The sequence below is a fragment of the Oreochromis aureus genome, linkage group 3 (assembly GCF_013358895.1).
Source record: "Oreochromis aureus strain Israel breed Guangdong linkage group 3, ZZ_aureus, whole genome shotgun sequence".
NCBI classification, from domain to species: domain Eukaryota; kingdom Metazoa; phylum Chordata; class Actinopteri; order Cichliformes; family Cichlidae; genus Oreochromis; species Oreochromis aureus.
The window spans coordinates 42089059-42161147 of NC_052944.1; the positions used below are offsets into that span (position 1 = coordinate 42089059).

Consider the following 72089-nt stretch of genomic DNA (forward strand, 5'->3'; position numbering starts at 1 on the left):
TCATGTGTCTCCTTCGCGGCATGTCCTTTCTGTCACACACCGGTGGATAGCTGCCCTCTGTTGTAGCTCCACCACCAAACAACTCAGTTATTTTTTCCACATCGACATCAGCTGATACTAGAAATTAAAAGCAAATGAATTCTAACAACAGCTGATCAAGCTTAAACGTGCTGCTGTTGTTTAGCGCGATAAATAAGAGCGAACAGCCGATCATTGATCAGTTTCATGATTGACGTTTCAACACGCGAGAGAATGACAGGGGAGGCTTCGTAACGACAGAATAAATCATAATGTTTTCTCTGAATGTGGGACGATTCCGTTTGTACGGCACGGCAACTCTATGAACTAACCCTAATGAATAAAATAAAGTCCAACGTCAGTAACTTAGTGCGCACACAGCTGTATATAAGCTCCCGTGGCAGTACGATTGTAAAAGGTCAACGAAAATAAATTACACCTAAACTCGGTTTATATCTGACCCAAATAGAGTGCAGTTCATAACTTCTTACCTGAAATTCAGTTCACCTCACGCTCCTGCCTTCGGTTTCCAGCATCATCGGCCCATATAAACGAAAAATAAGTCCAGCTAAAACACATACTGTCGGCGAGCGACCGGGTGCTGACACGAGTTTCACCCGCCTCAATATAAGCCAAGCCTGGGTGCTTTTTCACGAAGGGTTGCTAGCGGCGCGAGCTAACTATGCTAGCGGCGCTAGCTAGCTAGCCGGCTATCAGCAACACATAAGAGAACTGCTGCTAAATAAACTACACCTAAACTCGGTTTATATCTGACCCAAATAGAGTGCAGGTCATAACTTCTTACCTGAAATTCAGTTCACCTCACGCTCCTGCCTTCGCTTTCCCTGATCCACGATTGACCTCCGCGTTAGCAAACACCGGTCGATCGGCTGTCGCGGCATGTCCTTTCTATCATACACCGGTGGATAGCTGCCCACTGTTGTAGCTCCGCATTATAACACCACCAAACAACTCAGTTATTTTTTCCACATCCAGCTGTAACTCCGATTCTGTGCGAGCATTTGCGAGAGACCGGGAGGTGAAAGGAGAGAGAGAGTCCCTCGCTGTCCATTTGCAGCCAAGTCGCGGCAGCTAGCTAGGTAGCCGGCTAGCTGTCAGGCAGGACCGAGGTCGTCAGAGCATTGTCGCTAATATGGGATGTCTTGATAAAACAAGCAGATATTTGAAGTTTACACACCTACATTCTCGCCTGAAAATATCTTAAAAGTTTATTTTGTGACCTAGAAACACTAATAAAAGACATATAAAACGAAGTGGTGGCCGCCATTGTTTAACTCGGCAGAGGTGTGCTATGAATTGTGGGATATGGAGTTTTCCACCAAGCATAGAAGCCATTGTGTTTACCGTAACTATTCAATGGTTCGCGCAACCTTAAAACCTCCAATGGTTCCTGAAAGCAGCGAGGCTGTGCGCGCCATTGATATTGTCATCATTACGGTATCCAAATAAGGGTAGACAGGCTGTACCACTCCCGGCATACCACTAGAGAGAGCCAACACACCACAAATGAAGTTTGAAATTTGTTTCAATGGGACCAAAAGATGGCGCCAACACACCACAAATGAAGTCTGTTTATTTGGCGCCAAAAGATGAATTGGCCTAAATTTGCACTAAAATATTAATATTTAAAAACTATAAAAGTCATAAACACCAAAAGTCATGACATAATAGTCCAGCTCCAGCCGCACAAAATGATCTAACATATGTAACCCTAATGTCAAAACTGTTCGGCAGAGGAGCGCGGGAAAATTTTCACTAAAATATTAATATTTAAAAACTATAAAATTCATAAACACCAAAAGTCATAGCACACCATTCCAGATCCGCCGCACAAAATGAGGTAACATATATGAAGCTTGTCTCAAAACTGCGGGCGAGATTCGCTGCAAAATTTCAGGCGGAAACTGAGAATAATAATAATAATAACTAGAAAGCGAAAATTTCAGAAGAAATTTTATGTGTGCCTATGCCGCTGCTAATCACTGTAGTTTGCCATTCATACGGCTACAGAGAGCAAAACTCAGAAGAGCAGCCATTCTCCACCATGAACTATGGTAAAAACAAACACCGCTCACGCTTCACAGATGACAGCTTACAGTTTTGTGTAAAGATGAAGTTACATTACAGCGCCGATTTGTAGACGCTGTGCACACAGGTTCATGAGCAGAAGTCCCATTGTACCACGGCAGACCCGACAATGTTTGCATGAACACGCTTTGAAGCATTACATTATGGACCACTTTTCACACATGGTTGGTGTACCCAAACAGCCGGCTGTAGCTTTTCAACTCACAGCCCGACACACACCCAAAAACAGCCGAGAGAGCACAGACTACGCCCGAGAGGTGTGATTGCAGATGCCCCTCAGGTGGGTCCACCTCCCCTGCAGCGGCACTGCAGACCACGCCCCGCCACACACATGAAACACGTAAAATAAATATTTATGCACTTTTGCATTCACTTTTTGTTTTTGTTATTTTTACACAGTGTTCTGAATGATGAACAATGGTCTACAGCCAATCTTGTGTATTATTATACAAACTTTGGTTGTAAGATTCAGATAACTATTTAATAAAAGCTAAATATTTTATATGAGAGTAAGAAAGAAAAGTATATCTTTGTGTCCACCTTTCTCTGTTAATGCCCTACCTGGCCCCCTGGCAAAAGCTTTGCTAGATCCGCCCCTGCACAGTTACCAGCTGTCAGCTACACAAAAAAAGGAGCTTGGTGTATATTTGTCTCTCAGAAACAGTTCATAACTTCCTTCAACTCATTCATGTCACCTAAGGGTAAACCTGTTTCTCCATCACCTGTTCAGCTCTGATGATTCAGTAAGGACATCTGGTTTGGAACAGCCGTTTTTACAGCTGTGGCTGCAGCAAACATCAGCTGATACTAGAAATTAAAAGCAAATGAATTCTAACAACAGCTGATCAAGCTTAAACATGCTGCTGTTGTTTAGCGCGATAAACAAACAAGAGAGAAAAGCCGATCATTGATCAGTTTCATGACTGAAGTTTCAACAGGCGAGAGAATGACAGGGAGGCTGTCATAAAGTTCAACATCGGTAACATCGGTAACTTAGCGCGCGCACACAGCTGTATACAAACTCCCTCGTGCTAGCTAGCACGCAGTACAAGTTATTTTAAGTGATTGAAAAAGTCAGCACAACGAAAATAAACTACACCTAAACTCGGTTTATATCTGACCCAAATAGAGTGCAGGTCATAACTTCTTACCTGAAATTCAGTTCACCTCACGCTCCTGCCTTCGCTTTCCCTGATCCACGATTGACCTCCGCGTTAGCAAACACGGTCGATCGGCGGTAGCCTCACCGCCTTTTATGTCTCGTTCGCGGCATGTCCTTTCTGTCACACACGGTGGATAGCTGCCCTCTGTTGTAGCTCCACCACCAAACAACTCAGTTATTTTTTCCACATCGACATCAGCTGATACTAGAAATTAGAAGCAAATGAATTCTAACAACAGCTGATCAAGCTTAAACGTGCAGCTGTTGTTTAGGCGATAAACAAACAAGAGCGAAAAGCCGATCATTGATCAGTTTCATGATTGAAGTTGCAACAGGCAGAGAATGACAGGGAGGCTTCGTAACGACAGAATAAATCGTAATATTTTCTCTGAATGTGGCACGATTCCGTTTGTACGGCAACTCTACGAACGAACCCTTATGAATAAAATAAAGTCCAACGTCAGTAACTTAGCGCAAGACACAGCTGTATACAAACTCCCGTCGTGCTAGCTAGCACGCAGTACGATTGTAAAAAGTCAGCACAATGAAAACAAACTACACCTAAACTCGGTTTATATCTGACCCAATAGAGTGCAGTTCATATCTTCTTACCTGAAATTCAGTTCACCTCACGCTCCTGCCTTCGGTTTCCAGCATCATCGGCCCATATAAACGAAAAATAAGTCCAGCTAAAACACATACTGTCGGCGGCGACGGGTGCTGACACGAGTTTCACCCGCCTCAATATAAGCCAAGCCTGGGTGCTTTTTCACGAAGGGTCGCTAGCGGCGCGAGCTAACTATGCTAGGCTATAGTTAGCTAGCCGGCTATCAGCAACACATAAGAGAACTGCTGCTAAATAAACTACACCTAAACTCGGTTTATATCTGACCCAAATAGAGTGCAGGTCATAACTTCTTACCTGAAATTCAGTTCACCTCACGCTCCTGCCTTCGCTTTCCCTGATCCACGAGTGACCTCGCGTTAGCAAACACCGGTCGATCGGCGGTCGCGGCATGTCCTTTCTGTCATACACCGTGGATAGCTGCCCACTGTTGTAGCTCCGCATTATAGCACCACCAAACAACTCAGTTATTTTTTCCACATCCAGCTGTAACTCCGATTCTGTGCGAGCATTTGCGAGAGACCGGGAGGTGAAAGGAGAGAGAGTCCCTCGCTGTGCATTTGCAGCCAAGTGCGGCAGCTAGCTAGGTAGCCGGCTAGCTGTCAGGCAGGACCGAGGTCGTCAGAGCACTGTCGCTAATATGATAAAACAAGCAGATATTTGAAGTTTACACACCTACATTCTCGCCTGAAAATATCTTAAAAGTTGATTTTGTGACCTAGAAACACTAATAAAAGACATATAAAACGAAGTGGTGGCCGCCATTGTTTAACTCGGCAGAGGTGTGCTATGAATTGTGGGATATGGAGTTTTCCACCAAGCATAGAAGCCATTGTGTTTACCGTAACTATTCAATGGTTCGCGCAACCTTAAAACCTCAATGGTTCCTGAAAGCAGCGAGGCTGTGCGGCGCCATTGATATTGTCATCATTACGGTATCCAAATAAGGGTCGACAGGCTGTACCACTCCCGGCATACCACTAGAGAGAGCCAACACACCACAAATGAAGTTTGAAATTTGTTTCAATGGGACCAAAAGATGGCGCCAACACACCACAAATGAAGTCTGTTTATTTGGCGCCAAAAGATGAATTGGCCTAAATTTGCACTAAAATATTAATATTTAAAAACTATAAAAGTCATGAACACCAAAAGTCATGACATAATAGTCCAGCTCCAGCCGCACAAAATGATCTAACATATGTAACCCTAATGTCAAAACTGTTCGGCAGAGGAGCGCGGGAAAATTTTCACTAAAATATTAATATTTAAAAACTATAAAATTCATAAAGACCAAAAGTCATAGCACACCATTCCAGATCCGCCGCACAAAATGAGGTAACATATATGAAGCTTGTCTCAAAACTGCGGGCGAGATTCGCTGCAAAATTTCAGGCGGAAACTGGAGAATAATAATAATAACTAGAAAGCGAAAATTTCAGAAGAAATTTTATGTGTGCCTATGCCGCTGCTAATCACTGTAGTTTGCCATTCATACAGCTACAGAGAGCAAAACTCAGAAGAGCAGCCATTCTCCACCATGAACTATGGTAAAACAAACACCGCTCACGCTTCACAGATGACAGCTTACAGTTTTGTGTAAAGATGAAGTTACTTCAGTACAGCACCGATTTGCAGGCGCTGTGCACACAGGTTCATGAGCAGAAGTCCCATTGTACCACGGCAGACCCGACAATTTTTGCATGAACACGCTTTGAAGCATTACATTATGGACCACTTTTCACACATGGTTGGTTTACCCACACAGCCGGCTGTGCATTCACTTTTTTTTTTTTTGTTATTTTACACAGTGTTCTGAATGATTAACAATGGTCTACAGCCAATCTTGTGTATTATTATACAAACTGTGGTTGTAAGATGCAGATAACTATTTAATAAAAAGCTAAATATTTTATATGAGAGTAAGAAAGAAAAGTATATCTTTGTGTCCCCTTTCCTGTTAATGCCCTACCTGGCCCCTGGCAAAAGCTTTGCTAGATCCGCCCCTGCACAGTTACCAGCTGTCAGCTACACAAAAACAGGAGCTTGGTGTATATTTGTCTGTCAGAAACAGTTCATAACTTCCTTCAACTCATTCATGTCACCTAAAGGGGGTAAAACCTGTTTCTCCATCACCAGTTCAGCTCTGATGATTCAGTAAGGACATCTCCTGGTTTGGACCAGCCGCTTCTACAGCTGTGCCCCAGCAAACATCAGCTGATACTAAGATAAGATAAGATAACCTTTATTAGTCCCACATGTGGGAAATTTGTTTTGTCACAGCAGGAAGTGGACAGTGCAAAAGTTATGAAGCAAAAATTAGAATAAAATAAAATAAGAATAAATACAGTACACAACTGTACAGAATAGAATAAAATAAAATACTATATACAGTAGAATAAAATAGAATAAAATATACAATAAGATAAAAATAGAATACAAATGCTATATACAACTGAGTAAAAAATACAACGATGCCAGGAAGATTATTGCACTTAGTGTTATTGCACATGTGTGTGTTTGATCAGTTAAAGTCTTTGTTGTGGAGTCTGACAGCAGTGGGGAGGAAAGACCTGCGAAATCTCTCCATCCCACACCGTGGGTGCCGCAGTCTCCCACTGAAGGAGCTGCTAGAAATTAAAATCAAATGAATTCTAACAACAGCTGATCAAGCTTAAGCGTGCAGCTGTTCTTTAGCGCGATATACAAGAGCGAAAAGCCGATCGTTGATCAGTTTCATGAGTGAAGTTGCAACTGGCGAGAGAATGACAGGGGAGGCTTCGTAACGACAGAATAAATCGTAATGTTTTCTCTGAATGTGGGACGATTCCGTTTGTACGGCAACTCTGACGAACCAACCCTTATGAATATAATAAAGTTCAACATCAGTAACTTATCACAAGACACAGCTGTCGTGCTAGCTAGCATGCAGTACGATTGTAAAAGGTCAGCACAACGAAAATAAACTACACCTAAACTCTGTTTATATCTGACCCAAATAGAGTGCAGTTCATAACTTCTTACCTGAAATTCAGTTCACCCTCAGCTCCTGCCTTCGCTTTCCCTGATCCACGATTGACCTCCAGGTTAGCAACCACCTTCGCTTTCCCTGATCCACGATTGACCTCCAGGTTAGCAACCACCGGTCGATCGGCGGTGGCCTGCCCCACCTCCTATGTGTGGTTCGCGGCATGTCCTTTCTGTCACACACGGTGGATAGCTGCCCTCTGTTGTAGCTCCGGCTAGCTCCACCACCAAACAACTCAGTTATTTTTTCCACATCGACCACCATCATCGGCCCATATAAGCGAAAAATGAGTCCAGCTAAAACACAGACTTGGCGGCGATCGGGTGTTGCAACAAATTTTAGCCGCGTCACTATAAGCCCAGCCTGGGTGCTTTGAGGGTCGCTAGCAGCGCTAGCTAGCTATGCTAGCGGCGCTATGCTAGCGGCGCTATGCTAGCCGGCTGGCTATCAGCAACACATAAGACAACTCTTGCTAATATGGGATGTCTTGATAAAACGAGCAGATATTTGAAGTTTACACACCTATATTCTCGCCTGAAAATGTCTTAAAAGTTTAGTTTGTGACCTAGAAACACGAATAAAGACATAGAAAAGCGAAGTGGTGGCCGCCATTGTTTGACTCGGTAGAGGCCTCTGTAGAGGCGTGCTATGAATTGTGGGATATGGAGTTTTGGGCCAAGGATAGATCTTTTCGCCTGTACTACTCCGGGTATACCACTAGAGAGAGCCAAGACACCACAAATGAAGTCTGTTTATTTGGCGCCAAAAGATGAATTGGCCTAAATTTGCACTAAAATATTAATATTTAAAAACTATAAAAGTCATGAACACCAAAAGTCATGACATAATAGTCCAGCTCCAGCCGCACAAAATGATCTAACATATGTAACCCTAATGTCAAAACTGTTCGGCAGAGGAGCGCGGGAAAATTTTCACTAAAATATTAATATTTAAAAAACTATAAAATTCATAAAGACCAAAAGTCATAGCACACCATTCCAGATCCGCCGCACAAAATGAGGTAACATATATGAAGCTTGTCTCAAAACTGCGGGCGAGATTCGCTGCAAAATTTCAGGCGAAACTGGAGAATAATAATAATAACTAGAAAGCGAAAATTTCAGAAGAAATTTTATGTGTGCCTATATGCCGCTGCTAATCACTGTAGTTTGCCATTCATACAGCTACAGAGAGCAAAACTCAGAAGAGCAGCCATTCTCCACCATGAACTATGGTAAAACAAACACCGCTCACGCTTCACAGATGACAGCTTACAGTTTTGTGTAAAGATGAAGTTGCCATTACAGCACCGATTTGCAGGCGCTGTGCACACAGGTTCATGAGCAGAAGTCCCATTGTACCACGGCAGACCCGACAATTTTTGCATGAACACGCTTTGAAGCATTACATTATGGACCACTTTTCACACATGGTTGGTTTACCCACACAGCCGGCTGTGCATTCACTTTTGTTTTTTGTTATTTTTACACAGTGTTCTGAATGATTAACAATGGTCTACAGCCAATCTTGTGTATTATTATACAAACTGTGGTTGTAAGATGCAGATAACTATTTAATAAAAAGCTAAATATTTTATATGAGAGTAAGAAAGAAAAGTATATCTTTGTGTCCCCTTTCCCTGTTAATGCCCTACCTGGCCCCCTGGCAAAAGCTTTGCTAGATCCGCCCCTGCACAGTTACCAGCTGTCAGCTACACAAAAACAGGAGCTTGGTGTATATTTGTCTGTCAGAAACAGTTCATAACTTCCTTCAACTCATTCATGTCACCTAAAGGGTAAACCTGTTTCTCCATCACCAGTTCAGCTCTGATGATTCAGTAAGGACATCTCCTGGTTTGGACCAGCCGCTTCTACAGCTGTGCCCCAGCAAACATCAGCTGATACTAAGATAAGATAAGATAACCTTTATTAGTCCCACATGTGGGAAATTTGTTTTGTCACAGCAGGAAGTGGACAGTGCAAAAGTTATGAAGCAAAAATTAGAATAAAATAAAATAAGAATAAATACAGTACACAACTGTACAGAATAGAATAAAATAAAATACTATATACAGTAGAATAAAATAGAATAAAATATACAATAAGATAAAAATAGAATACAAATGCTATATACAACTGAGTAAAAAATACAACGATGCCAGGAAGATTATTGCACTTAGTGTTATTGCACATGTGTGTGTTTGATCAGTTAAAGTCTTTGTTGTGGAGTCTGACAGCAGTGGGGAGGAAAGACCTGCGAAATCTCTCCATCCCACACCGTGGGTGCCGCAGTCTCCACTGAAGGAGCTGCTAGAAATTAAAATCAAATGAATTCTAACAACAGCTGATCAAGCTTAAACGTGCAGCTGTTCTTTAGCGCGATATACAAGAGCGAAAAAGCCGATCGTTGATCAGTTTCATGAGTGAAGTTGCAACTGGCGAGAGAATGACAGGGAGGCTTCGTAACGACAGAATAAATCGTAATGTTTTCTCTGAATGTGGGGACGATTCCGTTTGTACGGCAACTCTGACGAACCAACCCTTATGAATATAATAAAGTTCAACATCAGTAACTCACAAGCACACAGCTGTCGTGCTAGCTAGCATGCAGTACGATTGTAAAAGGTCAGCACAACGAAAATAAACTACACCTAAACTCTGTTTATATCTGACCCAAATAGAGTGCAGTTCATAACTTCTTACCTGAAATTCAGTTCACCCTCAGCTCCTGCCTTCGCTTTCCCTGATCCACGATTGACCTCCAGGTTAGCAACCACCTTCGCTTTCCCTGATCCACGATTGACCTCCAGGTTAGCAACCACCGGTCGATCGGCGGTGGCCTGCCCCACCTCCTATGTGTGGTTCGCGGCATGTCCTTTCTGTCACACACCGGTGGATAGCTGCCCTCTGTTGTAGCTCCGCCTAGCTCCACCACCAAACAACTCAGTTATTTTTTCCACATCGACCACCATCATCGGCCCATATAAGCGAAAAATGAGTCCAGCTAAAACACAGACTTGGCGGCGATCGGGTGTTGCAACAAATTTTAGCAGCGTCACTATAAGCCCAGCCTGGGTGCTTTGAGGGTCGCTAGCAGCGCTAGCTAGCTATGCTAGCGGCGCTATGCTAGCGGGCGCTATGCTAGCCGACTGGCTATCAGCAACACATAAGACAACTCTTGCTAATATGGGATGTCTTGATAAAACGAGCAGATATTTGAAGTTTACACACCTATATTCTCGCCTGAAAATGTCTTAAAAGTTTAGTTTGTGACCTAGAAACACGAATAAAAGACATAGAAAACGAAGTGGTGGCCGCCATTGTTTGACTCGGTAGAGGCCTCTGTAGAGGCGTGCTATGAATTGTGGGATATGGAGTTTTGGGCCAAGGATAGATCTTTTCGCCTGTACTACTCCGGGTATACCACTAGAGAGAGCCAAGACACCACAAATGAAGTCTGTTTCTATGGCGCCAAAAGTAGAATCTTTCTAAATTTGCACTAAAATATTAATATTTAAAAACTATAAAAGTCATGAACACCAAAAGTCGTACCATAGTAGTCCAGCTCCAGCCGCACAAAATGATCTAACATATGTAACCCTATTGTCAAAACTGTTTGGCAGAGGAGCTGGGAAAATTTTCACTAAAATATTAATATTTCAAAAACTATAATAGTCATAAACACCAAAAGTCATAGCACACCATTCCAGATCCAGCCGCACAAAATGAGGTAACATATATGAAGCTTGTCTGAAAACTGCGGGCGAGATTCGCTGCAAAATTTCAGGCGGAAACTGAAGAATAATAATAATAAACCGAGGAATAGTAATATGTGTGCCTCTTGGCATAGGCACACATAATAACTAGAAAGGAAAATTTCAGAAGAAATTTTATGTGTGCCTATGCCGCTGGTAATCAGTGTAGTTTGCCATTCATACAGCTACAGAGAGCAAAACTCAGCAGAGCAGCCATTCTCCACCATGAACTATGGTAAAACAAACACCGCTCGCGCCTCACAGATGACAGCTTACAGTTTTGGGTAAAGATGAAGTGACTTCGTACAGCGCCGATTTGCAGGCGCTGTGCACACAGGTTCATGAGCAGAAGTCCCATTGTACCACGGCAGATCCGACAATGTTTGCATGAACACGCTTTGAAGCATTACGTTATGGACCACTTTTCACACATGGTTGGTGTACCCAAACAGCCGGCTGTAGCTTTTCAACTCACAGCCCGACACACCAAAAACAGCCGAGCACAGACTACGCCCGAGGCGTGATTGCAGGTGCCGCTCAGGTGGGTCCACCTCCCCTGCAGCGGCACTGCAGACCACGCCCGCCACACACATGAAACACGTAAAATAAATATTTATGCACTTTTGCATTCACTTTTGTTTTTTGTTATTTTACACAGTGTTCTGAATGATGAACAATGGTCTACAGCCAATCTTGTGTATTATTATACAAACTTTGGTTGTAATATTCAGATAACTATTTAATAAAAGCTAAATATTTTATATGAGAGTAAGAAAGAAAAGTATATCTTTGTGTCCACCTTTCTCTGTTAATGCCCTACCTGGCCCCCCTGGCAAAAGCTTTGCTAGATCCGCCCCTGCACAGTTACCAGCTGTCAGCTACACAAAAAAGGAGCTTGGTGTATATTTGTCTCTCAGAAACAGTTCATAACTTCCCTTCAACTCATTCATGTCACCTAAGGGTAAACCTGTTTCTCCATCACCTGTTCAGCTCTGATGATTCAGTAAGGACATCTGGTTTGGAACAGCCGTTTTACAGCTGTGGCTGCAGCAAACATCAGCTGATACTAGAAATTAAAAGCAAATGAATTCTAACAACAGCTGATCAAGCTTAAACATGCTGCTGTTGTTTAGCGCGATAAACAAACAAGAGAGAAAAGCCGATCATTGATCAGTTTCATGACTGAAGTTTCAACAGGCGAGAGAATGACAGGGGAGGCTGTCATAAAGTTCAACATCGGTAACATCGGTAACTTAGCGCACACAGCTGTATACAAACTCCCTCGTGCTAGCTAGCACGCAGTACAAGTTATTGTAAGTGATTGAAAAAGTCAGCACAACGAAAATAAACTACACCTAAACTCGGTTTATATCTGACCCAAATAGAGTGCAGGTCATAACTTCTTACCTGAAATTCAGTTCACCTCACGTTCCTGCCTTCGCTTTCCCTGATCCACGATTGACCTCCGCGTTAGCAAACACCGGTCGATCGGCGGTAGCCTCACCGCCTTTTATGTCTCGTTCGCGGCATGTCCTTTCTGTCACACACGGTGGATAGCTGCCCTCTGTTGTAGCTCCACCACCAAACAACTCAGTTATTTTTCCACATCGACATCAGCTGATACTAGAAATTAGAAGCAAATGAATTCTAACAACAGCTGATCAAGCTTTAAGCGTGCAGCTGCTGTTTAGGCGATAAACAAACAAGAGCGAAAAGCCGATCATTGATCAGTTTCATGATTGAAGTTGCAACAGGCAGAGAATGACAGGGGAGGCTTCGTAACGACAGAATAAATCGTAATATTTTCTCTGAATGTGGCACGATTCCGTTTGTACGGCAACTCTGACGAACCCTTATGAATAAAATAAAGTCCAACGTCAGTAACTTAGCGCACACAGCTGTATACAAACTCCCGTCGTGCTAGCTAGCACGCAGTACGATTGTAAAAAGTCAGCACAATGAAAACAAACTACACCTAAACTCGGTTTATATCTGACCCAATAGAGTGCAGTTCATAACTTCTTACCTGAAATTCAGTTCACCTCACGCTCCTGCCTTCGGTTTCCAGCATCATCGGCCCATAAAGCGAAAAAAATAAGTCCAGCTAAAACACATACTGTCGGCGAGCGACCGGTGCTGACACGAGTTTCACCCGCCTCAATATAAGCCAAGCCTGGGTGCTTTTTTTCACGAAGGGTCGCTAGCGGCGCGTGAGCTAATTATGCTAGGCTATAGTTAGCTAGCCGGCTATCAGCAACACATAAGAGAACTGCTGCTAAATAAACTACACCTAAACTCGGTTTATATCTGACCCAAATAGAGTGCAGGTCATAACTTCTTACCTGAAATTCAGTTCACCTCACGCTCCTGCCTTCGCTTTCCTGATCCACGATTGACCTCGCGTTAGCAAACACGGTCGATCGGCGGTAGCCTCACCGCCTCATATGTCTCGTTCGCGGCATGTCCTTTCTGTCACACACGGTGGATAGCTGCCCTCTGTTGTAGCTCCACCACCAAACAACTCAGTTATTTTTTCCACATCGACCAGCATCATCGGCCCATATAAGCGAAAAATAAGTCCACCTAAGACACAGACCCTTGCCGAGCGATCGGGCGATTAAACAAATTTTAGCCACCTCACTATCAGCCAAGCCTGGGTGGTTTTTCACAAAGGGCGCTAGCTAGCTAGCGCTAGCTAGCTAAGCCGGCTATCAGCAACACTTAAGAGAATTGTCACTAAATATGGGATGTCTTGATAAACGAGCAGATATTTGAAGTTTACACACCTACATTCTCGCCTGAAAATATCTTAAAAGTGTATTTTGTGACCTAGAAACACGAATAAAAGACATATAAAGCGAAGTGGTGTCCGCCATTGTTTGACTCGGTAGAGGCATGCTATGAATTGTGGGATATGTAGTTTTCACCAAGCATGGCACCCTTTAGGCCGTACTACTCCCGGTATACCACTAGAGAGAGCCAACACACCACAAATGAAGTCTGTTTCTATGGTGCCAAAAGCAGAATCTTTCTCAGGAGCCTAGAAATTGGCCTAAATTTGCACTAAAATCTAAATATTTCAAAAACTATAAAAGTTATAAACACCAAAAGTCACACCATACTAGCCCAGTTCCAGCCGCACAAAATGATGTAACATATGTACCCCTATTGTCAAAACTGTTTGGCAGAGGGAGCGGGAAAATTTTCACTAAAATATTAATATTTAAAAACTATAATATTCATAAACACCAAAAGTCATAGCACACCATTCCAGATCCAGCCGCACAAAATGAGGTAACATATATGAAGCTTGTCTCAAAACTGCGGGTCGAGATACACTGCAAAATTTCAGGCGGAAAAAGGAAAATAATAATAATAATAATAATAATAAGAATAATAAATCCGAGGAATAGTAATATGTGTGCCTCTTGGCATAGGCACACATAATAATAAATCCGACGAATAGTAATATGTGTGCCTCTTGGCATAGGCACACATAACTAGAAAGCGAAAATGTCAGAAGAAATTTTATGTGTGCCTATGCCGCTGCTATTCAGTGTAGTTTGCCATTCATATAGCTACAGAGAGCAAAACTCAGAAGAGCACCCATTCTCCACCATGAACTATGGTAAAAACAAACACCGCTCAAGCTTCACAGATAACAGCTTACAGTTTTGTGTAAAGATGAAGTTACTTCGTACAGCGCCGATTTGCAGACGCTGTGCACACAGGTTCATGAGCAGAAGTCCCATTGTACCACGGCAGATCCGACAATGTTTGCATGAACACGCTTTGAAGCATTACGTTATGGACCACTTTTCACACATGGTTGGTGTACCCAAACAGCCGGCTGTAGCTTTTCAACTCACAGCCCGACACACACCCAAAAACAGCCGAGAAAGCACAGACTACGCCTGAGAGGCGTGATTGCAGGTGCCGCTCAGGTGGGTCCACCTCCCCTGCAGCGGCACTGCAGACCACGCCCGCCACACACATCAAACACGTAAAATAAATATTTATGCACTTTCGCATTCACTTTTTGTTTTTGTTATTTTTACACAGTGTTCTGAATGATGAACAATGGTCTACAGCCAATCTTGTGTATTATTATACAAACTTTGGTTGTAAGATTCAGATAACTATTTAATAAAAGCTAAATATTTTATATGAGAGTAAGAAAGAAAAGTATATCTTTATGTCCACCTTTCTCTGTTAATGCCCTACCTGGCCCCTGGCAAAAGCTTTGCTAGATCCGCCCCTGCACAGTTACCAGCTGTCAGCTACACAAAAAAAGGAGCTTGGTGTATATTTGTCTGTCAGAAACAACTCATAACTTCCTTCAACTCATTCATGTCACCTAAGGGTAAACCTGTTTCTCCATCACCAGTTCAGCTCTGATGATTCAGTAAGGACATCTCCTGATTTCATCTTCATGCTCCAGCAAACATCAGCTGATACTAGAAATTAAAATCAAAAGAATTCTAACAACAGCTGATCAAGCTTAAAGCGTGCTGGTGTTGTTTAGCGCGATAAACAAACAAGAGAGAAAAGCCGATCATTGATCAGTTTCATGACTGAAGTTTCAACAGGCGAGAGAATGACAGGGAGGCTGTCATAAAGTTCAACATCGGTAACATCGGTAACTTAGCACGCACACAGCTGTATACAGACTCCGTAGTGCTAGCTAGCACGCAGTACGAGTTATTGTAAGTGATTGAAAAAGTCAGCACAACGAAAATAAACTACACCTAAACTCGGTTTATATCTGACCCAAATAGAGTGCAGGTCATAACTTCTTACCTGAAATTCAGTTCACCTCACGCTCCTGCCTTCGCTTTCCCTGATCCACGATTGACCTCGCGTTAGCAAACACCGGTCGATCGGCGGTACCTCACCGCCTTGTATGTCTCGTTCGCGGCATGTCCTTTCTGTCACACACGGTGGATAGCTGCCCTCTGTTGTAGCTCCACCACCAAACAACTCAGTTATTTTTTCCACATCGACCAGCATCATCGGCCCATATAAACGAAAAATAAGTCCAGCTAAGACACAGACCCTTGCCGAGCGATCGGGCGATTAAACAAATTTTAGCCACCTCACTATCAGCCAAGCCTGGGTGGTTTTTCAGGAAGGGTCGCTAGTCGGCGCTAGCTAGCTAAGCTAGCGGCGCTAGCTAGCTAGCCAGCTGGCTATCAGCAACACGTAAGAGAACTGTTGCTAAATAAACTACACCTAAACTCGGTTTATATCTGACCCAAATAGAGTGCAGGTCATAACTTCTTACCTGAAATTCAGTTCACCTCACGCTCCTGCCTTCGCTTTCCCTGATCCACGATTGACCTCCGCGTTAGCAAACACCGGACGATCGGCGGTAGCCTCACCGCCTTGTATGTCTCGTTCGCGGCATGTCCTTTCTGTCACACACCGGTGGATAGCTGCCCTCTGTTGTAGCTCCACCACCAAACAACTCAGTTATTTTTTCCACATCGACCAGCATCATCGGCCCATATAAGCGAAAAATAAGTCCAGCTAAGACACAGACCCTTGCCGAGCGATCGGGCGATTAAACAAATTTTAGCCACCTCACTATCAGCCAAGCCTGGGTGGTTTTTCACACGAAGGGTCGCTAGCCGCGCTAGCTAGCTAAGCTAGCGGCGCTAGCTAGCTAGCCAACCGGCTATCAGCAACACGTAAGAGAACTGTTGCTAAATAAACTACACCTAAACTCGGTTTATATCTGACCCAAATAGAGTGCAGGTCATAACTTCTTACCTGAAATTCAGTTCACCTCACGCTCCTGCCTTCGCTTTCCCTGATCCACGATTGACCTCCGCGTTAGCAAACTGCGGACGATCGGCGGTAGCCTCACCGCCTTGTATGTCTCGTTTGCGGCATGTCCTTTCTGTCACACACGGTGGATAGCTGCCCTCTGTTGTAGCTCCACCACCAAACAACTCAGTTATTTTTTCCACATCGACCAGCATCATCGGCCCATATAAAGCGAAAAATAAGTCCAGCTAAGACACAGACCCTTGCCGAGCGATCAGGCGATTAAACAAATTTTAGCCACCTCACTATCAGCCAAGCCTGGGTGGTTTTTCACGAAGGCGCTAGCTAGCTAAGCTAGCGGCGCTAGCTAACTAAGCCGACTATCAGCAACACTTAAGAGAATTGTCGCTAATATGGGATGTCTTGATAAACGAGCAGATATTTGAAGTTTACACACCTACATTCTCGCCTGAAAATATCTTAAAAGTGTATTTTGTGACCTAGAAACACGAATAAAAGACATATAAAAGCGAAGTGGTGTCCGCCATTGTTTAACTCGGCAGAGGGGTGCTATGACTTATGGGATATGGAGTTTTGTAACAAGCATACAGATTTTCAGCCGTACTACTCCCGGTATACCACTAGAGAGAGCCAACCCACCACAAATAAAGTCTGTTTCTATGGAAATTGGCCTAAATTTGCACTAAAATCTAAATATTTCAAAAACTATAAAAGTCATAAACACCAAAAGTGTATACCATACTAGTCCAGCTCCAGCCGCACAAAATGATCTAACATATGTAACCCTATTTTCAAAACTGTTTGGCAGAGAAGCGCGGGAAAATTTTCACTAAAATATTAATATTTAAAAGCTATAATAGTTATAAACACCAAAAGTCATAGCACACCATTCCTGATCCAGCCGCACAAAATGAGGTAACATATATGAAGCTTGTCTCAAAACTGCGGGCGAGTTTAAGCTGCAAAATTTCAGGCGGAAACTGAAGAATAATAATAATAATAATAAATCCGACGAATAGTAATATGTGTGCCTCTTGTCATAGGCACACATAATAATAAATCCGAGGAATAGTAATATGTGTGCCTCTTGGCATAGGCACACATAATAAGAATAATAAATCCGACGAATAGTAATATGTGTGCCTCTTGGGATAGGCACACATAATAAAGAGAAACAGGAACTCAATAGTGTGGAAGCCCTTTGAGGGCATCCACACAACTAGAAAAATTTGCATTTCCTGCGAAAATGCTGTGTGGATGCCTTAACGCTGAAGCTGTCTGCTGAAAAGCTGAAAAAGATGAAAAGTTGCAAAAAGTTGCATGGTGGTGAAAAAAAAAACATGTCGCCCTGAGCAGGATTCAAACCTGGCCCTGCTGGTCTCAAGGCAGCTGCTCATCTCACTGAGCTAAACTCACTCTCTCAAAAAAGAGGAGGAGAGACCAACAATTCTGCTAAAATGAGCAGAAGCTGCTGAGAATTGTGCTGAGAAGAGGTGAAAAGGCTGAAAATTTTGCAGAAAAGAGGTAAATCAGCAGAATTTCTGCAGAAAAGAGGCAGAACAAAAGAGAAAACTGAAAACAGGTTTTGCCATGACCGGGATTTGAACCTGGCCCTTCGGGTTTCAAGGCAGCTGCTCATCTCACTGAACCAAACTCATTCTCACAAAAACAAGAGATGGAGCAACTGACAATTTTGCTAAATGAGCAGAAGCTGCTGAGAACTGTGCTGAGAAGAAGTGAAAAGGCTGAAAATTTTGCAGAAAAGAGGTGAATCAGCAGAATTTCTGCAGAAAAGAGGTAAAGAAGCAATAAGTTGCGCTGAAAAGAGATGAATCAGCAGAATTTCTGCAGAAAAGAGGGAAAGAAGCAGAACATTGCGCTGAAAAGAGGTGAATGAGCAGAATTTCTGCTGAAAAGAGGCAGAACAACCTGGTTCTGCTCAAATTCACCAATCAGACGTACTGCTTCTGTCTGCTTCATCAGGCTGTGTACTTGTATGCATTTCTGCCATGGAGCGCTAACAAGAATCTGAGGTCCATATTAGAAAAGCTGCTAAAATCATAAAACTTTGCAGAATTGTAATAAATTAGCAATATAAGTTACAGGTCTGTGATAGTGTATAAATTTGTAATGAAAAAAAAACATGTGGACCAAGGTGGAATTGAACCCACGACCTTTGAGCTGCAGACCCATGTCATTACCAATTGTGCCACCTGGAAAGGGGGCGGGCGTCTGAAAAACAGAGATTTGAGCAGTCACAATTAGATCGCGGTGAGAGGCGAAAAACGCCGTTTTTTTGGAGTTACAAAACGTCGTGTTACTCAAAAACTAGGTGGGATAGAAGCATAATTCTTGTACTGGGTGAATCAGCGGACTTTGGTGTACTTTCACTGCGATTTTCATTGCTCTTTGTACCTCTGTCGCGGAGATATGATGAGAGAAGAAACGGCTTCATTTTCGGAGTTTGAAAACTGAGAGGAGGACAGATTTCCACCCCTCAAACAAACGTAATTCATTGCTCAACGGTAAGATAATTGTAAAAACTGCTTCCACTGTGAGTGTCAGCAGTGTCTGAAGATATATTGGCACAAGCCTCATGTCCTAACTTTGCTTTGTTAAGGAGATATGGCGATTTGAAAATGCCTCCCATTACAGAATTTCAGCTCTGAATTTCAAAACCTCCCCATAGACTTTGAATGGGGAGCTTTGAGACCTTGTGTCACTTCGAGGCAAATTGCGAAAAAATGGTAAATCTCACAATAAAGATAGTGACATTGTCTGAAAGCAAGCAAAAATACCTACGTTTTGATGTATAATTTGTGGGGGTTGAGTGGAAATTGAGCGAGTAGCAAGAAGTTGTTCGGACATGAAGAGAAAATTCAGAAAGGACAAGTGCACACTCTGAGTTAATTGCATAGCAACCATAGCAACGCATGTATTTTCTGAAAAATCACAATTTTGGAACTGAAAACTTAAAGAGGTATAAAATTAAAACGGTAGAAGATCTGAAAAAGTTGAATCACACAGGAATAGCCCAATAATCTGAGAACATTTTAAAGTTTGAATGGAGTTTCTAGGTGAAAGTATGAGGAAGTAGTTAAGTTTCAAAACCAAGCAAGTTTTAGCAGAATTGTGGAAGTTTTCCATTCATTTCAATGGGACAAATTAAAGGAAAAAAGTGTAATATTTTAAAAAGTATAATAGTAATAAACACCAAAAGTCATAGCAGTCGAAAGCAGCAATAGCAGAACAGATTAGAGTTTGAACGTTGAAAATCGGCTGAAAACTGAGGGAGTAGTTAATCGGCAAAAAACGGAGCAACTAGAAGAATAATAAAGATAAAGAATAAAGAGAAACAGGAACTCAATAGTGTGGAAGCCCTTTGAGGGCATCCACACAATGATAATAATAATAATAATAATAATAATAATAATAATAATAATAACTAGAAAAAGTTTGCATTTCCTGCGAAAATGCTGTGTGGATGCCGGAACGCTGAAGGTGTCTGCTGAAAATTACTGAAAATTTTGAAAAGCTGCAAAAATTTTATGGCAGTAAAGAAACTTAAAAATTTTGCTGAAAACAGGTGAAGAACGGGTAAAGAAGTTCAAATTTGTACTGAAATAAGGAGAGGTGAAAAGGTTTCTTCTGAAATGAGCAGAAGATACTGAGATTTGTACTGATAAGAGGTGAAAGGCTGAAAATTCTGCTTAAAATAAGTGAATCAGCAGAATTTCTACTGAAAAGAGGTAAAGAAGTAGTTGCACTGAAAACAGGTGAGTCAGCAGAATGTCTGCTAAAAAAGATTTCTGTTGAAAACACCTGAAAAATCTGGGATTTGTGCTGAAAAGGGGTGAAGAAGAGGTGTTGGGCTGTTGAGAAGAGTTAAATAAGTTGAAATGACAAATGCGATGATATGGCACAAATACTATGATTTGGCACAAGTACTATGATTTAGTACAAATACTATGATTTGGCAGAAATACTATGATTTGGCAATAATACTGCGTTTTAGCACAACTACTGAGATTTGATTGAAATACTATGAATTAGAAAAGATATTATGACTTTGTACAAATAGAATGTTTTGGCACAAATGCTATGATTTGGTTCAGATGCTATGATTTGAAACAAATACTATGATTTGGCAGAAATACTATTATTTAGTTGAAATACTATGATTTACCAGAAATACTATACCTTAGTAGTAATACTGTAACATAACAGATATATGATGATTTTGCAGACATTCTGGTTTTACACAAATACTATAATGTGGCACAAATACTATGTTTTAGCACAAATACTATGATTTGCTATAAATACTATGATTTGGCACATATACTGTATTCAGCAGATATACTATAACAAAATAGAGAGTTTACGACTTAGTAGTAATACTATAACATAATAGATATACTATGATTTTGAAGACAGTGTATGTTTTTGCACAACTAGCACAATGTGGCAGAAATACTATGATTTAGCACAAGTACTATGATTTAGTAGAAATACTCTTATTGGCAGAAATACTATGTTTCAGTACAAATACTATGATTTGGCAATAATACTGCGTTTCAGCACAGCTACTGAGATTTGATTGAAATACTATGATTTAGAAAAAATACTATGACTTCGTACAAATACTATGTTTTGGTTCGAATACTACGATTTGCAAAACATACTATGATTTGGCACAAGTACCATGATTTAGTACAAATACTACGATTTCGCTCAAATACTATGAAATTGAAGTATTACTATGATTTTGAAGGAATACTATGATTTGGTAAAAATACTATATCCTTAGTAGTAATACTATAACATAGCAGATATAATGTGATTTTGCAGACATAGTATAATTTTGCACAAACACTACGATTTCACTCAAATACTATGAAATTGCAGTAATACTATGATTTTGAAGGAATACTATGATTTGGTAGAAATACTATGCCTTAGTAGTAATACTATAACATAACAGATATGCTGTGATTTTGCTCAAATACTATGAAACTGCAGTAATACTATGATTTTGAAGGAATACTATGATTTGGTAGAAATACTATGCTTTAGTAGTAATACTATAACATAGCAGTTATAATGTGATTTTGCAGACATTGTATGTTTTTGCACGAATACTACGATTTTACTCAAATACTATGAAACTGCAGTAATACTATGATTTTGAAGGAATACTATGATTTGGTAGAAATACTATGCCTTAGTAGTAATACTATAACATAACAGATATACTATGATTTTGCAGACATTCTATGTTTTTGCACAAATGCTACAATTTGGCAGAAATACTATGTTTGGGCCCAAATACTATGATTTGTTATAAATACTATGATTTGGCACATATACTATAATCAGCAGATATACTATAACGTAACAGAAATTCTATGACTTAGTAGTAATACTATAATATAACAGAAATTTTAATTGGGCACAAATAACATGGTTTGGCACAAATACCATGATTTGGCAAAAAAATACCATGATTTGTCACAAATACAATGATATGGCAGAAATACTATGATTGGGTACAAATACTATGATTTTGCACAAGTACTATGACTTAGTACAAATACTATGATTTGGCAGAAATACTATGATTTAGCAGAAATACTATGTTTTAACATAAATACCATCTTTTGGCATAAATTTCTGCTGAAAGGTACTATTTCTGCTTTTTAGCAGAAATACTGTAATGTGGCATAAATACTATGATTTGGGATAAATACTATGATTTGGCAGATATACTATATTCAGCACATATACTATAACATAACAGAAATATCTCCACCTACTAGTAATATTATAACATATCAGAAATGTCATGATTTGACACAAAAACCATGATTTGGCACAAATACCATGATTTGGCAGAAATACTATGATTTAGCAGAATTACTATGAATGAGCAGAAGTACTAAGATGTAGTAGAAGTACTTTAATTTAGCAGAAATACTATTATGGAGGAGTAATACTTTAACATGGGAGAAATATTGATACACACACATACACAGAGCGCAAAGTGAACAGGGGCTGTTAAGAGTCTGGGCTTGGTATATCTAGGTCAGCTAAATTGGCTGCACCTGCTGTAATCAGCACTTACACACACAGACACAGAGAGAGCTATGGGTTTCCTTCAGTGTATTTCTCATATTCAGGATTCCCCTCGAACAAATGGCCATAATTTCCTAACCGTAGGGGCTAGAACGGTCATTCTGACATTGTTTTGTTCAGAAGAGATGGAGGAATCTTCAGGTCTTCGTAATTCAGAGATAAAATATAAATTATTAAAGATATATGACTTGTAATACACTGTAACTGAGTAGAGGCAAAGCAAAACTGCCTTGACTTGCCCTCAAACAACGTTTTGTAACTCTAAATCTATATGGAGCATCAAAATCATTCTTTCACCGTAAGAAACAGCAGGCTTTGGTGAACAGTCATGGAAATTTACAGGGCTCTGTTGAAATCCATCAAAAAGATATGATGAGAGAAAAAAGTGCCTCATTTCCAGAGTTTGAAATCTGAAGAAATCTGAGCGAGGGACAAATTTCCTACCCTCAAACAAGTGTAATTCATGGCCAAACGGTAATAGGTGAGAAAAATATTCTTGAATTGTGAGCATCAGGAATGTCTGAAGATATATTGGCACAAGCCTCATGTCTCAACTTTGCTTGGTTAAGGAGATATGATGATTTGAAAATGCCTCTCATTACAGAAATCCAGCAGTGATTTTGAACAAACTCTCCATTGACTCTCTATGGAGAGTTTTCAGACTTTGTGTTGGTCTGAGGAGATTTGCAAAAAATCTATAACTCACACAACAATGATAGTGACATTTTCTGAAAGCCAGCAAAAATACCTACGTTTTGATGTATAATTTGTGGGGGTTGAGTGGAAATTGAGCGAGTAGCAAGAAGTTGATCAGACATGAAGAGAAAATTCAGAACAGACCAGCCCTCACTCTGAGTTAATTGCATAGCAACCATAGGAACGCATGTATTTTCTGAAAAATCACAATTTTGCAACTGAAAACTTAAAGAGGGATAAGATTAAAACGGTAGAAGATCTGAAAAAGCTGAATCATACAGTAATAGCCCAATAATTTGAGAACATTTTAAAGTCTGAATGGAGTTTCTAGGTGAAAGTATGAGGAAGTAGTTAAGTTTCAAAAACAAGCAAGTTTTAGCAGAATTGTGGAAGTTTTCCATTCGTTTCAATGGGACAAAAAAAAGGAAAAAAGTGTAATATTTTAAAAAGTATAATAGTAATAAACACCAAAAGTCATAGCAGTCATTAGCAGAAAGAGCAGAACAGTTTAGAGTTTGAACGGAGAAAATCGGCTGAAAACTGAGGGAGTAGTTAAACGGTGAAATACGGAGCAACTAGAAGAATAAAGTATAAAGATAAAGAATAAAGAGAAACAGGAACTCAATAGTGTGGATGCCTTTGAGGGCATCCACACAATAAGAATAAATCCGAGGAATAGTAATAAGTGTGCCTCTTGGCATAGGCACACTTAATAAAGTTTAAAGAGAAACAGGAACTCAATAGTGTGGAAGCCCTTTGAGGGCATCCACACAATAAAGAGAAACAGGAACTCAATAGTGTGGATGCCTTGAGGCATCCACACAATAAAGAGAAACAGCAACTCAATAGTGTGGATGCCTTGAGGCATCCACACAATAAAGATAAAGAATAAAGAGAAACAGGAAAACAATAGTGTGGATGCCCTTTCAATAATAAATCCGACGAATAGTAATAAGTGTGCCTCTTGGCATAGGCACACTTAATAACTTAAGAATTAAAAAAAAATAAAAATATAAGCTATTATACAAGAAATAGTCAAGCCATGTAAACTGAAGTTATTAAGGGGTTCAATCTGATTGTTATGTTTAAGGCTTGGAGTGGAGAATAGGAATTAATATAGTAATTTTACCGACCAATACATTTTATTTAGTATTAATTTATTATTGATGACACAATCTTACTTTTGACAATTTCAGAAGAGAAGAAACTGAAGAAAGTGGACTTCATCTACTATTTAGTTTGAGACTTTCAGCACTGGAGGGTGCTGTAGCCTCCCTTTTACCAATATAATATATTTTAAAGAAGTCTTTAATTTCAAGTGTACTTGGAACTCTGGAAACTGATCAACTTAGGGTTTAGCCTAAACCTTAAACAACTTTCAGTGCTCTTTCACACAAGATACCTGGAGATACCAAGGTACATGGATTAAAATATAATCATCAATAGACCCCAAGGTTGTTCATAATGGCTGTTGAGCTGTTACTGAATGTATGCATCTTTTTTTAAGTAGAAATAAAAAACAAACAAATAGATGCTGTTGAAGGAAAGAAGTTTTTTTTTTCTTGTTTTGTTGAACATATGTTTTCTTTTGTTGATATCAAAGGTCTAGTCTGTCATAGTAGACCCATACTCATGCTTATTATATTTAGAAATCTAATTTATCCATCAGTTTATTCAACTTATGTCCATGCCATGTTCACTTTATTTTAAAGTAGACATCTTTCTTTTCCCTCGCACATTTTCCAAAAAAAAGCTGCATCCATATCCACAGGGGGGAGTTTCCTGTTACACGGAACAGGAGGAGAATGGGAGGAGTGAGGAGGAGGAGGAGGGAAAAGTGGGTGGAGAGGAGAGCAGGAATGTCCGAGCTGAGGCATTGTGTTCAGTTATCGCACAACCACAAAAAGTGAGAGAGTGAGAGAAAGGAGGGAGGAGGGAGGGAAGAGTGACTGCTGGGAAGTTGAAGCTTTCTCAAAAGGAGGTGTGACTCAGGCGTCGACGGGTGAACAGAGGCTCTTCCATGTGTGGATAGAAACTGCTCAACTGATTCATTACAGCAGGATTTTACTTAAAAACAGACTGGGAACCTTAACTTATTAAAAGTCTGATTGACAAGTGGAAGCCTGACCTACACATGTACAGATCAACTGACTGGACCTCAGACTGGTGCGAAGCTTGGATGCCTTGTTTACCAATTTAAAGGCAAATCAGCTGATCTCGAATCTGGTTGGAATTGATCATTTTTAACAAAACAGAAGACTTACTGAAACGTTTAATTAACACATGTGACATTTGATTGGTTAAATGTACCTGACTGTTGGAAATTCATGGTGATCAACTGAATGGTTGCCTGCTTTGACACATTATTGGCATCCTGATCAACTGAGGTCCATCTGATTGGTTGATTGATAATTAAAGAAGCGCTGCTGGAGCCATTTTTGTTGGCATCGGGATGAGCGGAGCAGGGGACGTGGTGTGTGAAGGGTGGCTGCGAAAGTCTCCCCCAGAGAAAAAGCTGAGGCGCTATGTGAGTATTTTATTTGAATTTGAAACATTTTGAAAAAATGAAACATACAAAAAACTGTGCATATGTTCTGTATCTTTGTGATGTCCACTGTGGGTATATGAAGTATCCTAAAGCTGTACAAAGATTTTTAATCAGGAGTACAACTACAGAAGTATTACTAACTGTTCATGGAGGTTTGTCTCTGTAGCATTTAATTAAGTTTGAAGATTCGTCTCAGTTTCATCAGTGTTTACACAGTGAGTCATTTCCTACAGTTACACACTCTTGATTATAAAACAATAAAAACTATCCATCCTAACACACCTGTCAACTAGACAGGAAGCAACACTGTAATGTTACTTGACTTTGTACTACCACATTATAAAATAAAGAGAATATTTGTGGAAGGACAAAGTCAAGTCTATGGTTTACCCCATCCTTCACATTAAGACAGCTGAGATAGGCTCCATCACCACCATGACCGTGAACTGGATTTTCAGTGGATTCGTAAACAAATGGATAGATTTTTACTTCTAAAAAATGAGAATTCACACATTATTTATTTGGCCCTATTCAGAATACAGCTAATACACAAGCTAAATCTAGAAAAAAAGAAAAACAGCTCGATTGTATGCTATATCTTTAGCACAGCTACAATATTTCTACTACAGTTAGCATATTAGCGTGCAAGCTAGCTGTTTGTTTACTTCAGTCAGGAAGCAGACTTTTAATTACAGCTAGCACAGCAGTCAATATCCTTAAAGTGACATCTGTAGCTGTCTTGTATTTGTATCGTATTGTAGGTGAATTTATTTGTGAGTCCTTTCTCTATGAATTTATGTAAAATGCATACATCTTAGCCAAAAATGTTAAGCCTTAATCCCATTATCTTTGAAAAAACAAAAACAAAGATGTGACACAGATAAATACTCAGTCAACAAGGCTGATCTTTAGCTGATATATTAGTCCTACAAACTAACTGTTATACAACTTGTCATTAGAAACATAACTGACTTAAAGATGAGCTACAACATTGCTACAATGTAACTTGTGATCTGATAAACATGTAAAATGAACAAAGTGGACAGTTCTAGCTGCTGTCAAAAGGAACAACTGTTTCCAGTTACATGTAAGCCACAAAAATGTTATTTAGCATTTTTCAAATCCCAAACCTGACAACCTGGCTCTGTGCCTGTAATGAATACCAGAGACTTGGACCAGTTTTGTTTTTTCCTGAATTCTCCTTCACTATGTAGAATAAGTGGAAGGATGGATTAATGAATTCATGCAAGTTGGTGTGTCCAGTGGCACCACTGGCTGCTTTATTCCAGTAAAGAAGCAGCTTAGGCAGTTAGGATCACATGCATGCACCGCATATTTGGCATACCTTACCAGTGAGTTGAGCTAATCTCATCTCTCCTTCCATATTTTCCCTTGATGTTTTATTCTTTCCATTTCTAAACAAATGTTTGGTGTACCTCTCTCTGTGTTTCTCTTTCATTCTTGTGCTCTCTCTTCCTCTCCTATGATCACATGCTTTCCTTTCCTCCTGCCCCCACTCTCTCTCTGTCTGTCTTGTGTGTGTGTGTGTGTGTGTGTGTGTGTGTGTGTGTGTGTGTGTGCAGGGAAAGTGAAGGATAAAAAATAGTCTAGAAGAAAAAGTGATAGGAAGTGAAGCTGCCTTCAATACCAGAATCTGCTCAGGGAAAGCTGAACAATTTCCAGATTTGAACCAGCAAGCTTTTACGTGAGAAGACGGCTCTTTGATGAAATAGCTGAAACAAAGCATCACTAAAAGGCCGGCGAAAAGCACAGAGAAACTGTGCCAGCATTAATTAGGCAGACTTCAATTTAATTCTTCTTAGCTGACATCAGTAGACCCATCGCAGCAGGGAACGTTTTTAGGAGGGAACAATCAGATTTCAAAGAAAGTGGAGTGCTGGAGTTGCACTTTCTTACTGCTTGGTTAAAAATTAAGGAGACCGTGCACATCCACTGGAATCAAAGAAGAAGAGCTGGAGGAAAAGGGAGAAGAAGACAAGAGATGAAAACGCAGAGAGGCGAGACGGCAAGAAAAAGAAAATTGCTCCAAACAGAGAGACCATTGTTGAGTCTGTGTATATATTCAGTCATGATGGTATATACAATGAAATGTGTGCATACACTGCTTGGCCAGCTGTGTCTCCAATATCAACACACTCACACTTAAACACACAAACATGCACAGTCCCCTACAATGGCAGAAGCAGACAGTTTGTGTGTGCGTGTTCATGTATAGTGGGTAAAGTTCATGGAGTGTACTTCGTCACACACTCCCTGCTCTGTTGAAAGCTGTGTGTGCGTTATGTAATAAACTAATCACACTCAGCTATGCCTGGTTAGAAGATGAGGGCCTCCCTGAAGATTTAGAAGATTTGAAAACACACACACACACACACACACACACACACACACACACACACACACACACACACACACACACACACACATTCTCTGGAAGCAAACCAGGGATAATGATGAGGTAAATTTTGAAACCTTGAGTACAATAACACATGTTTTACACACACACACAGAAGGTCAAACACAGTTGAAGAAAGAGTTGGCTCTGCAAAGGCCCTCTCTTGGATATATATCACAGTTTGGATACCTCCAAAAGTCCTGCTCTCCATCAATGCAATGGCGCAGTGGTGCTCTACAGACAAGTTCAAAACCTAGCCTTGAAAAGGTTTGAATAAAGAGCTCTGATTTTATGCATCCCAGCACCACAGATGCTCAAACACCACTCAGCAGCACCCACAGAGTTGAACGTTACTTAGCCACAGCCTGTAAAGTATGTAGCATTTATGGCACTCGATAGGATAATGGGATACAATGATCTGTCTAAATTGCTGGTGTGAATGGCTCTTATATTTGACATTTATTCCATTCCATTATGCGGTTGCATCCGATTAATGCGTAGCAGGATGCTACAAGATAAGTTTCAGTCAGCCACAGTACACCTGAAATGTTACATTTCACCTCGAGAGAGTTATTCATGATTTCCGTTTTTCAAGTTGAAAAATTCCTAACCTATGATTTAAATGAAATACAGCAAAGCTAATCCTGTTTCACTCTAATTTGGGTCCTATACCTTACATTTGTCTGTGTATGAAACTTTAGGCTGAACATGGGCAAAGCAGGAACTGTTTTATTTGGAAGCAGATCTGAATCACTGTGTTTACAGCTGTGAGATGGGGCGTTGACCTTGGCTGAGGACATGCTCTCTGGGGCAATTCTAATTTCTTTCTTTTCTGCTTGTTGGTTCTGCTCTAATATTGAGATCTGGGAATGACATGGCTGACAAGCACCACTAAAAAACGAAGCCAGTGAGCGAAGAAAAGACCACACTGAAAAACAGTTTAGGCATATTTATCTGGATTAGAAAGCAAACATAAACAGGAAAATTACCACCAAATTATCAGGGTTAAACTTTTATCTCTTGTAATGTTTTCCTTTGCAATCTAAGCTTTAACTTCTTCTTGACGCTCCAAAGAGCATCTGAGGAAATTCTGAATAACTAATAGAATAAAGTTGCTATTGGTCAAAGTCATTGATCCATCCTGGTACCTGCTGTTTCACTTCCATAACACAAAATAATCTTATTTCATCATATCTTGAAATGAACTGTTTACCCCCAAACATCACATTCAAACACTTTCAGAAACAATTTGTCTAAATCTGCCAATCAAAAGAAACTTGAAGCTAACTAACATTGCATCTTAGAAAGGGACAGGGCATGAAAGTGTTTACATCCTGTTACACGAATCATAAGCCAGGACCTCTATTAGTGGGTTGTCGATGTACACTTCCTTCTGCACAGTCAGTCATACAGTTAAAAGGTGCAGTTCAGTAGAAAGAAAACAGTTCCTACATGAAACTGTTCACTACAAGTTTTGTAAAATATATTTTTGGGGAACTGGGTCTGATTTGTGGTAAGAAGTGCTGCTGCTGATGTTTTACATGTAATTTAGTTCTATTATATTTAAAAGAAAGCAGACATCTCCAAAACTGGGCAAATGGCACCAAGCTAGATAGATTTTAAAAAAGGACGCTAATTTCATTCCATTTAAAGCCTCTAAAATCTATGAAGCAAACTGAGGAGTCTAGCTTCTTAGCCATATTCACTTACAGCTATGTTCAAAATATTATTCATCTAATTTTTGTTTATGTTGCAATAAAGCATTTAGAATAATTTAGGTTTTTTTCAGTTTCTCATAAATGAAACTGTCTGCAAGTGACAGCAAACAAACTGAAGGTGTTTTAAAGTCACATGTCTGCAGTTATGAGAGCTCAGCACTAAATGGAATGAGAAGATTAGGGATTACAGATGAGAAGATGAGGAACTGAACAGCAGGAATATTGTTATTCAGGTCTGGTGTTAATTTTGGCTTGGAGACAGGATGGAGGAAGTGTTATTTTAGATCCATTGTGCCCTTTTCCTGCTGAGGTCAAAGGTCAAAGAAAGAAACCAAATGAAAGGAGAGGAGGAAAGAAACTGTTAAAGGAAAAGAGGTTATCTTCATTACTTTAGGTGGATTTAAGGCCACTGCATGGGAGCACAGGGCACAGTGGACATAGGCAGCAAACAACAGATCAAAGGTAATGCTATAAATGTTTCAGAATAAATGCTGTCCAGAGGTTACACTTGGGCTCTTAAATATAACAAAAGTATAAACTGGCACAAAGAACATCAGTAATTGTTTGCTGGTGTGTCTAAACTGTTCTGACCACTGTCTTGGTGATGATAGTGTAGTAGAAGTACAGTTCCAAATAAATAAAATATGTGATGAAATATATAAACGGTTACCACTGTGCTTAAAATTTGATCTTTTTCATCAGATCAGCAACTAAAAGGACGATGAATGGACAGTCCAAATTGTGAAATCAGCAAATGTGGAAAGTAATCTATGTGAGTCAAGAACAAATGTTTCAGACTGCTGTGAATGTTGGTCTTAGACATGTTATTTTTCCTACTGTTGGCCTTAGTATAGTAGCCTTAGCATAGTAGCATGCATCCCCAATATGATCATCTTAGCCACACAGCTGGGACTGTGAGCAAAAAGCCCCACCCACCGCCATTCAAACCTTTTGTTTCGGCTCGGCAGCCAATCTGAAGAAAGTTGACTTAAAGATAAAAGGATAAATAAGAATTGTTTTGAGCTTGGAACCATGTAAACCTACTCTTGTAGAGTAGAAGAATAAAAAAATTAATAATAATAATTTAGAAATGAGCATGATAAATTTCTTTTACTAAGAAGAAACAAATCTCATATTTGTAAAACCTTACAAAGACATGGAGACAATCTTATCTCTTCTACTGTGGAACAGCAGAAAACAAAATGAATGATGCCCTAGACTTGTCACTGCATGGCAGGCATGATGTGGGGTAAATCAAAGTCCAGCTGACCCAATGGATGCAAGAAAAAAAGGGTGTTTGTAGGCATACACAAGTACAAGGATATACTGGAGCACTAGAGCAACATGTAAGTAGAAATGCATGTTGATAAACAACCTGCTGACTTCTCCAACCTTCAAAAAACGACCATTACTACAGGACATCGAATTGTCAGTGAGTCAAGGCAGTAATACCAAAGGAAAACTTTTATTCGTCTCTGTGATGTCAGGAGACTGTGAAAAAAACCAAAGCAAAATAAAACAAAAAACAGTATTTCACAAACTGGAATAAGAATATTATTTCTGATACTTAGGTATCTTATTATTGAGAGTTATATCTTTAAAATAAAACAAAACAACCAAACACACTTTTGTGGTCACTGAAAAAAACCCATGAATATGAAGATATTGATGAAGTGAGTTTTTTCTTCTAATTAACATATTGTTTTAAATAAAAATGCTAAAGAAACACAATAACTCAGTAGGCAAAACAAGTAAAGAATTTGTATAACAAAACCATACACTGTACATAAAAAAGGGTTTTCTAACAAGTCTTCAGGACCACCTTAGGACCACCTGACAATGAAACTGAAGGCCAATGGTGATCATAATTTACAAGCCGAACATCTTTTTTTTTTTCCAGAATCACATGAAACTAGTGATAAAGGGTTTATTAAGGGTCATAAATCACAGAATTTTGCTAAAGATTTTTATACCACCAAAAGTCTTCTTACAACAAGAGATGCCCCCTCATGGTCATTAAAAGCAATGCAGATTTAAGGTTAGCCCTTGCTGCTTGCTTCTATTTAATATATTAATTATTTTAAATTAAAAACCTAAAGAAACCCAATAAATCAGTAGATGAAATCAAGTCAGAACTGAACACCAATTTAGTTTGACAAGCAAACGTTTTCTTAAAATGTTGAACTGAATCGGGTTTGCATGCCAGGTTATAAAAGAAGTACTTAGTGTGTTACTAACAACATTAAAATTTGACTACCTGTTCATCCTTTTAAAACTATAGCATTGCTTAATCCGGTTGCTCCATCATGACTTATTCTAGTAATAGCCTGTGTTACCAGGCACTTAAAAAGATTTTGCAGGCCATGCTGGTTAGTGACCCAGTCTGCTGCAGCTTGTTCCTGTTACTTTAATTAGAAAGAATCAAAAAGTATTTTTATACTAGTTCTGCCACGCTGCTGCTTTTATCTCACCAGCACCCAGCAGATCATCAAACAGATCGAGGGAGACAGTGAATAAACACATGCTCATGCTGCCATCTCCCACCGGCATTTCCTGTTCAGCTATTTCCTTTTCCTGTCTGGATTTGAAGAAAAAAAAGGGTGAAATGTGTTTTGCCTTTCATTACTGTGCGCTTTGATCAGACAAGCACACAAACACATAAACTCACCCGCTGAGGCTCAGGCCTGAGGAGTCCATTTTATTTTGTTGAGAAATAGTTCATGAGGATCAGAAAGGATGGATTTAGCTTGTCGGACCAACACAAACACACACACACACACACACACACACACACACACACACACACACACACACACACACACACACACACACACACATACTGTATTCAGCCTTGTAAACAGAAGCATAAAACTTGTTCTAAATTGTTCTGTTTTAAATGGTATTTGTTCAACCTTTGTAAGAAAAATCTCAGGTTTCTTTAAACTGACAACCTGAGCTCTGAATGTGAAACTGCATGCACGTGTCCACGTACTGTTATGAAATTGAAGTCCTTATTTATGCTCTGCTTCACACCTTTAAAAAAATATCAGGACTTCTATTTCACACTCTGCCTACACGCTAATGGTACAAACACATACGCACTGGGTGTGAGTCATGTCTGAAGTATGAGATGTCTTCCTGTGGATCGCTTGTTGAAGACAGACCCTACCTGTAATGCCCAACACCTGATGCTGAACAACCGGAGACAACTGTCAAACATTTAGCTGTTAAGTAGACTTAGGCGTGTGTGTGATGTTTAGTTAACATTCAAATTCACTGAAGTGTAAAACTTAGGACATGGAGGAAGACAACAGTATTGCGTTTAAAGAGTTTGTGTAACAGAAGAAGGACGGAAAAAAAAATAAAAACTTCATATAATCAATAACCCGCTCAGGAAGAAGACTGAAGTTCAAAGTCCAAAGTTTTTAACCTTTTTTTTAGTAATAACTCTTTTACTCTCTCTAGGCCTGGAAGAGGCGCTGGTTTGTGCTGCGGAGCGGTCGACTGAGCGGAGAGCCGGACGTTCTGCAATACTACAAGAACCCGCATTCCCGTCGGCCAATCAGGAGCATCAATCTAAATCTGTGCGAACAGGTGAGCTGACAGATATATCACTATCTCCCCTAATGTTGGATCTATGTTTTTAAACATTTTTTATTTTATTTTTTGTAAATATGATCTTATTTGCAAAATGAAGAGAGAGTGTGGCAACACAGGTTTTGGTAATAAAATCAGTTCCCGGATTTTCTTCATGAGAAAAGAGAAAATAACTCTTATTTCAACTTCTGATCTTCTTTTCAAGTTTCTTTCTTTGAGCAGTGCAACACTTGTAGCACAGAAGTACTAATTATCTGAATGTCCTATTAGGCATATAGTGAATCACTTACACACTGTGAGTGTTGCAACACTGACATTGGTTTGGTAATAATAAAAAAAAGTGATACAGCATGTGTAGAGTTCAACTGACTGAAGATTGTGTTGGCATGGCGACACATGTCATGTGTGCAGCATAAAATGTGATTTATTTAAGGTGGTTTCTGCTGAATGACCTTCCTTTGAGACATCGGAACATTGCAGTAAAGTCGAACTTTGATAGTCTGTCCACAGGGGACGAATTCTTGGCGCACAACCTTGGGATTGTCAGAAAACAGATCATAGTCGTGTTCCTGACCTGGTGCAATCAATTCAGGTCTGGACATTGGGGACACTTTCATTAAAAATTGCTGTTGGGCCAGTGATCATTAGCATAATGGTTCAATTATTTTGACACGGACTGTGATATTTTCTTTCTGGGAAAGTTTGAAATCACAAATCCGCATGCCTGAGTGTCTTCTAAGATGCAATCCAAACATAGCATGTGTGTTGGGACTCGACGGCCCATAGGGGAAGGTTGTCCAAATTTAAATTAGGTATGATTTTTCACTTTTTGAAAGACACGGGGAACTTTATGATCACATCTCATAATTGTTTTTGTCTTTGCGATTCTTTTTGTTTGTTAAATGCCAACTGAATGTGTGTATATTATGTACATAGATACTCAACTATGTAAACACTTATACTTAATAAATCCTAAGGATTGCTTGACTGTTTCACAGTAACAAGTCTGCTCCATTTCTGCCTCTCCGTAAGGTGGATGCTGGCCTTTCTTTCACAAAAAAGGAGCTAGAGAGCAGCTTTGTTTTTGACCTCAGGACAGAAGAGAGGATCTGGTACTTGGTGGCCGAGTCTGAAGAGGACATGAACCGCTGGGTGACATCCATCTGCCTGCTCTGTGGCTTCAACCCGACTGATGATGGTATGCTAGATATCCAATTATTAGACAAGTGAAAAATGCTCCATGTACCTTTCTTGTTTTGCATTTGAAGTGGATGTTTGCCTGTGTGGGCTGTGGTTGAGTCAGTGTGAAAAGTAGGAGGAGGAGAGAACATGCATAAAGAAAAATAGACAAGTATGCCTTCAGGATTGTGGCTGCCATTGACTCAGAGCTGTACAGCAATACATTTAAACAATATAAATATTATGATATTGTTATGTATAGCAGCTTTCCCTTGTACATTTGAACTTTGTGTTCACACCTGAAATGGATCCTTTGAGTTAAACACTGTTATTAATTTTATAATAGGTGGATGTTTCATCAGAGGTTTCATATTCGGAATAAATTTGATATAACCAACACAATGCAACAAATCAGATATTTTTGTCCATATGTTTACTGTAAAGCCAAAGTTTTTTTGTAATTAACGTAGATCTCTTTAGGATTAAAGTTATAGAAAAAAAACATGGAAAAGAGCTTCTGTAAATTCACACATAAAGTAAGTCACCACTTTACTAAACACCTGTTGTAATTCAATCAAACACAGTAATGCCAATATAGTTTTTGCATCATCAATACTGCACCACACTGCAGTTTATTAAGGTTTTCAAATGTTTTTTTCAGATAATCAACAAAATTTATGTTAATATATAACCTATAAATAATCAATATATTGGTAACATTTCAATACAATGCACTTCAATACAACAGGAAGAATAACAAACTGCTGGTAAAATATGCATTAAAGGCATTGAAGTGGCGTGCCTAATAAACTGACATGACAAATATTGGCTGAGCTTTGGGACCTTGGAACAGATTGTCTCTAAGGTTTTTAATTCCTGAATTGGCTGATTTATTTTCTTTCATTGTACAGTTCCAGAAAGACCTCTTGTCTCCTCCTCCACCTCTGCAACATCTATGACCCCAGCCAGTCACACCACCACCATCTCTACGATGACAGGGTTAGTCCCACCACCATATGACCCGGTGAGTGTGCGGCACATGGAGCCTGATGGGAATTCAGAGGAGGATTACTTGTGGTTATCACAATGCCAGAGTCACGTCAGGTAATTAAATGTACACAAAGATACAATAAGACACAAAAAGCCAAGTCATTAATGTATTAGAGCTCATTTTCCCAGCTTAGTCTTAGACCAAACATTTTTTCTATGAGGCTCAGGCTTAATCCATGCCTGGCAAAGTCTACATCTAGATTGTAAACAGTTTAATTCTCTTTTCAAGGATAGTTTAAAAATATCGTCGGAAGGTATTTTTCTGAAGATTTAACTTTAATTAAATAAGCAAACATGTCATAGATGGAATATGTCCAACATGTAGTGGATGGAAAAACTGAGATACAGAACACTTGAAACAAATCTGATAGATATTGTATACATAGTATATTGTATGTATACAATATTGTTAGGGTTTTCTAACTAGACATCGAAAATGTATGAGGGGACATGATTGTGCAATTGAGGGCCATTGCTCACTAAATGACTTGTCAATAACTGAGTGAAAAGCACCCAGTTTCATCAGCCTTTTCTACTTCAGTGCATTAGGACCATTATCTACAAGTTGATCTTCCATTCAGAAACTCAAGATCGAGATACTAAACTCATCAGGAAACTACTGAGGGTCATAAATTAAGGGATCTTAGGGCCATTTTCCTAAAGATTTCTATGCACCCAGAAGTCTTTTTGCATAAATTTATTTAACTTTGAAGGCATACTCAGACTTCCTAATGTGTTATTAAGGCATGTTCTTACCAATATCATTTAAGGTAACAGAGCAGAGAATTAACTTTAGAAGTCTTCTGAAGCCTTTAGAGTTTCGCTAAAGTTTTAACCTCACAGAAACATTTCTGGTTTCTGTAAAAACTGAGTTAAAATGCCAAAATGAGTCCAGAATTTATACTTAAACTCTATCAAAACTAATAAAAACAAAACCCTAAAAATGCAAAAAACGTTTCCACTCCGACTCCAGTTCCACTCCAGTTCAGACTAAAGAGAACCAGCTGAAGAGAAATCAGCTAAACTACCAGAGTTACAGGTTCAGACGTGTTGACTCTAAGAAAGGGGATTTGAGATTTATCTTGGATCACACCCACGGAAAAGGTTGACTTCATGAAACTTCATGGGAGAGTTCCTCAGAACAGCACAATAAAACCTATTTTCCTCCTCATTTGGAAATTTTTGATCTCTCCATAAACGTTTAGTTGTTGAGGTTTGAACCCAAAGCCTTGAGTGGACTATGATGGGAAAATTCAACAGTAATTTTTGTTTTTTTTCTAAATTAATGAAAAGAAGACCTTTCTATTTCATTCATCTTTATTTTTGACCAAAATAAACAGATAAACTATACAACTTCATAAGGAAAAAAGGAGAAAAAAACAAACTCTTTTTATTTTATTTCTTTTTGTTGATATCTCTCTCTTTCTTTTTATAGGGCTCCTTTAGGGTCATCCACATCTCTTGAAACCGACTACAATGACAACCTCTACCCGCCTCCCTCTGCAACTTCCTCCTCTTCTTCTTCTTCTTCCTCTCCTTCCCTCCTCCCCGGCAGCTTTCCAAATCCATCCTACTCCTCTTCCTCCTCTTCTTCTGGCTTTAGAGTGGTCCCTTGGACAGTCACTGCAACGTCGAGCCCTCTCAGCCAGTCTTTAGATGCCAGCACGACCCCTGACTCCCAGAATCGAGCTGGCAGACCCCGCTGTCACCCCTCTCCGCATCCCAGAAAGCACTCCCTGGATTTTCACCTTCGTCCTGTAGCAATACCTCTCAGTGATAACGTGCACTCCAATGTGTATCCAAGCACACACACATCCACCACTAGTGGTTACCAGATCCCACGTCCAGTATGCACTTCACAACCGCCACCCCCTCGCCGCCCGTCTTCTACCCCTAGTGTGGACTCCCTAACCCAAGCAGAGCTTCATGCCTCCACCCCAACTCCTCCTCCGCGCCCACCAAAACCTCCTGGCATTGCAGCCCAAGGAGAAAGCTCAAAGCTTGCCACACTCCCCCGAACTGCCTCAGAGCCAGAGAGGAGGGATGAGAGTGTGGATGGAGGAGGATATCTGCCAAGGAGCAACACTGTCACTACACCAGGACGCATGCATACAAGTAAGGAGACAATACTGTCCTGACATTGATAATTTAAACAAATAACCCTTCAGATTTCAATGCCAAAACCAACATTTCATTCATTTGATTTTTTATTTTTCACACGTTCAACAAATCAGATTTAGGAAGTTCTCTAAGGAGCCTTTGAGATGCCAGTTGATGCATTTTATTTACTCTTGAATAATATCAATACACAGTATGCCTGAATATGAATAAGGATAATGTGTAAATAACAGACAAGAAGATGTTTCTGTCTGTCTGTAGTCTGAGTCCCACTGAGCTGTCAGTTTGAGCATATACATGGGTACCTAGTCTTTGTAGAGAGCCAAAGACAGACAAAATGAACCTGGTAGCTTTCATGTGAACATTTCTTTTCTTCAGTCTTATACAGTGACCAGCAGAAGTCTTGATCTAGTTATCTCTTATCTGGTATCCACATGTTTGGCTATAACAATAGCTCTAAAAATGTGGTTGTTGTCAAAACAAGTCAACCTTCTGTCTGGTTTGTTCCAAGCTGCATTTGGATACAACCAGGCTAGCTGTTTTTGACATTTCATAGTCCTTGTGCTAAGCCAATCTATAAGTTCAATGTACAGAAACAAATAATGTCCCAGTGTAAGGCATTGATTTAGCTGCAAAAAGGCTTTACCATGTGTACCATGTTTAGTGGATATTAATCAGTTGTATGTAACTTAGGCTGCAATTTGAAGCAGAGTAGGTTTTACACAGCAGGTTCATTAAGGTTTTATTACTGCTGCAGGAAACCGTTGACGTAAAAGAGACTTTATGAATCTGGAGGCTGACAGCATTGGATGATAATCCTCAGTTGGTTCTTCAGATCTTTTTGTTTTAGTATAGTTAGTTATCAAATTAATTGCCATTATGCAAACTTGTAAGGATCCAGGTTTCATTATGTTTTATTGTGGTCTCTATGTAGCTGTCTTTTAAAACTAAACAGTTTTAAAATGTGTTGCTCTAAAGAAAGACGTACAAAGCTACTGTGATGTCACTTCTGGGTTTGATGGCTCTTGAGGAGTGAGATGTAGATATGACTGAAACCCTATGGAAGACTGCACGTTTGTGATCTCAAGCTTTTTTTCTATCAGTTGAAAATAAATATAATGCTGTATTCAGAGAGATTGAGACATTCTTCAGTTTAAGAGACAAGTCAGACTGTTTTAAAATAACACAGCTTTAAGGCACGTCACTGGATTCATTTTTCAAACCAGAAGACAATGTTCATGTTCTTCATGAATTTTATTCAGATAGCATTTTTTTTCTACTCTTCTAAAAAAACCACCAATAATATTTTTACCATTTTACATTTCTCATTAATTTAATCACCGAAGTGTCAGATTTGGAGTAATAATCACACAAAAGGTGCAAACTAATGCAAACTGGTTCACATGAGAACACATTCTGGTACCAGCTGTGCCTGCTCAGTAATATTCAGAGCAAGTTCATGCACATTAATGTTGTATTCAGTTCAATGCTAAATCTTTTTAGGAGGCTGCGATCACTGTTTGCCATCAGATTTTTAAACCTCGTACCTGAGGGAGATTATGCAGACCTAAGAAGCTTTGTTGTGCAGAGCTAGCAGTTCTGAGGGATTATATCGTCACAGCTGAAACTGTTTGTGCGTGATTGTGCCATAATTTGATTCATTAATCAGACGTGAACTTTGCCCAACAACAGCACAAGGAGATTTCTTTTCTTTTGGTTTTTTTTTTAGCCGTATTTGTCTTTCCAGTATCCAGTTCTATGAAGTTTCCAACATAAAGAAACAGCTGCTTTCAAGTATATCTAAGATAGATTCATGCAAGTTCATACTTGTTATCTCGTGCCTTTTGGCTGTGCCACCTTCTTAGATTACCCTCCCTGCCTATTCAGTTTCAGATTTGGTCAAACCCACTGTACAAATAAGGTTTCTGTAAATGCGTGTCAGCAGAAGTCTAAGATCTGCAAAAGTATATACAAGTACTTGGCAGTTTACTGGAAGAGCTGGAGAAAAAATCACTTTCACTTTCACATCTGTAAAACAAACAAAAAAAAAAACCCAACCCAGCAATAAATAAATAGAAAGCAAGAAAGCAAACAAGTTTGGCTGTTATCACGGAACAGAGGATTGAGCCACTCATGGATTTTGTCTCTATACTTTCTGTTTCAGGTAGCGACTCTTTTTACATCCATCGGTCTTTGTCTGACAGAGCAAGTATCTTTGAGTTCAGTGAGAGCTTCAACAGTTATTTCGTAAGTTGAAACCTCCAAAATAAAATAAATGTTAACTTTGAACAACTATTCTATCTTTTATCTCTTTCTGTTTTATCATGAATGTATCATTTTACAATGAAAATCACTTGCATTCTTGATCCGTTCTCTCTCAGTTTAACAAAGGCATGGTCCCTCTGGGTAGTGTCTGTTCTGAAGACGATGATGTGGATGAAAATTACGTTCCCATGAGCGCTGCCACCTCTGAGCCACCGGTTGCACCCAGGTCTGTAAGAATTACGACCCGTAAAATAAAGATTTCTTTCTTAAAATCAGCATCTCAAATTGTCATCTGCATGATGTAGCTGTTTTAGCTCCTGTCTCTTTAAGACCCCCTCCGTGAAATCCTACTTTCTTCTAATAGGCTGCCGCTTACTTGCTTTGTAGAACTCAATTGATGAATTGTCCAAATCTGGCACATTCACATAGTTCATGATCCCTTAGTAGGCTACCACTTGAACACACACAGACACACACAAACAACTTAATGTGAGAAAAAAAAATACTGGTATGACAATATTTCAAAAACATTTTTGTATTGTGTTGAAGAGCTATCAAATGAAGATGAACACGGTTCAGGCTTTAAGTTCACGTAATACCAATTCATGCCCCAAGATGGTTCAAGAAGTCGATGTAACCTTTATTTAACTTAACTCATAAACATAATGAGTGCATTCATATTTCTAAAAACTAATAAAAGCCTCAAAGCAAATTGAGGGTTGAGGGCTAAAAAGAAATGTCAAAGGTTAAACAGCAGCACACATCTGAAAAAAACCCCCACACCTGCTGATAAAACGCTAACCCCTGGTGCTGGCTTGAAATTTTCAGAGAGTTGTTACAAAAGGCACCTTTAATCTTTGGACTAAACCACAAGCTAAGTTACCGCACATGTAAGTAACTACTTATAAACCTAATTACAGCCAATGCTGTGATGTTTTTTTGTTAAGACTTCCATTAAGATCAATCAGTAAACAGAACATTTGGGACATTTGAAATCCTCTGAAGGGAATTTACAATTCAGTAACATTAATTTCTGATTAATTTTATTCTTCTTCCAGAGTGCCTCCACCCTCAGACCCCTCTGCCCAGCTCCAAGAAGGCAACTACGTCCCTATGACCCCTCTGACATCTTCATTGCCTACACACTCCACCACTGCCATGACTGACATGGCATCTCTCGGGAGGCAGGTGCCGCCCCCTGCGCACATGGGTTTCCGTAACTCCCCGCTGACTCCCGTTGCTCCTCTCACTCCGCCGCTCAGGAGAAATACCATGAACACTTCCGCTGGAGGCGAACAAGAAGCCATGCCCCCTCCAATCCACCGCAACCTGAAACCACAACGGAGAGGTTAGCGGGAACAGTGGGAAATTAAGTTTTGTGTTAAATTTAGAATCATCATAAAGTGAGAGCTGGAAGCTGTAACAGAGCCTTGATGTAAAAAAAAAAGAAAAGAAAGAAAGAAAGAAAGAAAAACTCTTTGCATTGAATTAAATAATGTTGCCTTTAAAATATTTTGTATTTTCAAGCATTTTAGTGATTTGTAAAATTTACCTAAATAACCACAAGCATATTTCTAAGGAACTGAACTAGGATTTAAAAACCAGATTCTGTCTGTTCATAGTAAGCATTAGTGTAGCATCAGCTGAGTCGCTGTTGCAGCACTGACTGGTAAATGCCATCTGTTTTGCGGTGTTGTGTGTCTCTGCAGGGGTTTGTGCCAATCAGCCGGTGGACAGAAATGACAGCCAGACCCCTGAGGAGCCGACAAATAAAACAAGAGGTACAAACTATAACACACATTTACATCAACACTTACAGTTTTCTCTACTGATATTTAAGACAATATTAACATGATATGGCTGAATAATATTGAAAACAAATTAAAAAATCATAATTTTGCCAAATATTTAAAATTCTAGATATAAAATATTTGCTAATCATCAACATTTCTTTTGATCGGCGAACAGTCCAGCAGAGTTGGAAGACGTAAAAGAAGCTTTATAAAATGATTCAAAGTGTACGAGTGTAACCACACCAGCAGAAGCTGATGCATCCACTGAAGCAAGTAAACGCAGTAAAATGTCTGAACCTTAGAAGCCATGAAAAACACTGGTGAAAGGGGCTTTCCATCAGGGCTTCTTGTAATTACTTCTCACTTCATGATTCCTCTTTTTGCTTTTACTCAGCTTGTCTTGTTCTGTAAAAACACATTTTGTTGTTTGTGCTGACAACAGATTTTTTTTCTTTTAAATTGTGGTTTGAAGACAATACACTCACTTATAAAATGAAACAGTTTTCAATCGTTGACCCTAAACTTTCTGTTCCTGAAACAGTTGGGTGTTTCTCCTCTGTGGTGACTCTTTCTCACCCCCTATATCTGTCATTTCATTTTGTTTTAATTATTTACCTGCTCCCACTTTGCTCAACAGGCCTGCACTACAAGAGCACGACAGCCACGCTCACACATAGCGACACGAACCAGCTGCTGCTTATAGAAACGTTCACATTAAATATTAAAATCTTCACAGTCAGGAAACCGTTTCTGGGCACGCAAGGAAAAATTCCCCACCTGATTTTACTTCCTATAAAAACTTTCTTCTATTTTTAATTACAATAATAAACATTAAAAGCCAACATTAAAAGTATTATAAGGATGCTTTGGCACCATTTACAGTTTTTAGTTGTTTTTAAAGACAAGCAAAATTTCTGTCAACTTCATATATGTGACTGCTGGCTGGGTCACACATTAGATGGCAATCTGTCTTTGTTTTTTTCCTCAGCCTGCAGGTCTACGTCAGCCTGCTTTCAATACAGCAATGAAACAATGAAGTACACGTTTTCACTTAAATCACCCAAATTCAACAGCTGAACTGAAAAAAAGGGGAACTGAGGAAGAATATGAATATATTTAGAAAATCAGACCTCAGGTCTTACTTTTTTAGGTTAAACTAAAGTTTGAAAAAAAAAATTTCAAGGCTTAAAGCAAACAATGCAATGCTCTTTTTTTTTACTGCTGACTAAACAGGTCTAATCACAGATATAAAACAAGGACAAATGGAAATAGTTTTCTTTTTCTCATATCCTGAAAACAAGCAGCCCCTCTTTGAACTAAACCCTACATTATTCCCTTTTTCCCCATCTTTTGTCACCCAGTAAAACCGGCTCCTCTGGACATCTCTTCAGTGCAGCAGGACTGGCAGGAAGTCCCCCCTCCAGTGCGCTCGCCTGTAACACGGACCTTCACCCGTGGGTATGTTTGTTTGCGTGACATGATCAATTTTACTGCAAGGTCAACAAAAAACTGCAGAACACAAAAAATTTACTGCCTGGAACGCTTTCAGAGTAAGACAGAGGAAGGATGTGTTAATATCTGAGCAGCAATCTACTGCCACCCTGTGGTGCATAACGGTTACTACACAGACTTTTAAATAATCTTACAACAGCAAGATATCGTAATTTAAGTTAATAAAAGAAGAATGGAGTAGAATCAGTAAATATGAATACTAATTAACAGTAAGTAGTTACTCTGTAGTAAAAACTACAAAGTAAAAGTTTTCTTTACTCAGTCATCAATAGAATAAATATTGATTGGTTTGTCTGACCAACAATCTATAAATCAGCAAAATTGAGATGGAGTTTTGTTTAAAAGCTAAACTACTTAATAACAAATCATCATGTAAGATTAATTTTATATTTGTGTGTTTGTGTGACAGACCCTCCAGTCGTCAGACGGTCACGCCGAGCTCCGCTCACAGCTCTTCACCGTCCTCTGATTCCGATGACCCCGACGACAGCTACGTCGCAATGATGACCTCTAGCCTCAGTTTCAGCGCCGGCGAGCAGGTAAAACACACACATCTCCCCTGTTTTGTTCAATTTTTTCACAACGTTTCAAGTATCCTTGCTTTCTTTTTCCCTGTTTACTCCTTCTTCATCTGTTATTCTTCCTATATTGAAAACATTTGGCTCATGTTTTGTTATTTGGGGCTTTGTTTTCCTTCTGTTTTTGAAATATAATCTAAGTACCTTCCATCTCTCTGTCTTTTCTTAAGACTTTTTTCTTTCTTCCAGATGTCATACCTCTTTTACTAAACTCTCTGCGTTACCGTTTACAGTCTCTGAGACTCATGATGCACCGGGCTTCAGAGGGCGGAGTCAGCAGCCCTTTGTTACCACGAGCCAGAGGTGACAAGCAGGTGGAGTACCTGGACCTTGATCTCCACACTGGACAATCAACACCAAGCAGACAGGTAAACCATCTCTCGCTGTTTCACTCTGTCATTCCAGACGAGTCATAACATTCAATTAAATGTGCTTTTATTTCTTTTACTGTTATAATGCATATACTCTATAGTATATGCATTATTTAATTCATAATTTGTCATCAGAGATATAAATAATACATTTTGACTGTGATCATTTCGTCTGACCACCAGAGGACACTGACAGACTACTCTCTTTTTCTTTCTTCTCAGTAAATCATTAAAAAAAAAAAACCTCCCAAAAATCATATAAATCTTTCTCAATGTGTGTCTGTGCAACCAGAAACGCTGCACTGGAGAAGGTCTAACCGGGGGCAGTGAGCACGCCGGAGATGGCGAGGATCAAGCACGAGGCCAGCGTACACGTGTGGACTATGCAGTGGTGGACCCCAAAAGGACCAAGGCCCTGAGGAGCACGCGAGAAGCACGGCATGCTGGGAGGATGTCTACGGAGAAGAATAAATTATGAAAAAGGCACAAACACACACTGAAACGGTCTCACAGTTCAAAACATGCTTCTTATCCAGGAAAAGAATAAATATAACTGGACAAAGTGACTGACGGACTATGTTATAATCTTAGAATTATTACGTTGTTTAATATTAAGTATCTACTTAGCAAAGTATTTACATCCTCAGACTGTTTGGCGGATCTGTTAAAATAAGCTTGGGGCATGCAGGAACCATCTACAACCCAGTATATCAGCTGATATACATCCCACTGGTAAATATCTTACAGGGCTCATATTTAAGTTGCAGCACAGCTAGAAGCCGCTTTGTAAACCCAGCTCCTCCTTTCATGCTCTCTCTGTGATAATCAATATAAAATCTGAGGTGAAAGATACCTGTTTTGATTTCTGCTGTGGGTCACTGCTGATAGACGCAATTTTTTTAAATTTTTATTTTAAATTAAGTTAAAGTGGTCCTTTCATTGGGGATAAATTGTAAACTATAGGTTAATAGATTTTTGATACATATTTATGGTATCAGGATGGTGTACATCATGTTGAACTGTCAAAATGTTACCACAATCTGGCTTTCTAAAGTGTTTTTAATACATTTGGACAATAAAATAAGGAGATTATATCCAAGAGGAATACGGGAGGGGAAAAAGCTTTCTGAGTAAGGGGCGTCTTAGATAAAATGTTTTTTTTAAAATTGGTATTTCTTTCAAAATGCTAATGCATAGCGTACTTGTCTTCTTTGGGACCAGAAAGAAAATATTAAAAACATTTTGACTAAAGGAGGGCATTAAATTAGACACAATTTCTCTCTTTTTTTCTTTGACATGTTTTGTTTATAACATCAGATGCACACTACCCATCAGGCTTTAAATACACAAAAGACATGAATATCAGATAGTTTAACTAAGTTATTATATACAATGTAGAGTAGTTTATAGTAACAGTTCCTTTTTTTGTTTCCGCTCCACACTACAAAATCACACCACACTACCACATTTTATAGTTATTTTACATAACTATAAAATGGAAATTTTTCCTTGGTTATTAAACCCTCCAAATTCCCAGAAAAGCAAAGTTACATGTGCAGAAATAAAGGACATGACCCTGTTCTCTAAGATCATTTTCGGTGACAGCGTAGAATCCCTTAGAAAAAGCAAATATTCTTGGAATGCAAAACCTGGTCTGTTGAAGGTGCCAGCTTTTTAGAGTTCAAATCACCTGCAGGCGTTTGAAGATAAAAATGTATATTAAGCAACACAATGTCAAAGGATGGTGATGATTCGACACAAAACTGCCCCTTTCAAAACCAGAGATTGACATGTCAGAGTTTTTGGAAAGCCCGTTTTTACTGAATGGAAAACACCGCACTTTGAATAGAAGGCAGGGCAATGAGGAAATGCAGTCTTACTCTGATCCTACATAAGCAAAAAAGAATATAACAGCTGCTTATCTAGGGCACTGGAACTTCTTCACCTACTTCTACTCAAAACGGGTGACAACATTAGTTTTTGCTGCACCGTATTAAAAGTAAGGTTTCACTTTTGATTTAAATCTGCTGAGAAAAACTGTTTGACTTGTTTTGTGCTGTGATATTTTTTAAGACAAAAATCTCTGGTGACTTTAATTTTGTATGTCTATGTTAAGTTTCCCTAACGACATGCATTAGTTAGATCTGCTCCTCTGAGGGAGTGATAAACGTGGTGGGAAGTTTGTGGTTTTCCTTGTGACTAACACACAGTTATTGTCCAATGTATTCATCATCCCGATGTGAATCCTTCTGTCAGATCCTGCCTGTCCAGATGATGGATATAATCTGTTAATGCTGAATTATGTGATCACAGTAAGAATGGAATAAACACTATACATCACTGGCAGGGCCTCTGGTCCTTTTTCATTCATTTCCAAACAGCACAAAATTGTTCAAAAACCAAACCAGTGTTTTGACAATCAGGAGAAAATAAAGACTCTCTTTATCAAGTCCAAGTCTCAGTGAGATGCCATGTATTTGTATAATTCAAAGACAAGACACACACAGACAAAGCCAGCGGGTGCACATTTTGCTGTAAACACTGCAGCTCCACATTCTGAAACTTCAATATTAGCATACATGCCGCCATGATGGTGACTTATTTTTGGAGTCAGAAGTAATCTTATTTGGATTAGAGGATGGAGTAGCAAGCTACCAGCTAACATTAGCAATACTGGGTTAGCATGCAGCACCCATGAACTCCATGAGTTCATCAGGCACAGGTAACATACTTAGCCCATACTAGATCATACTACAGTTTCACTCAAAAAAGATAAAACGCACACCTTTTGGATGTTCTGTAGCATCTGGTAAGCCATACAGATATTATGTAATACCAAGAACAATTGGGTTTGAATTGGGTGGGGCAAGGCTTCCACCTGTCAATAAAAGCAGCTATTGAAGCTATGTAAATGTGGACATTTGTGTAGTTGTTTGTGACAGTTTTACAGTGGCTTAATTTTACTCACTTTCTAATCACCCTCTTTTGCACTCCCACTGTCACACTGTCAGTCATTAGGCTTGATCTACAGATGTTTTAGCCTTGAAGGGGTGGATTGTAAAAAATCAAAAAGGAGATAAAATCCACATTCCCGGAGGTGAGCTACTAGACATTTTAGTTATGTTTGCTTAATATACTTCAGTTAAAAAAAGAAAAAGAAAAGACAACAGGTATGTGACAAATACAGAGTTAAACATACAGTAATAAATTGGAAACTTTACATCTTATAAAGAATGACCTTTTTTGGCCATCCTTCTTTCACTCTTAGTCTGGGCTCTCTTGTTGTCATTGACCAACTTCCTGTTTCTGTTTTCCTGCACATTTTGCTCTGCGGAAATGCTGATGTCTGAAAGGAGTGGACTTACACAAAACTGCTACACTTACATTTGAATTAGGTGCTTTATAGCTATGCTCGATGTTTTATGTTTGTGCATTCTAGTAATATCGGTATGTGTTAATAGCTGTGGTACTATAGAGTAGAAAATACATTTTCCCTGATAATAACTAATGTTAACTCGGATCATATGTTATTGGCATATCAAAATATTCAAAGTATGATGACAACAACAACCTAACATACCTCATAGCTCAGAATATACAAAATAATGATTCCGGATTTGAGAGCTCTGTAGTAATATGGCCAATATAATGCTATTATGATGATTGTTATTATATCAGATCTTACTGAAACACTTGGAACGGAAACCTCAAAGATAAGCAGTCTCAGATGAGTCATCGTCTGAGTAATGTGCTAGCCTTTCTTAGTACCCTGAAAAATATTGTTTGAATGTGCTGACAGAGGAAAACCACTGTATGTACTTTTGCGTAGGAAATTTTCAAACTATTAAACTGGTTTCTCTTTTAGGTGTTTGAGAGGGAGTGTCAAACTAAATGTGACCGGTTGATGTCAGATAAGGAAAACAGTTTGCAGAAAAAGAAAGGAGCTCAGGAAGACTCACTTGCTGCTGTAACAAGCATGTAAGCAAAGCAAGAGTTTATCGTGGAACTTATTAGCTGGTTGATGGTTTCAGAGGGACTTGAGAAATTCTATTGAACAGGAGAACATTTGGTAAGAGCTATGTGATATGCCATGTGTAATATGAAAGTGAAGCTGCGACTATGTGTGGATGTCTGTGGAAGCAAGTCAGTGCTTGTTCAAGTACTGTATAACAGCAAAATTAAAAAGCAGTGACTGTGTATTTATAATTAGACAACAGAATTTGAACTTTCTTTGTGGATTGTTAACAGTATTTTCAGTGTAATTATTTAGTGTTTTATAGTCCTGTCATTATTATTCTGTGTACTACCATCATGTGTGTTCATTCACAGGGAGAAGATCATGTGTAGGAGCTTTCTCTTCTTGATTCTGACTTCATGTGTCTGCGGTTAGTTGAACCTTCACAAGGGTGCTGATTTAGTACCTTTGTGAATTTATATTTTATACAAACATTTAGTAATGGCTAGCACAGTTGTTTTTAATAGTTTAGCCATAATCATCATCATTCCCAGAGAAAAAATTGTGATAAATTTAGATGAACTCGTGAAACTTTTTTGTCTGTGACCTTGCTAATGCCATGCAGTGGCTAAAAAATTAAGTGAGCATAGAATAGCCCAGATTTGAATTTCCTACTTTGCGTCAAAAATAAGCTACATAGTACAAAAAACAAACTTTGTCTTACTAGCAAATTGGGATAGTGGCCACTTGACCAACAGCTGCATGGAAACAGAACAAGCTAAAGCTATTAGCTGCCTGCTAGGCTTTACTCTAGTCTGAGTGGAGGAACTGGATTGCTCATGCAAGTGGGGTTGTTCCCTTTTTGTGGCTGAATTTGTCCTCGCTCCTCCTCTTCCCCTCAGAAATGTCGGATAATCATAACAAGGATCTGTACTATCAGGCTGAAGAAAATAGTGACATCACAGTAGAATGGACGTTTACAACCAAAGTTAGCATCACCATTTCATCGCTTAAGATCCACTGCCTGCAGTTACCTGAGCTGAAGGTTTTCTTCAACATGGACAGTAGTTCTGATGAGCCTCAGCATGAGCAGTTTGCTGGACGTGTTCAGTGTGACAAAGACGCTCTGACCACAGGACGAGTCAGACTTCAGCTGTCCAGAGTCAGGAGTAACGACTCGGGCCGCTACCTCTGCAGGATGGCCACTCAGTTTGGAAAGAAAGTTAAAGAGTTCAGGCTCAACATCACTGGTAAGTTTTTTTGTGTGTGTGTTTGTCTGTGTACGACTACTATTCTTATTTCTGCTACTGCAGTAATGAAATTGATTTACATATCACCTTTACAAAGCTACAAAGAGCCGAAAACACAAATTCATACTGAAAACACAAAACTTTAGAATACACAAATACATATTTACAGTTAAAATAATGTAAATATAATAACCAGGCTTCAGGGTGAGAGAGGATTTTTTGTGTTAATGGAAATAATTAGGAAAGCAGGATTCCTTGATGGATCCCACATCTTCTCAAAGTTATAATCCACAGGGAACACCTTGGAAGTCTGCTGAACCTGCAGTCCACTTGGAAAACGATGGAACTCCAAATCCTTCTCAGAGTTATAATCTAACATGGCATTGATAATGATCAAGATGATGATGATGAGGGAAATGGAGACAAATCCAAACCCTAATCCCCTTTAATCCAGATACTTTTCTCTTTAAAACTGTGTATCAATTACAATAATCTCAATACAATCCCCTTTTTCACTAAACATACACTTTGAAAGTCAGGTATTCAGAGATCAGCGTGAACTCTATGTGGTCATTCTTTCAAGGCTGTTTCTACACAGGCTGTCTTCTAGACCTGAGTTACATCTGTATCTTAGCCAAACTCAAACATCTTTTTATTTACTAATTATGTTCTGATCAGCATTGAGCATAATTAACTTTCATCAAATTCATATATGAATAATTATTCTGTGTTTAACCCTTACACCATTTACCACTATTTTTCTTGTTCAAAAGTATAATGATGGTTTGGTGACACAGATCTTATCTTTTCCAACTAAGACATGAATAAAAAGTCTGCACACACAAAATCGGGACATTAGAATAGACATTTTCACTACTCAGACTAGATCTGTCTGCTAACATATTGATCGGACTTCTATTTTTGACATATCTTTGATTAAGAATAACAATGATCCTACTTACTAGCAGATAGGGAAAAGCTGTTTTACACTCTATCCCAAAAGGTTGATTCTGGTCATCACTCATTATAAGTGACTTCTTCATTCTTAGCTGACTGCAACCTTATAAACAGTACATTGGACAATAACTGAAACCAGCCCACTGAATGAACAATGGGCTGTGAGGTCAGTTCCTTGATCATTAATATGCAAATTGTCATGACCATCGATCAACACCTGAAACGTTTCTCCCACTGGAAACAGCATGTCCAGATGAACAGGATCAACCTTTTGGGATTTACTTACCTGGATTTACTTACCCTGATGATTGAGCATACATCAAGACATTTTACACTCTAGCACACTAACCATTTGTACCCCATTTTTAATACATGAGGCTGGCTGTCCAATCCTTTTATCCCTTCAGCTGTCATGGTAAGGGGCAGCCAGGGGAACTTCAGTCTGTCTCTACTTCATGCTACACAACACTTTGATGTCATACTGCTTTTATGTATTATGCAACTGCTTTCAAGCTGAGTTTGCCTCTCCAGCAATGGACATGTTTGGTCAACTCTACTTGTTTTTAAAAGTCTTAAAAATGAACTGAATTTGAAAATACATTTATTTGGTATATTCTTTCAGTAATTCTAATCAGTATTCTAATCAGTTGTGTAACCAATATTTGTTCTTCACAGCAGCCACGGTGAAACCCAAGCCAGTGACAGCAACGCAAGAACCAAACCGAAAACCTGAGAGAGAAGAAAGAAACTGTTTTGCCAACTTGGCACTGGGTGCAGGATTGGCAGGATGTCTGGCTGCCTTTATCATACCAATCATTTACCTCTTTACTCTATACAGACAGGGGACAATTGTATGACTGTAGTACACTCAGTCATACAATAGCTTCTGTATTCCTTGTTAGTGATTCTTCAGGGCTCTGGAACTTGGATAGAGATCGTCTGATCACTGTGAAGGCCAAAGTATTTTCTAAGTCAGTGAGCTCACTGGATATGGGTCATTGTCCTCCTGGGAGAGACCGATCTCATCAGGATGAAGATGATTACTTAGAAAAACTGCAGTAACACTTCAGTCTCAAGGATTAAGTGGAAACAAAGAATGGAAGCAAAGTGCAAGCTCAAGAAAGTGGAATGAGGAACATGCATGTGCTTCTGCTTCCCGCTGCTGTCTGAAGCGAAATCCAGCAAATCCAGCAGCTCAGTGACGGGCACTGAGCAGGTCCTTCTCACCTTTTGAAAAAGGTTGGACATAAATCACAGAAGTCTCTGGATTCTCACCGTTTTCTACCTTATTAGTGTTACAGCTGAAATGTGAATTATAAAAAGAGTAACATCTGTATTTACTAAAATAAGAGACTAAGAGTTTTAATTGACCTTTTATATATTGTTAATAGTGACTCTGCTGTACTTTTATTACTGGATCTTAGTCCTGCATTTGACAAGGTGGAAAATAAGTTTGATCTTCCATCTTGAACAATAAAATGGAGAAATCATGTAGGGGAGTCATGCCAGCAATTAAACCACTTCCTGTATCTAGGTAACCACAAACAAATGTAATCATGTGACCACACAAACACAAATGAGGAATAGCTCACAATACTCATCAACCTTTCTTAGAGTCAAACACATGGAAAGATTGATCAGCAATCATTTTTGTCATTCCAAGTCATCATTGTTAAAGAAATAGTTTACCTCATTTTACATGTTAACTTAAGTCAGGTTAAGCTACAAAACTAGATCACAATCTTAACATAATAGTGGATCTGAGTCATTGTCTGAACCAATGAGGTCAAAATGAGGTTTTAGGGTAAAATGTGACAGTGATCTTAAGGCAATTTGAGTCAGTGGCTGAAATATAACCCCAAAGAGTTTATGTAGACTATGTGCCTAGAAACGTGTGCGTTTAAGTGTTCATTTCCAGTATTCTACAGAAAAGCTAAAGATGGCCAGACAGTACAAAAGACAAATAAAGGCTCTGCATTCCTAGATGATCTAAGCAGAGCGGCAATGCAAGTGTCAGATTAGAGGTCGAGTTGGTCTGTGGCACAGTACCATAAGACAGGAGAAATCCCAAGACCAAGTTATGCCAGACTAGCAAATGCTCATCACATTTTTAATGGTAATGAGCCTGAGCTCCATACGTATATTAGTCTTCCCAAGGGAGGAAATATGTAGTTGGTTCTGTTTGTCTGTTTGTCAGCAGTCTAGCTTCCGCAGTCAGTATTATATTATATCCAGACCACATAAGTGGTCCGCAGATGCGCATTTGCTGTCAAAATAAAAGACGCGCACCAGATAAGAAGTTGCAACGCTTGTTTGCGTACATATAAAAGGCACTGTTTTTGTCCGCTAGAGTGGGATTTTCACGGCATATTCTTCACCACATCTCTGTGCGTTCATCATTTGTTTGAAGCCAGCTCACCTCCTGCAACCACTTTTCCGAGAATACGCGTTTCTTTTGCGGTTTGGACTCCTTCTGACATTTCTTTGGAGGTGGAGGAACACCAAAGTAATTGCTTAAAGGAGCTTGCTTCTTCGACATCTTTAAGAGTTCTAAACAAATGTCTGTCCTCCTCCAGAAAGTCTTATGTAAGCAAACGCGCGTTGCAACTTCTTATCTGGTGCGCGTCTTTTATTTTGACAGCGAATGCGCACCTGCGGACCACTTATGTGCACCCCTGATTATATCACATCATTTTGTGATGGTAGATACCAATAACAGTTTGAGGGGTTTTAATTTTAGTGAAAATGAGGTCAACATAAAGATCATGCCAAATGTGAAAATTTGTAAAAAGCTTATGTTACCCACAATGTTTTATGAATCGTCTTCAAACTTCACAATATAATATGCTTCTGGGGACATGAGTACCTAGGACGCCTGAACATTTGACCTGGACCCTTGTTAGCAGTCTACCATGAAAAAAAAAAAAAACTTTAACCATAATGTCATTTGATATAGTATGAAATATCATACGAAAGAACATGGAGAGAGCTGTACAACACGTGTTATTTTTTTCAGTATGACAGCCTACTACACTACCCATGGCCTTTTGGGGGGAGTTGTGTTCTGAGTCCTCCTGTTCATCTGTAGCTAACACACTAAAATCACAATTTAATATTTACTGAAAATGTTTCCATAGTATAAACAGGAAACAAATGTCTGGTTTTAGTTAAAAGTATGTATTTTTAGCTTTATTGAACTGAAGGCTCAATAAAGTTTGAAATTATCAAGCCTGAATGTGTAATTTTATTTACTCTTGTAGGGTCCATTTTACCCCAAGATTGGGGCAAGTTAAGCCATGTGCCTAATGTTTTGATAGGTCATTGCTCTAAAAGCAAGGTGTTTGGTAAATGGTGTAATGGAATTTCTTTCACTTATGTACTAATCACATTATTGTAATGCCTTGGTGCCATTGGATTTTAACATGTCTGACACCCATACTGTAAGACAAATGGTGGGGTCTACTTAGGAAGTTGGGGGAAGCAGACCACTCCACAGGAAGGAATCTTTTGTCTCTTCGAGGACTCTGGGAGGTAGCAAGGGAGTGTGAACCTTAAGGTGTGAAACAGCTGTGTACTGCCTTTTGTTCCTGGAGAAGGTATTTAACTGAGAGCCATGCTAGGCTCAGTGAGACTCTGCTGACCCTGCCCCGTGGTCATGCAGGCTCTCCACCAAGCTTGGTTTTCTGTTCTGTGTGTTTTGATTAAAGAATGTTGGCTACCGCTCACCACTCATCTGCAGGCTTTATTTTAATGGAAAACTTCCACAACAGAATGGCGCTGCGAGCAGGGTGGTCCGTGTGGTCGCTGAACAACGGTTCCGTGGACGGGCTGATCACCCCTGAGGGAAAAGGTACCTTTGTCCTACCGGCTGTTGAAGCAAAGGAAATGGAGGAGTCACGGAGCCGCGTGTTTCAGCAACCACCGAGACCATCGACTTTGAGGGGACTCCTGCAGATGGGTGAGTGATAGCTAACTTGTAACAAGTCACTAGAGTTTTGTGTCTGGCCGAGGAGGTGAGCGTGTTGCAGCCTTCAGGGAGCCCAAGAAGGTGTGTTACGACCTTCCAGGGCAAGAGCTCCGAGGGAGTCTTCGTGTAGAATCACGGAGAGTCTTCGTGTAGAATCACGGAGTGACATCCCTAGCGTCTTCTAAAAGATCCTAACTTCTTCAAAGGAGACTGGGGGTGGCGGTGTTCGTTCCTTGGTCCGTAGAAGGCAAGGAACCTCACGGGGGACGCCTCGTGTAGTAGGAAGAGAATCTAGATTCCAGGGGCAGTCAGCGGAGCCGGATTAGCGGCTCGAGAGGCGACTGCGGCAGACGTTCCACCAGGCGGCCAGGGACAAAACTCAATGTTTGACTGTATGGTAAGAACTGAGTAAATGTGTGGTGTGTAAGATTGCAGAGAATGGTTGTGTGGGAAAAGTTGATGTGTGTGTAAAAAAAACAGTGAAAAATGGGGAACAAAACAAGAAAAAGAAAAAAAAAAGAGAGGAGTGTAGAAATTTCTGTAAAAGTCGTCTCGTCTCCAACTAGCGGAAGACGGTGGTACTGCAGGCCACCAGCTCCCCTAGGGTGGACACACACACAAAATTAGCAGAATTGTTGATGAAAATAAGTAAAAAAAAATAGGAAGAGGGTTTGGTGATTTTCAATGTAGAACAACTACAATCTCTCTGGGTTTTTAAGAAAGGGGACTTCAGAACCAGAGAGAGGAGATGTGTTGTTTTAAGCAGTGATAAGAATGATCAAAATGTCTCAGTGTGTCACTTGCAGGTGAAGAGCAGACCCTGATCAATTTTCCACGTGCAGCAGTCGGGAAAAAACTATAGGTTAACATCATTAGAAACACTCAAGCCAAGTTTTGGCTGAATTGTTTTACAGCTTAACTTCCATGTGTTTGTCATCCTGAGAACACAAGCTCCAAGATTCTCTCCCTGAAGACAAGAAATGCAGTTCCAGAACAATGAGATGGATATCAGGAGCTCACAGCAGTGTCCTGAGCAGTGAAGAAAAGTTGCAGCAGCAGCTGTGCAAGACAGCGACAGCAAGGAGAAAAATGGCATCATCATGACTGGATGGATGGATGTGCATTTCCAACAAGCTGCAACTTCACTGTGTGTAAATGGACCTTTGAAAAGACTGTCTGAGTTGGACATTTGCCACATTTGGAGCAAAATGGCAAGATGAGACAGTGGAACACAGGACAAAGCTGAAAGACAACTGACTCTCACTGGACTGCTGCAAGGGGGGAGAGATGAGATGAGACCACAGTGGAAGGAGCAGCGGAGAACATGGAGGAAGGCTGTTTAAGTGTGGGAAATGAAATTTGGGTTTAGGAAACTGGGAAGAAAAAACTACTGCCTTGCGTGGAGAACTGAAAAGTGTCTGGAGCACCGCAAAGAGGAGAGGTACACAAAAATTACACAAACAGAAAAATGCATTAATCCTACTAACACAAACACACATGCAATGAAGCTCATGAAGACCAAATAGCATTTTAAGCAGGCGTTTCTGTTACCATCATCTTGTCCGGTTCACTTAGTGGGTTAAGAAGTGATACATAGACTAGTGAACTAGTATTATTTTGGGGAAGGATGATTGAATCATTGCAGGGGTGAACAGAATGCTGCAGGGGGGTCAGATGAGTGGAGACTAATAGATTAATGAGTTTCTTGTTTCTGATGTGTGGGGGAGGTCTTATCATGACACACATCTGGGTACATGGGGGAAAACAAAACTCATTATCTAATAGAATATTGCTGTGTGAGGTGTGTGACTGGTGGATGAAAGTTTTGGGGATTTTGCATTTTCCTTTGGTACCACTTTGAAACTGCCAATTAGCTTTGTTTTGATCTATAATTCTGAGAGAGCATGCTTAGACAACTTCTAAAAAGAGGCCTTCATATTTTTTGATTTTTAACAGTGCACTGAGATATTTGTTTGGCAATTTTCTCTTTTGAAGCAGGCCTGCAATATCGGGATCGAAAGCGCTACACAACATGTTGAACAATCGCAAGTGAGTTTCTCCAAAAATTAGAATGGGCTCGGGAGAAAGCCACTTATTTGGGACAATCAGAAAACAAGTCCCTGCCAAACAGGATTCAGCGAGGTAATCCAGTCTGAATTCTTTTTTCTTTTTTTGAAATGACGTCATTGCTGGCAGTAGAAACTTATTGCGTCACGAGGTTCTACTGTCAGCAAATAAAAATGGGGACTGACTGGACTGACAAAAGCTTGACTGACTTGACACCAGTATGCAAGATTGCACCTCCACCCAGACAGTGACAAAAGGGTGGATGTATGTATGTATGTTTCTTTTACAGGAGCAGAAAGGTGACAGCAACAGGTTGCATGGGCTTTTGGGCCGTGCTGATTTAACCTTTTAATTGCCACTTTCTGTGTCTTTGTGAATTTACCAGCGGTGTGTTATTCATGACCTTGTATTGTTTACAGTGCAGAGGTCACTGTGAGAAAGTGTGCATACAGATGCGCTGCGCTAACATCTATTTTTTCCACAAAAGAGGGTTAATCATGTGATCCAATCACATGATTTACAGCAGGACACACCACTGGCTAATGTTTTCTCTTATGACAGGGCCTGGAGTGAAACTACTCCAGGGGAGAAGCCGATTTGCAGAGACCGTGACATGAGAGATATGGAAGAAGAGACTGAAGTGCAGATATAGACCACGACCGGGAGAGAACGCTTCAACAGGACCAGTGAGAAGCAGGGACCATCTGCAGGACAGCAGACAAACAACAGTGGGCTGCACCACTGGGCTTCCAAAGGATTGTCATGAGGAGATTTCGCACAGCAAAATCTTAAAATAAAATGAAAGAGTTTCGCCGTTGACGTTGAGGAAGACAACTAAGGTGTACGACGTGCTCTGCCTTAAATCTACAGCTGCGTTGGAACAGAAATCAAGGGATGGAGAGAGTGTGCCAAGCTCCAAAAGTGACAGCGCAGAGGGAGATCAGCGCTGGAATTATGACTCTGTAAATGGCACAGACACCAGGAGCCATGACTGGGACTGAGAATGACCACCTAATGCTGTTTCACTTTGCCATGCAAAGTACTTTGACACTCTGGAGAAGACCTTTCCTCTGTATCATTGTTGTAGCCATTTGCATGTGAGAGCTTAGATGGTGGGGAGGATTAAAGATGAACAAAGGGTGGTGGGAGAACAGTGAGGTGAGGATACACAGTGTGAAACGCCTTTAAGTGTACAATAATGTTGATGTGATTACAGAATGTCGGGAAAGAAATTCTGGTATTAATGTGATTCTTGATTTAAGAATCAAAGGGTGGGATTGTAATGGAATTTCTTTCACTTATGTACTAATCACATTATTGTAATGCCTTGGTGCCATTGGATTTTAACATGTCTGACACCCATACTGTAAGACAAATGGTGGGGGTCTACTTAGGAAGTTGGGGGAAGCAGACCACTCCACAGGAAGGAATCTTTTGTCTCTTCGAGGACTCTGGGAGGTAGCAAGGGAGTGTGAACCTTAAGGTGTGAAACAGCTGTGTACTGCCTTTTGTTCCTGGAGAAGGTATTTAACTGAGAGCCATGCTAGGCTCAGTGAGACTCTGCTGACCCTGCCCCGTGGTCATGCAGGCTCTCCACAAGCTTGGTTTTCAGTTCTGTGTGTTTTGATTAAAGAATGTTGGCTACCGCTCACCACTCATCTGCAGGCTTTATTTTAATGGAAAACTTCCACAACAATGGACTGGTTCTTATATAGTGCTTTTCTCAGTACTCAAAGAGTTTTATCCAACTTGCCTAATTCACAAAAGCACTTTTTTTCCCGTAAGCGTAGATTAACAGTCAAGCTCTAATGCATCAGAGAGCAACTTTGAGTTACATCTCTTGCACACTGCAGCCAGGGATTGAACCACCAACCTTCCCATTGTTAGATGACATGCTCTACCCATGCTTTACAGAGTTCCTGTTCCACACAGATTCATGGTTGAGTTCCCATTTTTGTTCATGTGGTCTGAAAATGCATCCCTGTATCACCAGCCCTGCGACTTTAGAAACACACATTACAGACCGGGTTGTTTACCAGGTTTCTGTTAAAACCTGGTAAAATACACATATTTGTGGTGAGACTCTGCAAGAGCCATTTAATTCGCGTATGTGGAGTTTTTTGACACTTGTCCACTTGTGCTGAATTTTTGTAATACACTTCTGTATTTACCAGCAGTATTAAAAAGTTTATTTAAAATCCACATATTGGAAGTGTACATTCAGGAAGGCTGTGCATTTAAAAGGCCAGAAGTATTGTCCAAAGAATCCAATTGATGGATAAAACTTAAATTATTGTGAGGCATAACCTAACAAAAAACAAATACAAAAAAAAAGGTCTCCATTGACACTTTAAAGTGAAAGACGGGGAATTGTAAGATTAGTGGCTGTTGCACCAAGCCTTGAAGCTCATACGCGTCCAGCTGATAGAAATCACGTCCTCTATCATTAGGCACAGGTTCTGGCTCTGCGCAGTTCTGTAACAGCTTATTTCTCCATTCCCTCTTAAATAAAGGTGCATAAAACAAAGCACAGATGGCCAGTAAGATGGTTCCAACTATTATCACACCATAAGGGCTCTTTGCATCCCAACTGTCTGTCTGTGAACTCTCAGCTGGCTTTTCAGGTTGTTCAGCTTAGTGATGCGCGAATCATGAACGAATCGTTCAATACTCGAGAATCACTTTACTGACTCATGAATCATGATTCACAAGCGCAACTGACTCACTGACTCATCCCTGTTGCTGTTAGCAAACTAATTTCATTAGTAGAAATATATCTAGCTTATAATTCAAATTGTGAAGAAAAACACAACATCCAGTATCTTAACAAAAACATTTCTGCTCTGAACTGGAAGAAAAAACCCTAAGTAGAAGCTCACATCAAGACAATAGCTCCTCGGTTCACAGTAGCATCGCTCTGCTAACATGCTAACAGCACATTTGAGCTACTCACCCCCTCCCTCCTGTGCTGAATCATAGAGCGAGCGAATCACTCATGACTCGCTCACCCCCTCCCTCCTGTGCTGAATCATAGAGCGAGCGAATCACTCATGACTCGCTAACCCCCTCCCTCCTGTGCTGAATCATAGAGCGAGCGAATCACTCATGACTCGCTCACCCCCTCCCTCCTGTGCTGAATCATAGAGCGAGCGAATCACTCATGACTCGCTAACCCCCTCCCTCCTGTGCTGAATCATAGAGCGAACGAATCACTCACTCACTCACTCACCCCCTCCCTCCTGGCTCGCAGCTTCTTCTTCTTCTTCTTCTTGGTTGGAAACCAATGTTAAGGCGCACTACCGCCCCCTGGCTCACAGCGCCAGTGGACATTTAGATGAGAAAATATATATTTGACACATGTAAGGAAAATACTAATAAAATAAAAATAAACAAAAGAAATGTTCCCTTTAGAAATTCTTTTGCTCTTTTTTGCTATATAAAATAGTTGTTTTCTTTAAGAATCACTCATCTTAGCAGTAGGATTTACATTAAAAGAGAAACAAATTAAGTTTGAGTGAAAATGTACATTTTTTGCACTCTCTGGTCAACTGACTCAGTGACTCAAATGACTCAAAAAACCCGATTCACTTTGGTGAGTGACTCATTAAAACTCGATTCAGTAAAAAGAATCAAATTTACCATCACTAGTTCAGCTGCTTCTGTAAGGACAAACATGTTGACACTTTTAGGACAAAATTACAAATCTAGCTCAACAACTGGCCATGCAACTATGGTGGCCATCTGTCTAAAATAAATAAGGGAAGCTTCTACTCAACCTACCAGTGCTGTTTAATTGACATCTTACCAAGCTGTAATCTGTTGAGGAGACAGAAATTCGATCAAACCCACTGAGCATTACTGCAATTGTTCATGCATATTGTTATGGAATTGTTGCTGGAATTATTTATGAGTTATTTCACAGATAATGCAATATAAAACAATGCCAAATCAATCACAAAATCACACTCTATAATTTATTTTCAATGATAATCCTGTAATGTTCAGTGTGTTTTAATTTCAAATGAAGGCATAAACCAACCACAGATTAAAAAAGCCAGAAAGAAGAGAAGCTGTTAGGATGCCTGGGTCGTTGACCCAGGGTTTTGAGTTTATTATATTTATCATTTCTAGTCTTTGGTTTCTTTGAAGTTCTGTCTGATGGTTTATGTCTCTGTGTTATCCTTAGTTGCTGTCTCCCCTGTCGGCTATATCCTCGTGTCCAGTCAGTGTCTGTGTCTGCCCTGTTCCCACCTCTGTTCCCTCTGTAGTGCTTGCCTGTGAGTCTGTGTCTGTAAGTTCAGTCTGTGTTACTTCCTGTTTTACTTTGAAGGTCCGGGTCTTATGTGAATGTGTCCTGCTTTGCTCCCTTGTCTCGTTAGTTCTGATTTCTCCCAGCTGTGCCCTCCTTCTGTGTCTCATTCCCCTCGTTACTTCCCAGTGTACTTAAACCCTGTGTTTCTTTGAGTCAGTGTCGCCGACTGGGTTGTGTGATGGGTGCACTGATATGGAGACGGTTGAGCATGTACTCCTTAGTTGTAGGAAGTATGCAAGGCACAGGAGGGTGATGTGGGGTGAAATGAGTGGTGGAAGGGAACTTACGTTTGAACAAGTGGTTAATGAGTTAAGTCATGGTGAAGGGAAAGTGGTGGTTTTTCGTTTTTTGAGAAATACTGGTCTCATCAAGAGGATCTAAGGATTCAGGAGTGACGGACGATTAACAGCCAGGAGATGGCAGTAATGCAACAGTTTTGGATGCAAGCTGCCGTTAAACTTGACTGAAGAAGAAGAAGAAGAAGAGTCAGTGTCGCGTCGTCCCTCATGCTGTGTGAATCTCCCTGTGGCTCCCTGTGTATGTTTTGTTAGTTTCTTCTCAGTTTAGGTTTTGTAGATATTCTTTGTTCAGCAATAAAGCTGTTTTGAGTTCATGACTGTCTCCGGAGTCTGCACCTTGGGTCCTATTCCTGTCTGCACACAGCCGTAACATGACAGAACGACGCGACAATACTATGGACCCAGCAGACTCCGTTTGGTATCGGCGACCCGCAGTTTCTGCCTTCCTCAAGGAGAGCGTGAGGCAGGAGGCTAAGCATGCCCAGGAGCTCCAGTCACCCTTCTATGGGTCTTGTTTGGCTTTCGGAGGGCCCCGCAGCCTCCAAACTGCCATGGCCACGGCCGAGCCGGCGCCTATGCCTCGGGCGATCAGATTGAGCACGTGCTCATTCTCTCCAGTCGCTACACCTCCGCCTCCACCCCTGGATTACCAGTCCGACAAGAAGGTTAAGCGGCGGAGGAAGAGGGATTACGTGACGCCGGACGGTAGACTCACTCCGCTGCAATCCTTTCGCTCTGTTTTGGGTCTGCCACGTTCTGAGCTTCACAAACTCTCTGCTTCCTCGTCGCAGCCCGGTCTTTTGGAGGGTTCGCAGCCCAGTTTGCCACCTCCCACTTCCCGGAGAAAGCGACGTTCACGCAGTCGCCACTCTGTCTCTGCTGAGCCACTCCCCGTGGTGAGTTATAATGACTGTTTTCATTCTGCTCCCTCTAAGCTGGAAAAAGACAATCATATGAACACTGCTAAAACTGAGACTGTTAAGACTATTACACATGGTGGTGGTAGGAAGCTAAAAAACATTTTAGAGGATTCTGTGTTTTCTGACCCTGCTCCTTCGCCCAGTTGTGTTCCTGCTCCCAGGGCGGCTCGGGCCCAGCATTCCCCTGCACCTGTTTCAGTGCTTCAGGTGAGGGAGGCTGAGGTCCAGCTGGTCCCTGCTCCGGTGCCTGTCGCGGCACCCGTACCTTCTCCTCGGGTGGGAGAGGCCGGTATCCGGCAGGTACCTGCACCTGTTTCTGACCTCGCTGGAGGCTCAGGTGAGCCCGTCCAGCAGTTTTCTTCAGGTTCCGGAGGCTCAGGGGAACTAGCTCAGCTTACTGCTAATCCACCACCTAACCCACCATTACTACCATCGTTACAACAGTCAATAGAACTTAAACTTCTATCCATAGCTCAAACGTTAGCTCACCTCTCAGCTCAGTCGCCTGCTCAGTTACCGTCTTCCTCCGCTGGAGGGTCCGAGGGGCCCGTCCAGCCTTCGTCTTCCTCCGCTGGAGGGTCCGAGGGGCCCGTCCAGCCTTCGTCTGCCTCCGCTGGAGGGTCCGAGGGGCCCGTCCAGCCTTCGTCTGCCTCCGCTGGAGGGTCCGAGGGGCCCGTCCAGCCTTCTGTTCCCGCTGGGGGTTCTGGAGAACCGCGCCAGCCTTTGTTTGCCTCCGCTGGAGGGTCCGAGGGGCCCGTCCAGCCTTCTGTTCCCGCTGGAGGGTCCGAGGGGCCCGTCCAGCCTTCTGTTCCCGCTGGAGGGTCCGAGGGGCCCGTCCAGCCTTCTGTTCCCGCTGGAGGGTCCGAGGGGCCCGTCCAGCCTTCTGTTCCCGCTGGAGGGTCCGAAGGGCCCGTCCAGCCTTCATTGCCACCACCTGCGGCTCCCACGCCGTCGCCTGCAGTGCCACCACCTGCGGCTCCCACGCCGTCGCCTGCAGTGCCACCACCTGCGGCTCCCACGCCGTCGCCTGCAGTGCCACCACCTGCGGCTCCCACGCCGTCACCTGGTCCAGCTAGGGCTACGGCTTCGTTCTCGCCTGGTCCAGCTACGGCTTCAGCTCCGCCGTCGTCTGGTCCAGCTTCAGCGTCGCCTGCAGCGTCACCCTCGCCCGGTCCGGCCTCCGAGTTTTCGCCTTCGCCCGGTCCGGCCTCCGAGTCTTTGCAATTCGTCCGGTCTGGCCTCGGCTACAGCTTCGCTTGGTCCTGCCTCGGCCACGCCGACGTCCGGACCACATCCTGCGCCTCTACAGCGCCGGCCTCCTTCCAGGCCTCTGATTACACGTCCTGGTCCTGCTCGTCCTGCTCGTCCTGTCCGGCCTGCTCGTCCTTTCTGGCCACTTTCCAAGCCGATGATTGGGCGTCCTCGCCGTCGTGGACGGCCTCCTGACCTGCTCCGTCGCCGCCGGTGCCTCCCGCCCGGCCGGCCTCCTGACCTGCTCCGTCGCCGCCGGTGCCTCCCGCCCGGCCGGCCTCCTGACCTGCTCCGTCGCCGCCGGTGCCTCCCGCCCGGCCGGCCTCCTGAACTTTTTTCTGGACTCTTGGGTCGTCGTCCTCCGGGCCAGCCCCCTGACCGGCCCCCTGACCTTTGTGTGACCTGTTTTTCCTGGCCGCCTGCGCCTGTCGTGCGCCTATGTTTTGTTATGTTGCTTTCTGGGCTCCGGTGTTTTCACCTTTTTTGTTTCTGGCTCCTTGTTTGGTTTGTTTGAGCCCTCCGTCCTGTTTCCCCACCGCCCGCCCTGGTTGGGTTGTTTTTGTTTTGGTGTTTAGGTTTGGGCTATCTGGGAGCCAGCCCTTTAGGGGGGGGTACTGTTAGGATGCCTGGGTCGTTGACCCAGGGTTTTGAGTTTATTATATTTATCATTTCTAGTCTTTGGTTTCTTTGAAGTTCTGTCTGATGGTTTATGTCTCTGTGTTATCCTTAGTTGCTGTCTCCCCTGTCGGCTATATCCTCGTGTCCAGTCAGTGTCTGTGTCTGCCCTGTTCCCACCTCTGTTCCCTCTGTAGTGCTTGCCTGTGAGTCTGTGTCTGTAAGTTCAGTCTGTGTTACTTCCTGTTTTACTTTGAAGGTCCGGGTCTTATGTGAATGTGTCCTGCTTTGCTCCCTTGTCTCGTTAGTTCTGATTTCTCCCAGCTGTGCCCTCCTTCTGTGTCTCATTCCCCTCGTTACTTCCCAGTGTACTTAAACCCTGTGTTTCTTTGAGTCAGTGTCGCGTCGTCCCTCATGCTGTGTGAATCTCCCTGTGGCTCCCTGTGTATGTTTTGTTAGTTTCTTCTCAGTTTAGGTTTTGTAGATATTCTTTGTTCAGCAATAAAGCTGTTTTGAGTTCATGACTGTCTCCGGAGTCTGCACCTTGGGTCCTATTCCTGTCTGCACACAGCCGTAACATGACAGAAGCACGGTCCAGCAGGTCATCTTCTGCCTGTGAAAAGACAGAGGTGAAGAGTCATGAACACAAAGTTCAGTCAGTACAGCTAGCAGAATAAAATCATCCTTATACAACTTCCTATAGCCACTTTAGTGCAAGCCGTCAAACTAAAGCCCTTCAGTTTGTCTTGTTACACCTTCAGTATTACTACTATAGCATATACACTGGCTAATCGGGTATCTAATAGCAATGCAATCTACATTTAACTGGTACCATTCAAAGTGTTTCACAGAATTTCAAGCAACAAAAATAAAATCAAAAAAAACAATTATACACAATACACAGCCCTCCACAACAGTGCCAGTTTCTCATGCGGCTCACTGGGAAATTTAATTAGCCACACCTGATTTAGGCTAAACAATCCCCCCAGCTGCACAACAGGAACTGCTGTCTTAACAATCAGTGTTGAAGAACTTTATTTTCCATTGCATTTCATGTGCACAGGAAAAAAGCAAATCATGCCCAACTGTTGCATTCAATTGCTAGCAATTAGTTAATCAGTGCAAACAAACAGAATTGAGTGAGCATAAATGTATCAAGGGGGGGTAATTAAAGAAAGACTGCTAAAAAACAATATGTCTGCAAATAGTAATCAATCACATGCTCACTTTAATTTATGGACATTTTTGACAGTACTTACTTACGGGCTCGGCCAACAGCAGATACAAAAAAACTAAGCACTTGAAAGAAATGAATACACAAATAATGCAACAATTCCTTTAGGAAGTAAAAACAAACAGCTTCTTCATAGGTTGCAGAAAAGACGCAAGCTAACAAAAAAGGGGAGGGGTCTTTACCTGGGTGTTTATATTGGTGCTGTTCAAAGCCTGCTGGGATCAGTCACATGACTTTGTTGAGAAATGATGTTAAAGGATAGGTAGATGAGTCTCCATTTCATTGAACTGACTCATTGATTTGATCAGGGCCCTATACTATGAAGTTAGTTAGCATACTCAGGATATCTTCCCCTTATCTAGATTCATTTACCCTAATAGTGGTGATCAGGTTAAATGGTAACACAAAGCTAGTTATCAATTCATTAAGTTAACCCAGGGTTTACGCTGAAGTTACTTGGATAAGCTAAAATCTGGCTTCACAATATAGGTCTCTGGCCCTTGTCTACTCTGATTGTCTCTCAGAAACACACCAACTTTGGTATCGTTTCTTAAAACTAGTTTCTTTTGGACTATTCTCATGTCACATTTGACTGTGTGAAACAGTTTCATTATTGTATAATCTTTTGCACACACCGGTATCAGTTAAAAAGCTGCAAATTGTGTCGAAGTATTTGAAGGAGCTAGCAATATTAATAATAATAATTATTATTATTAATATTAATAATAATAATAATAATTATTATTAATATTAATAATAATAATTATTATTCTTAATAATAATTATTAATAATTATTATTATCAATGGGTGTCTGGTCTAGAAAATTTGAAATTGATGTCTGTCAGCATTTTTTTCTGCTTCGCCTCTTCTTGTTTCTGTTTGTGGCAAATGAGTTACATTCTAATATAAAGCAGGTGGGGAGAGGATGAAATTCAGCTCACTGTGCTCAGGTTTAAAACATAAAAACAACACTACCAGAACTCACCTGTAACCTGATACGCCTATCACTGTTCAACCAGTCAGACTGGACAAACAAGGAAGCTCACTTCTTTCTTTGGTTTGGTGTTTATGCAAAAAAGGAAGTGAGCTGCAGGGTGAAGGATACAGTGGTGAACATCGGGTAACTATAAATTATTTTTACTAAAGAAATTGTTTACGTGTGTTCAAGAATCTCTGAATGATGGAACTATTTTCAGTGGGGTTGGTGGCTTTAGCTAAATATATGTCATTTTAAATGTACTTGAAGTACCTCACATTACTGGTGAACCTGTGGTTTGAGTAACATAAACCTAGAACCACAAACAAATTATATTAGAGTGCTGCACTATGTAAGAGCACTAGAAAGAACATGGACACTAATTTATATGGAAGAATCAGATTTAGGCTAGGGGAATCCCTACTGTAAGTCCTGCATTTTATACATTTTAAATGGCTCCTGGACCCATATATTCCTTTCTTTATGTGCAATGTAAATTGAATAGAATAATAAAATTAGTTATAGATATTGTTGGTCTTCTCTCTCTAATAAAATGGCTGATGCAGAATAATCATGGTAATTTTCTTGCTTAAATCCAAAGTGTTTTTAAGTTGTACAACATATCACTAATATCTAGTAGATTGTAAGAGAATCAACATGTCTCTTCACATACACATCTATATGTCACTCAAATTTTTGATCACTGAGTACCAACATTTTCAACAGCATTTATGGAAAGATGTTGAGTAAGTAGACCTTTGACTTGGTTTGAACTTTAATGAAAACCTCTAATATTTCATCTTCATCATAATTAAATTTGTTGTCTGCTGGCATGTTGATATGTCAAGAAAAGGCCCATCATTCCCTCTGTGATTTCTCACATCTATTTTTGACAGTACACTGAAACATTAAAGGTGAGATACTGCAGCTGTAATATTAAAAATGATTTTTGCCTTCTCTCTTTGATCAGGTAGCCACTGGTTTTACCAACATGAAAAGGTATCACATTCAGCTCACATCACAGTTCTTATTGATACTAATCGTCAATCTTAATCCTACAATATGCTGTTCAGCACTGCTGTCAGTGTTTTATTTATACATTATAGACTTTTGTGTTATTACCAATCATTTAAGACAGAGCAGGAACTGAAGACTGACTCAAGATTTTATAAAAAGGTTTATTATTACTATATATTCTCATTCAAAATCTTGAGGCAACATGTAAAAGTACCAGGTAGAAGGGCATGAGGACTACACTCCTGGCTACACATTGTTGGCCATAGAAAAGTAGCAGTTAAGGTGAACAACATCAAAATATGGACTGCCACTTCAAGGCCAGTAAGGAAAGCAGAGGAGTGTACCATAGTAACACAAAAATACCTACAAATTATTAAGACTCTTTTATTTAATAATATTTAAAGAAACATTAATATAGTGTTGTGGGTTTGAAACTTACGTTTTTCTTATACATTACCATCATATTTAGCATTATTAGTGTATAGTATTAACAGAAAAGAAAAACAATCATTAAGTGTGAAGAGTTTCATTTATATGATTGCTATATTCCTTTATGTTATTAGTTTGTCCTGTCATTTTCATAGGTGAAAGCTATGAGCTTTGTTTCCGTTTCTGATGGTCTTTCTCTCTGTTTCCAACAGAATCCATCAGAAATCTGGCCCCGAACCTACATCTGTACCTCACATAGAAGGTGAATCCAGCTTTGTGTCCATGACAAGTGACTGGTCTATGAATGACCCCATTAACTTTAAACGACGAAAGCCCTCTGCTGTTAGAAAGTAAGATACAGATCAATTTTAAGTGTACCTTACAATTGTCCATTACAATTGAACAGCTACTGGATTCTCCTCTGGTCTCCCCTTTTTTAAATGTTCTGTCTGCTTATATACTAATGCAATGCGAATGTTCACATAAACTCTAAAACCATGTTGTAACCCCCAAATAGATTTTTTATACAGGTATGAAAAAAATGTGAGAAAAATTTATCACTATGATCTAAAAGTTAACGTTAATGGACTTTTCTTAAGTATCTTTATGTTTTTAGTTTCCTGTGAAAAATTAATGCAGTTGCTTATTTATGATATTTTGGTTTAGTGTTTGCCCCTGGTGGCGGGCTGGGGTGGGTATCCTGGTATCCCCTCGGCTTGCTGCCTGTATGTTGGGGTTTTTCCCAGTGGACGAGAGAGTTTGTTCCCTGTGCCTCCAGGTCGGGGAACGTATCCTGACCATCATCTCCGTTTATGCGCCGAGTGGCGGTTCAGAGTGCTCAGGCTTCTTGGAGTCCCTGGGTGGGGTACTGGAGGATGCTGGGGACCCTACTGGGACACATCAGTGCTCATGTGGGCAAAGACAGCAAGACCTGGGGGGGCGTAATTGGGAGGAATGGCCTCCTGGATCTGAACCTGAGCAGTGTTTTGTTGTTGGACTTCTGTGCAAACTACAGTTTGGCCATAACGAACACCATGTTGGAACATAAGAATGTCCATAAGTGCATGTGGCACCAGGGCGCTCTAGGCCACAGGTCGATGATCGATTTTGTAGTCATATCACCAGACCTAAGGCCATATGTTCTGGACACTCGGGTAAAGAGAGGGGCTGAACTGTCAACTGATCACCACCTGGTGGTGAGTTGGATCAGGTGGTGGTGGTGGTGGTGGTGGGGGAGACGCTGGACAGACCCGGCGTGCCTAAACGTATAGTGAGGGTGTGCTGGGAATGCCTAGCAGAGGCCCTGGTCCACGAGATCTTCAACGAACAAGTCCAGCAGAACTTCAACAGCATTCCGAGGAAGACTGGGGACATTGAGTCCGAATGGACCATGTTCAGCATCTCCATTGCCGAAGAAACTGCACTGAGCTGTGGCCACTAGGTGATTGATGCCTGTCATGGTGGTAACCCCCAAACCAAATGGTGGACACCAGAGGTGAGGGGAGCCACCAAACTAAAAAAGGAGGCCTACAACTGTTGCAAGAGCTTGGTCCACATAGCCTGCAATAAGTGAGACTTATTCCTGGTGGGTGGTGGGTGATGGGCTCTGCCAGGGCTGCCCTTAGTCACCTAGTCTTTTCGTAATTTTTATGGACAGAATTTCTAGGCATAGTAGGCATCAAGTGACAGAAGGCTTTCACTTGAGTGGTGTCAGAATCTTATCTCTGCTTTTCGCAGAGATAAGCAGAGATATCTCATTTGGCTTTATCGGGTTATGGCCTCCAGCTCGCTTTGGAACAGATTTTGGAACAACCAAGTATGAAGCCTCGGGAATGAGAATCAGCACCTGCAAGTCTGAGGCCATGGTCCTCAGCCAGAAAAGGGTGGAATGCCAACTCCAGGTCAGGGACGAGTTTTTGCCCCAAGTGGAAGAGTTTAAGTATCTTGGGGTCTTGTTCATGAGTGATGGGAGAAGGGAGCGGGAGATCGACAGATGGAGGGGAGAGGAAGATCTGGGCTTCTCTGCTTGGGCTGCTGCCCCCGTGACCCGGCCCGAGATAAGCTGAAGATGGATGGATGGATGGATGGATGGATGGATGGATGGATGGAAGGAATATCACAACAGAACAAAATATATAATTGACTACTGTTTGTAAAGTATTTGTGTTTAAAATAAATGCTTGGTGATGCTCGTTTATGCTGCCCACACAGAGACGAACAGGACAGCTCAGATGTTTCCAATTCTCTGCCTGCCCAGCAACATCAAACTGAATTGAATTCCATATTTAAGGTCTGCAAATACACAGAAAATAAGAAAATCCCTTCATTTCCCTTAATTTATCTCTCTGTGCTTTTTAGACCATTTGATTATGTGTTTGTCTTGCAACATTGATTTTCTATTATTTTTGCATTTTTCTGTTCATTTTATAACAGCTGCTGGAGGACAAAATAATAATTTTTGTGAAAAATGAGCTAAAGAAAGCACAGAATGAACTGAATCCAGATTACACACAATCATCAGAGAGTCAGACAGAGGATGAGGAGATGTTGGACAGTGGGGATAAGGAGCAGAGGAGAAGCAGTAGAGAGGCATTTCTGAAGATCACAGTTAACTTCTTGCAGAAAATGAAACAGGAACAGCTGGCTGCCCGTCTGCTGAGCAGTAAGAGAATTTCTTTTCGAAAACTATTAATTTTTAGTTATTATTATTATTTTATTGAAATTCTAATACTTTTGTTTATTGTGCTTTCCTTAAGAATACCCTGGTCCAGATTGTGAATTAAAATTTAAATCGAGCCTGAAAAAGAAGTTCCAGTGTGTGTTTGAGGGGATTGCTAAACCAGGAAACCCAGCCATTCTGAATCAGATCTACACAGATCTCTACATCATAGAGGGAGGAGCTGGGGACGTCAATAATGACCATGAAGTCAGACAGATTGAAACTTTTTCCAGAAAACCAGAAACAACAATCAGATGTGAAGACATCTTTAAATCCTCACCTGAGGAAAGAGATAAACCGATCAGAATAGTGCTAACGAAGGGAGTGGCTGGCATCGGGAAAACATTCCTAACACAGAAGTACACTCTTGATTGGGCTGAAGGTAAAATCAACCAGGGCACCCAGTTCATGTTTCCATTCACATTCAGAGAGCTGAATCTCCTGAAGGATATAAAGTTCAGCTTAGTGGGACTTGTTCATCACTTCTTTACTGAAACCAAAGAAGCAGGAATCTGCAGCTTTGAAAAGTTCAAAGTTGTGTTTATTTTCGATGGTCTGGATGAGTGTCGACTTCCTCTGAACTTCCATGTCACTGACAACTTGACTGATGTTACAGAGTCCACATCAGTGGATGTGCTGTTGACAAACCTTATCAGGGGGAATCTCCTTCCTTCTGCTCACATCTGGATAACCACACGACCTGCAGCAGCAAATCAGATACCTACTGAATGTGTGGACATGGTAACAGAGGTCAGAGGGTTCACTAACCCAAAGAAAGAAGAATACTTCAGGAAGAAGTTCACAGATGAGAAGCAAGCCAACAGCATAATCTCCCACATCATCACATCAAGAAGCCTTCACATCATGTGTCACATCCCAGTCTTCTGTTGGATCACCGCCACAGTTCTGGAGAGTGTGTTAAAAACCAGAAAACCAGAACTGCCAAAGGCCCTTACTGAAATGTACATCCACTTCCTAGTTGTTCAGACCAAAGTGAAGAACATTAAATACGATGGGAGAGTTGAGACAGATCCTCTCTGGAGCCCAGAGAACAAAAAGATGATTGAAGCACTGGGGAAACTGGCTTTTGAGCAGCTGCAGAAGGGCAACCTGATCTTCTATGAATCAGAACTGACAGAGTGTGGCATTAATGTCCAAATGGCTTCAATGTACTCAGGAGTGTTCACGCAGATCTTTAAAGAAGAAAAGGGGCTCTATCAAGATAAGATGTTCTGTTTTGTCCATTTGAGCATTCAAGAGTTTCTGGCAGCTCTTCATTTCCATCTGACATTCACCAACTCTGGTATCAACCTGCTGAAAGAAGAAGAAACAGCCTCAGTGCAGACTGACGAGTCTTCAGTAAGACAGTTCTATCAGAGTGCTGTGGACAAGGCCTTACAGAGTCCAAATGGACACTTGGACTTGTTTCTTCGCTTCCTCCTTGGTCTTTCACTGCAGACCAATCAGACGCTCCTACAAGGCCTCCTGACACTGAAAAGAAGCAGCTCACAGACCAATCATGAAACAGTTCAGTACATGAAAAATAAACTGAATGAGAATCTCTCTCCTGAAAAAACCATCAATCTGTTCCACTGTCTGAATGAACTGAAGGATGACTCTCTAGTGAAGGAGATCCAACGTCATCTGAGTTCAGGTAG

At 40.7% G+C, this 72089-nt stretch overlaps 2 protein-coding genes across 2 annotated transcripts in view; both read left to right on the plus strand.

Annotated features, from left to right (window-relative positions):
- The first annotated feature begins 25235 nt into the window (after positions 1-25235).
- Positions 25236-46805, plus strand: LOC116328912 (GRB2-associated-binding protein 1-like). The gene is made up of 13 exons (XM_031750807.2): positions 25236-25844; positions 33465-33593; positions 34629-34794; positions 35687-35879; positions 37261-37940; positions 40108-40190; positions 40325-40434; positions 41267-41556; positions 41918-41989; positions 43363-43459; positions 43923-44052; positions 44325-44459; positions 44755-46805. The coding sequence occupies exons 1-13, from the start codon at positions 25770-25772 to the stop codon at positions 44938-44940; spliced, it is 2346 nt and encodes a 781-aa protein (XP_031606667.1). The 5' UTR covers positions 25236-25769; the 3' UTR covers positions 44941-46805.
- A 19580-nt stretch (positions 46806-66385) lies between these two features.
- Positions 66386-72089, plus strand: part of LOC116328914 (NACHT, LRR and PYD domains-containing protein 12-like) — an 8532-nt gene continuing 2828 nt past the window's right edge. Inside the window, exons 1-6 of the mRNA XM_039610285.1 lie at positions 66386-66410; positions 67237-67265; positions 67925-68062; positions 69924-70002; positions 70146-70374; positions 70469-72089. The exon at positions 70469-72089 is cut by the window's right edge and continues 162 nt beyond it. Coding sequence (XP_039466219.1) covers positions 67258-67265; positions 67925-68062; positions 69924-70002; positions 70146-70374; positions 70469-72089 — 2075 coding nt within the window. The 5' untranslated portion in view covers positions 66386-66410; positions 67237-67257. The remainder of the gene's footprint in view (positions 66411-67236; positions 67266-67924; positions 68063-69923; positions 70003-70145; positions 70375-70468) is intronic.

What these genes read in the sequence shown, in the direction of transcription:
- LOC116328912 (XM_031750807.2), top strand. Translation starts at nt 25,770, where the DNA reads ATGAGCGGAGCAGGGGACGTGGTGTGTGAAGGGTGGCTGCGAAAGTCT. An exon ending in AGAAAAAGCTGAGGCGCTAT is followed by an intron (nt 25,845 to 33,464) that starts GTGAGTATTTTA and finishes TACTCTCTCTAG; the next exon opens with GCCTGGAAGAGGCGCTGGTT. An exon ending in AGAGCTTCAACAGTTATTTC is followed by an intron (nt 40,191 to 40,324) that starts GTAAGTTGAAAC and finishes GTTCTCTCTCAG; the next exon opens with TTTAACAAAGGCATGGTCCC.